This window comes from Tasmannia lanceolata, unplaced genomic scaffold (genome assembly GCF_043159265.1).
Source record: "Tasmannia lanceolata isolate RefF3 unplaced genomic scaffold, GAP_Taslan_0.1 ptg000008l, whole genome shotgun sequence".
NCBI lineage: Eukaryota > Viridiplantae > Streptophyta > Magnoliopsida > Canellales > Winteraceae > Tasmannia > Tasmannia lanceolata.
In genome coordinates, this window is record NW_027518685.1 from 27,263,522 (window position 1) to 27,333,991 (window position 70,470).

General features: G+C 38.8%; 2 protein-coding genes and 2 long non-coding RNA genes across 4 annotated transcripts in view; 3 read left to right on the forward strand and 1 right to left on the reverse strand.

The window, feature by feature from the left end:
* LOC143885021 (L-lactate dehydrogenase B-like) overlaps positions 1-1,789 on the forward strand; it is a 2,066-nt gene extending 277 nt beyond the window's left edge. Inside the window, exons 1-2 of the mRNA XM_077388967.1 lie at positions 1-384; positions 1,156-1,789. The exon at positions 1-384 is cut by the window's left edge and continues 277 nt beyond it. Coding sequence (XP_077245082.1) covers positions 1-384; positions 1,156-1,599 — 828 coding nt within the window. The 3' untranslated portion in view covers positions 1,600-1,789. The remainder of the gene's footprint in view (positions 385-1,155) is intronic.
* A 10,367-nt stretch (positions 1,790-12,156) lies between these two features.
* Positions 12,157-13,279, forward strand: LOC143883811 (uncharacterized). The gene is made up of 2 exons (XR_013252560.1): positions 12,157-12,234; positions 13,043-13,279. It is a non-coding gene; the product is annotated as an uncharacterized LOC143883811 (long non-coding RNA).
* A 15,280-nt stretch (positions 13,280-28,559) lies between these two features.
* LOC143883523 (uncharacterized) lies at positions 28,560-52,437 on the forward strand. The gene is made up of 4 exons (XR_013252416.1): positions 28,560-28,658; positions 31,024-31,115; positions 31,864-31,907; positions 52,032-52,437. It is a non-coding gene; the product is annotated as an uncharacterized LOC143883523 (long non-coding RNA).
* Positions 52,438-53,534: 1,097 nt separating this feature from the next.
* LOC143883521 (uncharacterized) lies at positions 53,535-54,532 on the reverse strand. The gene has a single exon (XM_077386863.1). It carries the CDS (start codon positions 54,504-54,506, stop codon positions 53,805-53,807), a length of 702 nt encoding a protein of 233 aa, XP_077242978.1. The 5' UTR covers positions 54,507-54,532; the 3' UTR covers positions 53,535-53,804.
* Between the last annotated feature and the right edge of the window lie 15,938 nt (positions 54,533-70,470).

The following is a 70,470-nucleotide window of genomic DNA, read 5'->3' on the forward strand; positions in this document are numbered from 1 at the left end:
CGTGGCGAGATGCTCGATCTCCAACACGCTGCCGCGTTTCTCCCTCGGACTCGGATCCTTGCTTCTGTGGACTACTCCATCACATCCGGATCCGACCTCTGTATTGTCACTGCTGGAGCGCGTCAGAACCCGGGCGAGTCAAGGCTGAGTCTACTCCAACGTAATATGACGCTTTTCAAACAAATAATCCCCCCACTCGCTAGCAACTCGCCCGATTCTATACTTTTGATTGTTTCTAACCCGGTTGATGTTTTGACTTATATTGCGTGGAAACTTTCTGGGTTTCCGTCTAATCGAGTTATTGGGTCCGGGACTAATCTTGACTCGTCTAGGTTTCGGTTCCTCATAGCGGATCATTTGGATGTCAACGCTCAGGATGTTCAGGTAATTTTTTTTTTTTTTAATTCATGTGTCTATTAATAATTAAATGATATTGGCACTACCTTGTTTTGATAAATGTACTAACTCAAGGAAGAAAGGGGGTGGCCCAAGGAAGAAAGGGGGTGAATATATCACTTTCCCCTAAAAAATGAATAAATGAAGGCGCAACGTATGTGTGCAAGGGGAAAGGACGGCAATTGAAAACACCGCTGTCTGATGGCAATCACATGCCATATTATTTACTAAAAATTGATATTGACACCCCCTCTTTATTTAAAAAGGAAAATGATATCAGAACAACCATGTTTTTCACGAACCAAGCTTGTCCTTTTTTCCTTTTTTTAAAATGTCTTGTGTCCTGTGAGTTGTGAGTTGTGAGTTGTGAGTTGTGAGAGCGTACTGGGAACTGTTTTGACCTTTGACAGCTCTGTAAATAATAAAAGACAAGATGAGTTAGTGCAAATATCAAAACATGGTTTTTCTTATATAATTTCCTTTAGAACTCTCACTATCTTTTATTGTTTCCGCAACAAGCTTTTTGGAGCCAAGATGAAAGAAGATTTAAATACGCATAAGAAGACGCCATACCCCCAAATTGCACTGATGAGAGATTCTCATACTCTTCATCATTTCATCTTCTCCCACTTAGAAAAAGGGTTGCTTTCCAGAATAGAAATTTCCACTTCTTCTTTTGCACTCTTATATTGTTTTACACACCCATGATTCACGTGAAAAAAAAAAAATCTTAAAGAAATGGAAAGCAATCTGTTTCAGGCATACATAGTTGGTGAACATGGAGACAGCTCGGTGGCATTGTGGTCGAGCATAAGTGTGGGGGGCGTGCCAGTGTTGAGCTTCCTCGAAAAGCAACAGATTACATACGAGAAGGAGACATTGGAGAGTATCCACAAGAGTGTCATTGGAGGCGCTTATGAAGTGATAAAACTGAAAGGCTACACTTCATGGGCGATCGGCTATTCTGTGGCGAGCCTGGCGAGGACACTGTTGAGGGACCAAAGGAGGATCCATCCAGTCTCTGTCTTGGCTAAGGGATTTTATGGGATTGAAAACCAAGAGGTGTTCTTGAGCTTGCCTACACAGCTCGGTAGAGGTGGGGTTTTGGGTGTGACCAATGTTCACTTGACTGATGAGGAGGCCCACCGTCTTAGGGAGTCTGCGAATACTATATTGGAGGTCCAAAACCAGCTAGGGATTTAAAATTGCTTGCCTAATATGCGCTGAAAACTGGTTTATTTTTGCACATTTACTTGTATCTTTTCTTTTTGGTGCTCTCCATGAAAAAGCTAAATGTAACGAAAAAATATACTAGTTTTTGTGTATGCAATGAATATGAGAAGGAGATGGGAAACAAGTGTCGAATGGATATTAGGGATGGTTTTATGTATGAGTTTTGGTGTATAGTTTTTGTTGGCAAAAATATGGTAATCTAGAACTGGGAAGACTCTGGAAAAACTCTGGCATCTGATCGAAATACCTAAAACTGATAATCTAGAATAGGGAAGACCCTGGAAAAACTCTTGAAATATTCTTGAGGACTTGATTTAAATACCAGAATATCTTAATCTAGAACATGAATTTTTTGGAATCTGATTTACACACAACAATATTGTAATCTAACTCAGAACAAAGGGTCTATCTTTTTTGAAATTTAAAGGATGATTTGCTGGGAAGAATCGGAACGTTTGATTTCTTTAACAGGAAAGGACATTCAATGATCTGGAATTAGTTTTTGAATTCTTTCTAAATTAGCTCTGTTTAAAATAACTTCTTTCACCTAAAGCCCTAAAGTGCCTACTTCAGAATTAGTTTTTGCTCTGACCCAGCTGAATGATACCTTACCTCTTTCCCCAAGACGGTTGCAACTTTTGGGCACAAGAACGACAATCGATTCGGCTAAAAAAAAGGGAAAAACTTGCAAAAGTGGTTGCCGGGTTTTTTTTGTTCCTGGGAGTTATGTGGGAGAAAAAAATACCCTGGGAGATAGGTGGGAAAAAAAAAGTCCTAGAAGTATCCTGGTAAAATAAAAATCCCATGTTTGGTTGACCGGATTATGGTGGGAAAAAAAAAACCTTTGTTTGGTTGCTTGAACTGCTGGGTAGAAAAAAATTCTTCTCAAGCTTATTTTTGGTTCCTGAGTTTATTTTTGTTCCTGGGTTATCTTGGGATGGGATGAAAAGGCAATCATTACAAAAGTGGGATTAAGAAATTCACCCCACAAGTAATCATTACAAGAGTGGGATTAAAATAAACCTAGTGCTAAAAGGCAACCAAACATGGGATGGGACCAAAATTTAACTTACTCTCCCACATAACTCCCAGGAACAAAAAAAACCCGGCAACCAAACAGATTGGAGTGAAAGGGAATGAACTGACTGAACGAACAGACAATGATACTTCTGACTTAGTTAATGTTTTTTTATTTGGCAGGTTTGGCCTTTCAAAAACATAATTTATTAATTGATGAACATTTGAACTTTTCCTTTAAAACAATGATACTTAATCTCTTTTATGATCGCTCATTGGATTGTTCAGTTTCAATGCCCCTAATTCCGAGAGCTCAAGTGAGCTTGCTTGACTTATTCAGATTCCTGGACTGGATTCTGGTCGTAGTCTTGTGTGAATCATCTCTTATCATGACCAAGTTGTCTTTTCAGGTTTTTAATTTGGCGGACCGTTGTACCTTAACTTTTGCCTTAATCACCCTTTCAGGTTTTCGACTCAGCAGTTAAATGATCCTAAATTTTAGCTAGACCACCCTTACGGGTTTCTAGCCTAACGAATCTTCGAACTCCATTTTTTTAGCTTCTTTTTTTATGCTAAGAACTAGGGTGTTCATTATTCGGTTTTAACCGAGTAACCGAACCGAATTGATTCGGTCGCTTCGGTTTTTTGCTAATTCGGTTCGGTTTCAATTTTTATTTTTGGTTAATTTGGTTATTTGGTTTCGGTTATCTTGGGAAAAAAAATTCGGTTAACCGAATAACCGAAATTAACCAAAAGTAAATATTATTTTTTTCAAAAAATGGTGTATGGGCACTCTGTAGGATGATCCAAACCGTCCATTTGATTGATCACAACTTTAATAGGTTGTGCCTAAAAAATCGTTTCGATAGATTGATCATAGTCCTCCGATCAAACCGTCCAAATAGATTTTTTTTATCTTTTTCTATCACTATTCGGTTATTCGGTTCGGTTTCGGTTCGGTTTTCATAAAATTCGGTTCGGTTTTGGTTTTCGAAATTTGATAAACGAAATTATTTCGGTGATCAGATTTCGGTTCGGTTATAACCGATTGAACACCCCTACTAAGAACCTGGGCTCTACTCACCAGAAGGACTTTAGAGGACGGGTAGGGTTTATTCGAAGAAAAAGTTTTAAGCTTGCCTACGTATTAACAAAGAATAGAGAAGATATTGAGTCCAAAGGTGTTTTCTCTTGTTTTGTTTTTGAGCTTATAAAATCCTAGAGTGTTCTAGGGTATTCCAAAGATCTCTGTTAGATGTCATCCATCATTTCAAGCCTACTTCCCTACTTTCTATTTTTAGAATTTCCTAACCTATTTTCCCTATTTTCTTACATTTTAGGGTGTTTTTCCATCTTTAGGGCGTTTTGGTTACAGTTTGGTTATTTACGTCGTACGTTTACACACACCATTTATTCAGTATAATTCTACGGGATTTGCTAGGCATCATCGCAGAAGGCATTTTGCAGAGTGTCTGTTGCATCAGAGAGCACCCACCTCAGATGAATAAATGAATAAGACAAAATCTGAGCCTATGTGGCTGCTCTTTGATGCAACGGACGAACCCTTATGCAATGGTCCCTAGAAAATCCCCATTTTAACCTTTTTGCTACCAAAGGAGCACTACAAGCAAAACAAACTGCCCTAACAGCAGAAATGGCGAACCCAAACGTTTCTATTTCCTTTCATAGAAAAGAGGTTGTTTCACCTCCATCGCGACTAAGGGGTGTTCATTAGTCGGTTATAACCGAATAACCGAACCAAATTAGTTTGGTTGGTTCCAATCGGTTTTTTCCTTTTCAGTTCAATTTCGGTTTTTTTTTTTTTTTTTTCTAGAAATTCGGTTATTCGGGTTCGGGTTCGCTTATCTCAAAATAAAAAATAAAAAATCGCTTAACCGAATAACTAAAATTATGGATAAAAACCATTATTTTTTCAAAAAAGTGCTATATGGGCACTCCATAGGATGATCAAAACCGTCCATTTGATTATGATATTCCAACTCAATGAGGTTCAACTCGACTCAACCCGTGTAACCCTTTTTTCCAACTCGAATCCGACCTGACACGAGTTCCAACCCAAGCTAACCCGAGTTTTTTAGCTTACTAAAACACTAAAAAAATGATAAAAAAATGTCAGTTTTCTCTCAGGTCGGGTTGCGGAAGTCCTCAACCTAAACCCAACATTTTTCGGGTTGAACCCGACCTGATCGGGTTGCACCCCTAATCGGTGGATGAATCTAGCAAGGAGATTTCCATCTGAAATGTAATAGGGAGTTTTTATATGGTGTAAGCACGTATAGTCTAGTATTCTTCAAAAAGTACAGTAGTCCATTTGATGGGCCAAACGTAAATAGGTTGGGTCCCAAAATTCATCTCAATAGGATGATCCCAACCCATGCGATCTATAGATGTTTCCATAATAAGCAGTTCCTCTATAGATAGGAGGGCTTGGGTCAACCTATGGAAATGATTTTCGGGGAACAACACATTTGCAGTACAGTGTGGTCCATAAAATGGATGGTTTGGATCATCAAATCCCGAAATTAGGAGTCATGTTCCGCCTTGTATAGGTTAAAGAGCAAGGATTTAAAACTTGCATTGATTGGATGAAGCTGACCATTGGTTGCAGGTAGTTAAAATATAGATCTTGAATAAAGAAAAGCTGTACAATCTTGGGCCATGTGGAAATGATCATGTCCATTGATCCAGCGGTCAAACATGTCTAGCCCAATTCTGTTGTCTATACCCCCAAAGACTATTGAAATCAGATGATTCTATCACCTTATACTCCCAAGCTTATTGAAGTGTTGGATTCTGTGGGTATGAACGTGAAGTATTTTCACGATGGTCCACCTAAGAATGATCGTCGAATTAATCCGGCTTGCATTTTTCTGTTAAATTTTTACTCACATACGTGCATGTGTGCAATCAAGAGGGTTGATTTTTTTGCAGATTTACCGAAATTTTAGGGCGTGTTGTATGGTAAAAGGATTATAGAGAGAGAGAGAGGTGAAAAGATCTTCTAAGATTTATCTATCTAAAGAGGAGTGTGATAACGGCTGATTTTTTTGCAAAATAATCTCCTTCCCATTCCATTAGTGAGGGGTGGACGGCAGGCATGCACTTACAAGTTGCAACCCAAAAACAATGGGGCCCACATTATACTATCTCTGGCTTATTGTTTTCCTAATTATTCTACTTACTAGTTACTACCGATTTAGAAGCATAGTAAAATTAGAATCCTTTTCAAATTACTTTTCTTGTATAAAAAAATATTGATCCCACATATGAAATTAGCCAGATGGGAGACGGTCCACGTCAGCATGAACAGTGAAACCCCCATCCTGCTATATTATAATAGATTGGTCTCCATAGATAGTCTCTGCCATAAAAAGAAATAGGATCCATATATAGAATGATCGCAACCCTTCCATTTTTGCCACCCATTTTGGGTGGCACGTTATAAACAAGTCCGCAAATTGAAGGGTTATGAGCATGATCCCACCAAATGGACACCACATCCATGGGATCAGTGCTTACGATGCAAATACCCAAAAAAATGTATTCATGATCAACAGGCTAGGATTATCTGATTTCCATCGCACCATCTTTAATGGAGTGGATTCTCGAGGCCACCCAAAAGATTCACATCAAATAACATGCCATTGGCATAAAGAAGAAATAGATTTGGTCCATATCTTTTCTCAATCAATATTTATCTTCTCAATAAGTGAACTTCTGAATTTGGGGGCAAAATCTTTGAATCCAGCCCAGAAAATCCTAATGTTAATTTCTAAATGTAGACGATTTCTTCCCTAGATAAGCCCACGTCCTCCTCCTCCTCCTCACATGCAGAAATAACTTTTATTCCATAGCAGAGAATATAACATACCATTGGCACAAAGAACAATTTGATTTGATCGTTATCTTTTCTTAATCAATATTAATTTATCTCCTCAATAAGTTAACTTCTAAATTTAGAGGCAAAATCTTTTAAAAATGCCCAAAAAAATCCCAATCAATGTATTTCTAAATGTAGACAATTTCTTCCCTATATAAGCCCATGTCCTCCTCCCCACATGATAGCAGAGAATATAATATGGAGAAGACTTCCCTTAAGCTGGCTTTCGTAGCCGCCCTCCTTGTTATGGCGTCTGGTTTGTTTTATCTTACTTTTTCATACTGCTTCATTTGCTTTAGATTAGTTCCAAGATTGTTTTATATTGAAGGGAACAACTTGTTAATGTCCCTCGATTTGATTGTTTGCAGGTTTGCCTTTCTCGACCTCAAGTGGAGAAGGATGCGACTTTTTTACACCGTGCCCCTCTTGTTCTGTTGGATGCCAAAGCAAGTGCCTTGAGAATGTTTGCATATGTGTGTGTCCCCCTTTGTCGACCGCAGTAGAGGAGTCACCGTGATGTGGATGCAAAAATTTCTGTGTTTCTGGTAATTGCATGTGTAGGTGTGATTGCTAAATAAAGACTCGTTTAGTTTATAAGAATAAATTACCTCTTTTAGTGACTGATCTCTCTCTCTCTCTCTCTCTCTCTAGGACACTCTGATGGACTTCCTTTTGCAAATTGTCTCTCTAGTGTAAAACAGAATCTAGGGGCTGTCCTAAGTAAAAAAAAAAATTAAAAGGCAAGTATATCACTACCCTTGTAGGGACCAAAATACCATGTTTGGGCGGTTCAATTTAACCTATAGCAGGACCCAGACTTTCCCTCTCGACATTTATAACTTATGCTGATTTCTATTTACTACCTTTTTGAGTGTATGCGATTTCCATTCTTTCAGGGTAAACAGATGACTGCACGGAAGCAGCTTATGAGTCAAGTTGGTTATATTTTGATTATTGAAACACACTAAAATTCTGCAAAGGGGGTAAACGATTGTTTTACCCCCTATTTACCCTCATTGGAACAGACCCTTAGGAAAATATCGTATTAAACATGTTTTTTTACCAATTGTCCAAATTTACCCCGTCTTTCCATATATTTAACCTTTTTTAAGACTGCTGATATAGGCACTATTATGTCTTGATAATTGAACTAACTCATCTTGTCTTTTATTAGTTAAACAGCTGTCAAAGGTTATTAAAATTCCGAAAATACTCAAAGAGCTGAGGCCTAACAAAGAGAAGCAATTATTAAAACAGGGTAGTGCGAATATCAGCAACCTTATGTGTTTTTTAAACAAATACGGTATTAAACTCCGATTTCCCTTCCTGTTTTTCCCCATTTCTAACTATTAACCTCACTGTGCTAGCTTTGGGCTGGCCCACAGTCACATGCAAGGGAAACAGCATGCACAATGGACAGCCGTCTGAATACGGGGGCCCACCACTTGATCAACTAAGGGGCCTGCTGGGTGGGGTCCACCCGATTTCCACCATATTAGGATGTACCGATTGCATCGTATGCATACACTATTTAGAGAAGTGATATTTACACCCCTTTTGATCACACTTCCCACCATGTATTCAGTATAATTATTACTATGGGATTTGCTATGGATCATCGCAGAAGGCATCTCCCTGAGTGTCCGTTGCATTAGAGAGCTGCCACCTGAGATGAATAAATGAGTAAGACAAAATCTGAGCCTATGTGGTTGGTTGCTCTCTCATGCAACGAATGCTCCGCAAAAGCCCTTCTGCAATGGTCCCTAGCAAATCCCCATTTTAACCTATTTGCTAGCAAATGAGCGCTACAAGAAAACACAAACGGCCCCAATTCAAGTCCCTAACAGCGGAAACGACGAACCCAATGTTTCTATTTCCTGTCATATAGAAGAGGCCTTTTCACCTCCATCGTACTTTAAAGTAATTCGTCTCCCAAATCATAGTCGCACGATTAAATCTACGGTACAGTTTTAATAAGGGTAAAACACAGTTAAGAAGATATCTGGTTACCCCTCTTCTCCTTACCTTCTTCTTCTTCATTATAGCCAAACCTTTTAGAAGATACCATTCACATGGGCCCTTTGATATTTCAAACTTAGATCTTTTCATGCCAGTCAATCGGCGTCAAAGCTTCCGCGTCACCACTTTCCAACACAATACTATGATAGGTTATTTGGATCATCAAGTAGTGGGCCCCGCTTATAGCTAGTGTTTCTACATTCTTAAGAGATTCATCTGCTTGAAATGAAAGCGATCCTTATGGGTACCAAACTTGCCGTTGGCAAAGGACATTGTCCCGGGCAGATGTGGACCGTGAATCATGTTTGGAGGGAAACCAATGCTGCTGCAGATTTCCTCTCTAAACCTGACTGCTGCTATGAAGGAGAAGACCTTCCATGTGATAGTTTACCTAGTCAATTGGTGGACATTATTATTGCTGATTCCAATGGGACCCAATATATTCGATTGTAGATCCGTTTATGGATCCCCAGTCATGCTTGGCTGTTGGTATTGTTTTTGGGAGATTGTTCCCTTTTTGTTGGCCTTCGAGCCCCCCTAGCTTTGTATGGTTCTATTTTCTTTTAATATATCTGGTTTGGGGTCCTGCCTAACCCCAGTTTACCCATAAAAATAAAAGACAAAAGTGAGTGTCGATATCAATTTCCCTACTTCATTAAAGAGAAAAAATGGTGTTGGTAAAAGAGGAATAGAAAGAGAGAGAGAAAAAATAGAGTAGAAGAGAGAGAGAGAAATGGAGAAAAAAAAAGAAAGAGGAAAAAAGAATGAGACAGAAAGAGAGAGGGTGGGAAGGAAGAAGACGAGAGAGAGAGAGAGAGAGAGAGAGAGAGAGAGAGAGAGATGAACAAAGGAAGAAAGGAACTTATGGGTTCTTGGATGGAAATCAAAGCTTTTTTGAACCTGTTACAAAGAGGTTAGTCCCTACACCGGCACCAATAAAAGCGATCTACATCATCTGAAACAATGAAATAGGGTAAGTGAACATTTCACATCTCATTCTTTCATATCATATGTATGGATTAGGAATATTTTTTAAATTCTTCCTTAAGTGCATATGATTTTAAAAAATTAAATTGAAAATCAAGATGATTACATGGTTTAAATTTATGAAGTAGAATTTGATACTAAATTGAGAACCAAAAACTTTGGATTTTAGGGTACTATTTTGTTGGCCCCAATTGGATGGATCGATAATGCCCTGTTGTGATCATAAGAACAAGGTAAGCGTGCTTGGGAAATACATGGCCAAAGGGCCCATGTAGAGCTCCACCATAAACAAATGTAACACCAAAACATAAAGAACTTTATATATCAAAAACACACTTACAAGAAATCTCTACACTTTTTCTCTTAAACCTTACCCCTTGAAACTTCTTTCTAAGCTTTCCCTTGAAGCTTTTTAAGCTTACAATTTTTACAGCAATGACTCCATACTTGAGTCAATAAATACTTAAAATAGCAAATACATTATATACTTAGCAGTAGTCCCCATGAGTCTTTTAGGTATCCTAAGTCTTTTAAGTATCCTAATCAACAACATAGGAAATCCACATTGACTCTTTGATATTCTAGCCTAGACAAGAAAACACAAAAGACACATACATTTTCCACACATAATAACTACCCAAGAAGACCACAAAGACTTTCCACAAAACCATGCATATTAATTTTGATTTACAATTTCCAACATATTTCACTTTGAAAATGAATAATTTTCGAGAATAATTACGTTCTGATTTTTTGAGGCATTATAGATTTTGAAGTTCTCTTTTCAATGGCTTTGGTTTTATAATTTTTGGATTTGTTATGAATAGATTATGATTATTTTGCTGCAAGGTGTCGGTTCTTTCCAAGTTTTGAAATGATATTTTTAGTCATGTTTTTCAGATGAATTGAGTTTTAAAAATTTTGTGTTATACTTAACTGGATTATTTGATAAAAAAAATTGGTTTTATGAGATTTGGAAATGAAATAAGTTTGTTAAAAATAGTACAAATCAGTGCCTGCAAATGGACCCATTAAACACCTTGTGCCTGTTATATGACGAAATGCATGCAGAGTAGGGCTCAGTCATTGAACCCACCATCTATCATTAGAACGAATGTATGAGGTAGTGCATCATATGGATGGCATAGACTGCATAGGACCCAGTCATTAGACCCACTAGTTATCATGAGTGATCATGCACGACATGCATGATTCACTATAAGAGGGGTGGCCATTGGTATCGACCTTGGGGCAGCAACTAAGAAATCAACTTTTTGATGGTGGTGGAACTATTGGATTGACAAATGCATCTCCATTGAGTATAATACTATCGGGGCGGTATGACTTTTATGGGTTATCAAAATAAAGATCTGTAAGACCACCGACCATAAATGGGTAGTAGGCAGTGGATGGCGTCCAGGCAAGGAAATTGGGTTAGGGCTGCAACTCGAGCCGGGTTTTACCCGACCCGCATCGACCCGGCCCGAAAATAACCTGGGTTGGGTTCAGGTTTCATGGGTTTCGGGTCGAGCCGGGTTTGAAGGTGCCCGACCCGACCCGACCCGACCAGAGTTACATAAGTTATAGTATGTACATTTTTTTTTATTGTTAGTTAAAAAATAAAAGTGAAAACCTACGCACCCACTGTTATTGTATGTGAGTGTAATTTCTGCTTCTATGAGTTGAGTTGATTCAAGTGTTTGATTCAGCATTGTTTGATTGTAACTACAACATTGTTTGATTACACAATTGTTTGATTCAAGTGTAATGTGAGTGTAATTTCTGCTTCTATGAGTTGAGTTGCCTTGCCAAACAAGAATTTTCCTTAAAAAATTGCGTCAACGTGAAAAAATCTGACCCGATCCGACCCGAGATTTATCATGGGTAAGGCCTGGGTTTGGGAATCGTGGGTTTTCCGAAAAAAAAACCCGACCCGACCCGACCCGAGATATTTCTCGGGTAGGGTTGGGTTCTCCAAAACCCGACCCGCCCGACCCGAGTTGCGGCCGTGGTTATCATGTACCTTGACTAAGTCCATCTAGCCTTCACACACAAAGTCCTGAATAGACCACCCATTGTGATAGGTCGTAGGTAGTTCGGCCAGTATACGAGCCATAAGATGATCCTATATACAGAATGATCGCAACCCTTCCATTTAAATTTGCCACCCATTTTTGGGTGGCACGTTATAAACAACTCCACAAATTGAAGGGTTATGACCATGGTCCCACCAAATGGACACCACATCCATGGGATCAGTGCTTACAATGCAAATTTACTTTTGGCTAAACCCTAAAAAATGTATTCATGATCAACGGGCTAGGATTATCTGATTTCCATCGCATCATCTTTAATGGAGTGGATTCTGGGGGCCACCCAAAAGATTCACATCAAATAACATGCCATTGGCATAAAGAAGAACTAGATTTGGTCGATATCTTTTCTCAATCAATATTTATCTTCTCAATAAGTGAACTTCTAAATTTGGGGGCAAAATCTTTTAAGCGAGCCCAGAAAATCCCAATGTTCATTTCTAAACGTGGACTATTTCTTCCCTATATAAGCCAACGTCCTCCTCTCCACATGCACAAATAACTTTTTATTTCATAGCAAAGGATATAATATGGAGAAGACGTCCCTTAAGTTGGCCTTCGTAGTCGCCCTCCTTGTTATGGCATCTGGTTTTTTTCTTCTCCCTTTTTCATATATTTCATTTGCTTTAGATTATTTCCACAATTTTCCAAAGGAGAGAGATTGATAAAAGAGTGAAATGAGGATTTTATCACAAGGGAAATGAAATTAACATTTCTTATAGGCAAATGATTTCAGCACGACTATGTTTTGATACATGCGCTCATGTATCTTGTCTTTTAGCATTTAATTGTCACGTGTGTGCTTTTTGGGAATCGTGAAAACCCTTTTATAGCTCTTTGAATTCTAAAAAATAGGAAACATGAGCGTCTTGTATCAAAACATGGTTGTGTTGAAATCATTTCCCTTTTTATATTACATGCTAAATTGAAAATGCTATTGCTCTTGTAAAGATGCCACAAATAGGGAAGAGATGTTTACGCCCCTTATTACCACCCCAGCTTCGGTGTAGGTGGCCTTCAAACCCACTGGATTCTTCTGACGTCAAGTACATTAGCCCCCCGTTAGTCATTGATACGTAGGGGCTGGGTGTCCCTAGTAACGGAAAGGGGCATAGATACTTCCCCACATATATTGTTGAGCACTGGTAGGAAAATGGGATTCCATTTTGGGTAAAAAAAGGGGTAGCAACCAGTGGAGCCATGTCCACTAAAAGACAAATGAAGGGAGCTCAAATCTCCATAAAAGCAATAAATACACATTAAAATTGGACAAATCAATGGTCATGTCAGTCCCCTTTTTATTTTCCAAACTGGATCCCGTTTCAAAGTGTTTTCCCATATTGTTTTATATTAAAGGGCACAACTTGTTAATGTCCCTCAATTTGAACGTGTGCAGGTTTGCCTTTCTCGAATGCACGTACAAAATGCGACATTCTTGGAGATTGCCCCCCTTGTTTTATAGGATGCGTAAGCAGGTGCCTTTCGAAAACTTGCATATGTGTGTGTCCTGACGAAGCTGGAGCAACAGCAGTTGAGGACTCACCGTGATATGGATGCAAAAATTTCTGTGTTCTTGGTAATTGCATGTGTAGGTGTGAAAGCTAAATAAAGACAAGTTTAGTTTAAGAATAAATTACCTCTCTCTCTCTCTCTCTCTCTCTCTCTCACACCGACCTAGGACACTCTGATGGACTTCCTCTAGCAAATTGTCCCCTAATTCAACTGTATGACTTGTGTGCCCGAGCCAAAGGGCTTGGCAGAGCTGAACACGTTTGGACCTTGGCTGGACATGGTCTCGCCTCCAAATGACATTACAAGTTTTTTTTTTTTAAATGGTAAATTATATATTGAAGGAAGAGAAACCGAGATGGTTCTCAATGACATGGTCTCGCCTCCAAATGACATTACAAGTTATGTTCATGGCATTAGTGGTGAAACTTGGATTGGGTCGGGCTGAGCTTTTGCTAAACAATAAATTGGGATCAACCCGAACCCGACCCGATTTTAAGTTGAAAACTGAACCCAAATTCCCAAAAATTGACCCGAGTTGCACCCCTACATGGCATAGGCAGTGTGCCTTGGATAGTTGGGCCGTGAGACTTGCGGACTTGTGCGTGGCAAGAAGATGCCTTGCCCATGGATATATGGACTTGAACATGTCCACCAGGCCTTCTGTTCCGATATCCATGATGCAGGCCTTAAAGTAGCACACGACAAGGGCAAGCTCACAGGTGGACTCAAACAATTTGGAAACTGTGAACAGATACCAAGCAAACAAGAGGTGTCAGGCATGTTGGACCTTTAGGGCATTGTAGTGGAGAAGGTTGGCCTTAGCAAACAAAGTATGTTAGGGCGCCACATGAGTTTGTCAGGTGGGAAAAGTTAAGGACCTAACAGGTAGAAGCGGATCATGACCTAGCTCAGAAAGTATGGTCTGAAAAGCTATTAAAAAAAGAGTCGACCTAGGGACATTTTGGCCAAGGGTACTAAAGAATCTTTGATTGCCATCCTTAGATCAGTTAATCTTCGATCAATTCATAGCCATAAACAAATGAGCTATACCAACCATCCCTAGATTTGTTTTATGGGGGAGTGCTAACTCAAGGAAAAGGAAGAGGGTCCTAAATCAAGGAAAGGAAGAGAATTCCTAAGATTAATAAAATAAGTAGAATGCAGGGAGGAGATAGGAATTAGAAAACCCAGGGGATCACCTACATTATACCTGGTTTCCAATGTTTGGTTATAAATTACGATTAACTGGGATTTTACAAAAATTAATTTCGTATCTGTTTATATGCTTTAAACAAATATATAGCATAGATGAGTTGTTTAATAGCCGTAGATAAATTCACATTGCTAAGACTTAATATTTGCTTAGACTCAAGAGAGAATGTACTTCACATACTTATAGTAACAATAGTCGATAATAACTACAACTCAAGGCCATCACAAGTTCACAACAAACTAATAGATCCAATAAGTGACCATATGAATGCAAAAGAGATGATAATGACTTGAAAACTTTATTAGTTTTGGTAAGTGACAAGTTTTCTTGATTAAAAAATGAAGCACGTACGTGTATATATGGGAGCTTCTTTAACTGTCATCCATAGGGGTGACACTATTATCCATCAGCTTTTGTGATTTTATGTGAAGGAATAAGGATAGCTGACTATATCCCTACACGGCTTCCTAACTCCCACCCCTAAGGAGCGAGATTTTTAGCCCTCACCCTTCATGAAGCATTTATCTCCCCTCATACACACAACACCCTCCAACCCCGGCTCCCGAGAGAGAGGCATAAGTAATAACATGAAAAATTTACAAAACCTTTTACACTTACAGTGTCTTTTCTAGTCAAAATATCAAACTTTATTCCCATCAAAATGCTTGAAGGCACTGCCCACTCCAAAAATGCATCACTGTCCATGCTGCAGTGTGGCTTTATTGGTCCACCCTGTAAAGTCCACAGGCAATTCTTTGGAACTTGGGTTGAGTTAAAAAAGAAGCAAAAAAAAAATGAATGCCAATGCATCAGTGAGGAAAAAGGAAAATAAATCGACAATTTTTTTTGAATAATAATGGTTCCAAACCACAATACAATGATTGGAAATCAACACCAAAAGAAACCAATTCCAAAAAAATAGACCAGCAAAAAATAAATGGACAACACAAGATAGACATGAAAACCCCAATCTAGGGAATAATGCATATTACATGTTGATTCATTTTCATCAGATAAAATGAGCAACATGTATAAAGGGTGATGGTTGGTTGCCATAGACTCACTAGCATAGAATGCAGAGATATGTTCATATCAATAGTGAAAACAAAAATTTCAGGCTATTTCAACAACTAAAGCACCCAAAACATAGTAAACCATTTAATATCCATGAGAAGTGCATTCCATTCTTACATCCAAGAAGCCTTGGGACACTTCTAAAGGGTTCATCTTTCTGCATAATCCTCTTGAATCCTTTCACAATTCATCACATCCCTTGGCTCCTACCTGGGCAGCAAATCGAGGTTGGCACATAGGAGAATTGAATACCTTGTAGAAGATCTTGATGGAGTACATTTTTCTCCACAATCGTTCGACTACACAATCTTATTTATCCATGACAACATACTGTATTTGGCAATAACTGAACAAGAATCTTGAAAATAGAAGGAATATTGACAAAAAATGCTTTCGAATGAAAAAAAACCCACGACATGTGAAATACTTCCAAGGATGAGAGGCACGCAGACAAACAAAAGATTCTCTTGTTTACGAAATAAGATGACACAAAAAACTTGCAACTGATGGTTTCACCAATTCAAAATTAAATGATAAACTTACAATTCAGAATCAAGTATAGTGTGGAATTTGAGAATGTAGTTGGCAACATTATTATTTCTAGTCTCATCCTTACAAGGAAAACCCTTCCTCGACCTGAGGTTTTAAATTCCGGTTTCAGTGTCGGTTTCGGTGCCCCAAACCAAAATATTTTAGTTTCAGTGGAAATTTCGGCTGAAATCTTGTAAAAATATGATAATAATTTCAGTTTTTTTAATTTTCCACCGAAATATCTAAAATTTTTGGTGGAAATTTCAGCGATTTCAGCTATGATTTATTGACACTTTGAATTTATTGCCGACACTTTGAATTTGAGAATTTCGGCAAAATTTGGGAATTTCGGCGAAATTTCACCAAAAACTCGTAAAAAAAGATTTCATGTAAATTTAGTTTTGTTTCGTCCGAAATTTAAAACCTTGCCTCAACTTCACCTTTCAATTATAAATTATTTGTCATCATCTTCTTTTAAACAATTGCCACCTGCCGTTCACACTACGAAAATACGGAAGCGGCAACAAAACTCCTATTTGTCAAATATAAATACAGACACAAACTTCATATTCATGAAAACTACAAAACCATGTAAATATCTCAGAAGCATTGCCTATTAGCCCCAGCATTCCACAATTGAATATTCCAAACCCAAGAATCAACACAAGAAAATTAAGATCTCATCTGAAAATACAAAATTTCAATGAAATTAGGGATACCCATGATATTCATATTTGGATTTCTCACATTCGGCAGGCCTTTTTGGGTTGAGATTCAAATTCATAAATTTCCAAATTAGCTGCAACAATGGAAAATTCCCGAAACGCCCTAACCGACCGTACACTGGCCACCAAACTGCAATTTGAATTTTGAAAAATTGCAAATTGTGATTTGTATTTGTGGCTACAAATATGGGGGTAAGAGTAAAAATCAGATTTCAAAATAGTTCAGAAGTTATTTTCAGTAAAAACCTCCGGATTTTTCCCATTTTCTATCTTCCGAGAAAATTCCTTCTGCAAACCCTAGTTTTTTTTTCCAACCAGAGAGAAAGTAGAGAAAATACTCGAGGAATTTACACTAGGCATCGGTATTCTGCCGAATTTCCGAGGACTCAGAGCGACACAACTTTTCAAGCACCTTTGTTCTGTCGGAGTTCGAAGAACTCGGAGCTACGCTACCCATCAAGCGCATCTATTCTACCAAATTTTGAAGAACTGGAAGCTACGTTACCCAACAAGCATCGTTGTTCTAACATAAATGCAATCAATATCAATTGAAATTTGATAGAGCATGTTACAACATAGATTTTAGAAATTAAACAACCATGAATTTCCAACATAATTTGTTTTTCAGGAAGACTATTCATTACATAAATAGGCAATAGACGAAACAGTGAACCCAAAGAATGAAAGTTATAGCATCATATGATATAAACTGTAAGCCCAATAAAAAGATGACATCTAACTAGCAGGCCATTTTGATGCAAGCCTTGTTGAAAGTCATTGCAGACTCGTGTCCACGTTGCCGGAGGGGCCGGGCCAGCACGGTGCGGTGTGGGCCCACATGGGCGAGTCCTATTCAAACTAGTATTCCTAATTGGTTATAGATAGAAAGGAATTGTATAATGGAAATAGAGTCATATTTAAATTAGTAGTTGTGGTCTCTGTTTGGAGTCCAATTAAAATAGGAGTCCGGTTGTCAGTTATGTTTTATTGATAGATTCAATAGGTTTTATGTCTACATAGGATTATGCTTTATTGTTTATAAATAGGGGTAAAGTGTCAAAACGTTGCTAGAGAAGAGAAAACGTCAACAATATAGTAGTGTTAACGGGCGAGTGAATTGTTAGGAGAAGTGTGTGACGTTAAAAGTGAAGTGGTGTACTGTTCTTTTACTTTTGAATACTATATTCAAGAAAAGAATAATCTCTCTCTCTCTCAATCTCCTTCGTCTTTAGTAGCTTGTGTTACTTGTGGGTATTGCTTCTTAATTTGATTTTGTGTGAACAAGGGTATCAAAGTTTTGTTAGTTTGATATCTTGATTTTCTACAAGTGGTATCAGAGCTACCGGTCTGGGATCGGTGGACGGACGTCAAAGTCATTCGTCAGGGACGGTGAACGGTCGTCAGATAAGCCACTAGTCTGGGACTAGTGAAAGAAAGCCAAAGGAAGAAGATCAAGCCTCGAGGGATGTGATCCGACACGTCTGCGGTCAGGGATCAGACGTAGAAGTTGTAGATCTGGGATCCAACTTTAAGTTTGTCACTCGTCAAAAGCTTTGATCAAAGAGATGGATTTCGAGAATTCCGTCAACGGAGTTGAGAAGTTGAATAATTCACATTATTCATATTGGAAATCTTGCATAGAGTCATATCTCCAAGGGCAAGATTTATGGGAAATAGTGAACGGTGCAAAAACCATTTTTCCCATTGGAGGTGCTGAAACATCAGACACTTTGAGAAAGTGGAAAATCAAAGTCGGTAAAGCTATGTTCGTGTTGAAGGCTACCATCCAGAGAGATTTTCTCGATTATATTCGAGATGCCAAGACTCCGAAGGAAACGTGGGGTGTCTTTGCCACTTTGTTTTCAAAGACAAACGACACTAGACTCCAGATGCTTGAGAACGAAATAGGCTCTGTATCTCAAAGGAATATGACGATTCCCGAGTATTTCATGAAAGTGAAGAAGATTGTCATGAAATATCGCAACTCGACGAAGAGTCCAGAATTTCGGAGACATGATGCAGATGATTATTATTTGGGGATTGAAACCTGAGTATTGTGGTTTTATCACTGTAATCCAAGGATGGCCAACTCAACCAACTCTAGTGGAATTGGAGAGTCTCTTGGCAAACCAAGAAAGTATACCCAAGCAGATGGTTGGATTTACGATAAAGGAGAACGAGGAGGTTCTCTTCGCTGGGCGAGGAAGAAAGTCCAAGAATTCCAAGAATCAGAAAAGTAAGCCAAAGGCCATATCAAATCAAAAGAAAGAAAGTTTTGATCAAGAGGGAGCTTCAAGCGGTCGTGGTTTTGAGAAACAGTATCGGAACAAGGGATAAAGATGGACGTGCTACAATTGTGGTAAACCGGGCTACTTTGCAAGAGATTGTAGATTTTCTTGATTATATTCGAGATGCCAAGACTCCGAAGGAAGCGTGGGGTGTCTTTGCCACTTTGTTTTCAAAGACAAACGACACTAGACTCCAGATGCTTGAGAACGAAATAGGCTCTGTATCTCAAAGGAATATGACGATTCCCGAGTATTTCATGAAAGTGAAGAAGATTGTCATGAAATATCGCAACTGGACGAAGAGTCCAGAATTTCGGAGACAGGATGCATGATTATTATTTGGGGATTGAAACCTGAGTATTGTGGTTTTATCACTGTAATCCAAGGATGGCCAACTCAACCAACTCTAGTGGAATTGGAGAGTCTCTTGGCAAACCAAGAAAGTCTACCCAAGCAGATGGTTGTATTTACGATAAAGGAGAACGAGGAGGTTCTCTTCGCTGGGCGAGGAAGAAAGTCTCAGAATTCCAAGAATCAGAAAAGTAAGCCGAAGGCCATATCAAATCAAAAGAAAGAAAGTTTTGATCAAGAGGGAGCTTCAAGCGGTCGTGGTTTTGAGAAACAGTATCGGAACAAGGGACAAAGATGGACGTGCTACAATTGTGGTAAACTGGGCTACTTTGCAAAAGATTGTCGTGTACCAAAGAAGAAGAATGAGGAAGGTAATTCTGCAATATCTGAAGACTTCCAAAAGGGTGATAAGTACGAGGAGTGGTGTTCTCTTCTCTCCATCGCAGAAGAGCAAACCGATGTATGTGAGGTTGCTCTTACGACTACAGAGGTTGTGGATGTCACTAACTTGGTGGACACGAGGAATTGTGACGTGAATGTCGTTCCGTTCGACGATGACTTTAGCGGAGGTGATGTCGAATCAACAGAACCTTAGGAGGAGGTGATGTTTGGAGATGAAAGCTCAGAAATTCCAAAGTTTGAAGCTGTGGCATATGTAGCAACTTCAATTGAGGAAGTCGGTATTTCCGAACCGACGTCTTTTGAAGAATCCCAAGGTGTTCCTGAATGGGAGGAAGCAATGGAAGATGAGATCCTAGCCTTGAAGAAGAATGAAACGTGTGATATGGTTCCACTACCTAGTGGAGTGTCACCTATTTTGTGTAAGTGGGTGTACAAGGTAAAGACCAGAGCAGATGGGTTGGTTGAAAGATTCAAGGCAAGACTTGTTGCTCAAGGAATTTCTTAGAAGTACGAGCTTGATTATGATGAGACGTTTAGTCCACTAGCCAAAATCACTACGGTATGTGTGTTCATTACCCTTGCTGCTTGTACAGGGTGGAAGTTATGGCAGATGGACGTGAAGAATGCATTCTTGCGTGGTGAATTAGATCGAGAAATTTCCATAGAGCAACCTCGGGGGTTCGAGAGTACTAAGAATCCACAATATGTGTGCAAGTTGGAGAAGATGTTAAATGGGTCGAATCAAGCTCCAAGAGCATGGTACGGTGAGATAGTGAAGTTTCATGATGCTTTTGAAGGGTTGAGCTACATGAAGTTTGTGAAGTTTTGTACTTTGCGTGACCGGTACAGAATCGGCGTTGAGGGGGAGTGTTGAGAGTCATCGCCGACTCGTGTCCACGTTGCCGGAGGGGCCGGGCAGGCGCAGTGTGGTGTGGGCCCACATGGGCGAGTCCTATTCAAACTAGTATTCCTAATTAGTTATAGATAGAAAGGAATTGTATAATGGAAATAGAGTCCTATTTAAATTAGTAGTTGTGGTCAACAAAATAGGCGTACGGTTGTCAGTTGGTTTTATTGATAGAGGGAAAGTGCCAAAACGTTGCTAGAGAAGAGAAAACGTCAACAATATAGTAGTGTTAACGTGCGAGTGAATTGTGAGGAGAAGTGTGTAAGGTTAAAAGTGAAGTGGTGTACTGTTCTTTTACTTTTGAATATTATATTCAGAAAAAGAATAATCTCTCTCTCTCCAACTCCTTTCTCTTTGGTGGCTTGTGTTACTTGTGGGTATTGCTTCTTAATTTGATTTTGTGTGAACAAGGGTATCAAAGTTTTGTTACTTTGATCTCTTGACTTTGTTACTTTGATCTCTTGATTTTCTACAAGCCTCTCCTAGGCTTCTAAGACTAAGGATCGGGAGGGTGACAGACATATACTTAAAGGCTCAACGAAAACAGATTTATGCAAGCTCGGCAAAATAAGCATATCTCCCTCGATATAGGTCGGAATGATAGGGAAAGCTCCTACTCTTCAAGGAAGGAGTAAAGTTCATCTAGGTTTCAATGATGAACTCTTCAAGGTTTATAGGAAATGCTCTAGGCAATTTTTCATTCAATAATCAGCTAAAACTTCATTACAGATGTTTGCTGGACTTTTATAAAGAAAATACAATAGAAAAAAAATGTTCAAGCTAGCCCATTAATAACTATTTTAAGGACTTACATACATCATTAATGGCTTAGGAACTCAAAACACATTAACTAGTCAAAGTCCTACAACATAGTCTACCAAAATGGTCATAACGTTTCAATCACTTGGCCAAATGAAGACCATAAATATCCCTTGGAAAGATAATTTAAAAATCTACAACTTCTTAGTTAACCATTTTCTCTGATTCGTCCATATAGAGGTCCAAAAAACGTGCTTCAAAACTTACTAGAATCATTACGACGGGAATTGCAATTGGATCAGGCCTGAATTGGCGTGTTCATGATCTTGGGCTGGAACTGGCCTTTACTCTTGGTGGATTCAAGTTGGGCTTGGGCCTAGTTTTGGGCTTGAATGCGGCTTGTTCTTCTCACTTGCTTAGGGTGGTTCATGTGGGCTTCGAATTTGTCAGTCACATAGGTGTGGGTTGCATCACATTTATGTAGGAAACACAAATTAATTAATAGTTTCGATTCAGTTTTAAGAGCATCGAAAAAGAAAAGATTAATCTATGTCAACAATTGTTTTTTAGCTACTGATTTAGATTTATGAGGGCAGTAAAGTAGTGGTGGCGGTGTCGTTCATGTTGTTTCGTTGAGGATTCTGAAGAAGGTGTTGAATGAAATCTCGGACTTCAGCCGTTAGAGGCTCATGCAAAATGGATGGCATTAGCTCGGGAGGCCCCCCCTTCAACAATCTACTCAATGGGTTCACCGATGGGCAAATCAATAATATACACCAAAAAATTGGCTATTTCATGTAGATTTCCACCCTATTGGATAATGTGTTCCTGGATCAACCGTAGTTGGTGGCGGATAACATTCACTCTCCGTAACACAAATCTTGAAATGCTGCGTTCCAATCGCAACGGTGACGTGCTTAAGCTGAAGATCGTGAATAGGTCTAAGCTGCCTGTCAATAGCAACCTTGCTGATAACTGCGTATACAGTTCTAAATCGTTGCATGTCTGCAGTGGAATGAAATCCTTGTATTCACAGGCTTGATCGGAGCAAATGACGTTCATAGCGGGATAGGCGCCGCAATTGTTCTGCACAGATGCATGTGTGATTTGAAACACGGTTGGCATTGCTAAAGAGAATACTACAAGAGAGAGAAAGTTCAAAAAAAATAAAATAAACAAAGACAGAAAGAAGGGAGGGAAATCATACCTATATGAACAGATCGATGTTCGAGCAGGCAGCGATGCTCTCAAAACCGAATTTTATTTCCCAAAATTTTGAAACTATAAGATATGTAAATCTCGAAAATATGAGATATAATATATAGATAAAAGTCCATTCTTCCATATAGAAACCCAAAAAAAAAAAAAAAAAAAAAAACAAATCAGGGATATTAGATGTTAGATCTTAAATTTTTCAGGAAAAAACCTAAAATTTTTTTAGATCTATGAAAACCTAGAACTTGGTATAAATTGATGAATCTAATCTAGTTGCAGCACCTTGATTGTGAATCTTAGTGTAATTCGGTATGATTTATTTGTGATTGTTTCTGATATAAGCTCTATGCGATCAATCTAAATTTTTATAAAATTCTAAAAATCTTTGAACAAAGTATGTTGATAAGGTAAGATTCACAATCAAGGATGTTAGATGTTAGATCTTAAATTTTCCAGGAAAAAAACTAATTTTTTTTTGGAGATCTCTGAAAACCTAAAACTCCTGAAATCTTAGACCTGAAAAATAAAAAATACCTAAAGCTTTTTCTAGAGCTTACTCGCTATCCTGAAAACTTGCATGCAAGAGTTTGATGAAGTCTATGAGAATGACGAGTTCCAGATCTGGGCAAAGACCCATTTCTTTCTTGTATCTAGGGTTTTAGGGTTCTAAATATGGGACTGAAGAAGAAGGCTATTCATTCAAACGGGTGCGAATAATCCTGTGGTGCGAATTTTGTAAAAGTCATAACATGAGCTGGAACATCTGTTTGTAATTAATCCAAAATAAACTTTTTTTAATTCGATTTTGCATTAGGAGTAGGCTAATAAGATTAGCTCCAGGTACAGCAGGTGTCGACCAACGAGCAAACAATATTTTAAAATGGCACTTTAATTATCTAATTAAGAATGGCATAATGAAGCCTGAACATGAAAACATGGAAGCTTCTGATGTTTATGTTGGGAGGGTGGCTAGCTTAACTCCTAGCCTTATGTTAGTACACCAATTTTGCTTGACTTATTTTGGTAGGGTGCATTTTCATCAATACTGTATAGCTTAATTTCTCCACAAGATTTTATTTGGTAGGGTCCATTTTCTAGCGTCCATTGGGGGCGTACGGTCCATGATACTCCTAAAGGCCATGTTTAGGGTTTCGTTTAGCGTTCCACTAAGAGAAGCTTAATCATTAATCTTTTTTAGAGATTAACCATACAAATAGAATGTCCATGTGAGTTGCCTCATAGTGTTCTACTAAATGATCTACACATTGTAGATCATAAGGTTGTCTAATAATGGTCCACCATATCAATGGCTCCAATTGCACGCACATCCTCAATAATTAGGATTAACAACAGTAATTGGACGGTAAACAGCGTTATTGTAGCACATAATATATGTTGTACCAAACCATATAATTGAAATTAAAATAAAAGGATAGACAATAGTCACAATATTGATAAAAGGTTGATATACTTTACCTTAATTTTTTGGTTTTCTCCAATATCCCAAGCTTCTGGCCACTAAAACAATGAGCCAAATCATTTTTGCTATGTTCCTGAAAAATAATAATGATAATCTCCATCGTCAATGCACACAAATTAAAGTTGGTAGAAAGTTAAATACGTTAACATGATTACATAATAACAATAAGATTGATTCTGCCAAATAGTGAAATATGATAGAGGGTGTGGATTGTAAACATCAAAATTAGGCTTGCTTCCATGTTTAGTGACGCCTAAATTTATAATTATAATACCAACTCCTATATAATATAAATGATATATTCACCCCCTCATTTATTAGGACTGTCCCCTTCAAGTTGTTTTATAAAAACAAAATAGTCGAGTTAAACACTCGAAGAGGAGGGAACCTTTGTTTATAAAAAGTGGGGAAAATTTGCAATCACCCATTTACTTGAATGATATTATTTCACTTTAATCTATACAATATTAAAGTGCATATCATCGAGTTTAATCTGAAAGAGATATTGTGATAATATTTAGGATTCAAGTTTAAGAATTTTGGGGAACAAAAAGAGAGTTGAAAGAACATAAAAGGCTTAAAAGGTACGTAAATGAGCTTCAAAATGAGAAATCAACCTAATTCCTTCAGTACAGCTTTCTTTTTCACAACCCTTTAACCTCCTCTGTTATGACTTGTATTTATAAAAAAAGAAGAAGGATGAAATGGGGGTTAGTGTTTCTCTGATATTCTTCACATTATTCTTGCTTCATTTTGTTATCATTTTCTTTTCATGATATTGCAACAATGCTTTCCTACCATGGTCTTGTTTACAGCTACTTACTCATGCTTGATGCATTTCACATCAACCATTTCTACCATATTCCTTCTATTAAAACTTGATGAGGAAATATTTAAGTGCTAGATTCAGTATTTTTATCTAAATGGAAAATATTTTAGAGATTATGGATTTACAGCTAAGTGGAAAATATTTTACAGACTAAGGATTTATAGCTAAAAAAATTATTTTCCTCATGAGATCGCTTTCATTTTAATGATTTACATGTGGGCCACAGATAGGGCAATCCAATGATGCTGTCCATTCAATCAAAGAGGGCTTTCATAATAGAAATTTGGGGGTTCGACTATATGGAATTTAATAATTGGACCCACCAAAATGATGTCGGAACACAATCAGAACCATTCACCCAATTGGCCAAACATGGATCTGCCATGGATTGGTTTGGAATTAGGGGCCACCGAGGTGAATTGGGCCTCGTTGGATCTTCTTGTTTCGAGATCGACTGAGGTGATGGACTGAAAAATAAGGCCAGGCCTCGTTTCGATTGTAGGAATGTTCAGGAAAAGTTATGAAAAGAAAAACTTTTTAAAAATCTCTTGCTTTTCCACTATGTGATTGCACATGAAAAAAACAGTAACTTGAGCCACCACAATTTTAGTTTTATCGAGAGACCCTTCAATTTATAATGATATCCCTATAAATAAGTCATAACCATATCATTTCTCTAGAAATTGTGAAAACCAAAAAAAAAAAAAAATTCCTTTTTAAAATAATGTCCGCAAGAAATATTTCTCCGCCAGTTCAAACAGTGCCTAAGGGTAGACCGGTTGCCAAATCGAATTTTGAACGTACAGTATGTTCATCCTTTTCAGTTCTTTGTTTAGTCTTTCTTTTCTAGGATATCTTCAGTGCCTCAAGATGCTCTGTTTATATGGGGTTTAATTATTTAAATCTTGTGGGGAAAGAAAACTTCTTAAAATTTAAGACTCAAGGTTTCCGGGTTTGAATTCGATTGGAGGTTAAGATCAATGGTCTATATCGATTTTGGCCAGAAGTTATATTTATTTTACTGAGAACAAGGTTCTAGAATGATGGTCATGATCGATTTTTGCCAAAAGTTTTATTTATTGTACTGAGATCAACGTATGATTAAAAATGAGGTTTTAGAATAATAAACTTCAATCGATTTGCTAGCGTCCATCGCAAAAGGCATTTCGCGGATGGTTTGTTGCATGTGATAGCAGCCACCTCATGAAAGAAGACAAAAATCTCTTGAAAAGTGAGCCCATATGGCTGCTCTCACATGCAATAGGCCATCCGCGAAATGCCTTTTGTGATGGACGCTAGCAAATCCCAAACTTCAATATTAGAGGATGCTTATATTGTTCCCACACTCGGAGGTTTCTTAAGGAGGAGCAGTTAAATTAGGAAGATTGATTAGAGCACCGTTGGGTTGATCAATCAGGGGCTATAGTTGATTGGTTGGTTAAGACATCAATTGGCCAGATGTGTCCTATCTTTCATTTTTCATAGGATTTTTTGGGTTTTTGTTTATTTAGGTTCCTATAAGGTATAGTGACTTTGGAAAGTGGTCGAGGTTCGCAGGCTCTATTACCTTTTCTTTGTTTTCAAGGAAGAGTTTGACGGCTTTTCCAGACAAGACTTCTTCTATGATGTAAGGTCCCGACATGTTAGGTCGGAATTTGCCCCTAGGGTCAAAGGTTGGAGCTCGACATTCTCTCAGTACCAAATCCCCTTTGGAGATGTCTCTGACTTGGACTTTCTTATTGAAAGCCCTCTCAACTCGACGTTGGTATGCTTGTATCTTGAATTCATTTGACACTAACTAAAGCTTCGTCAAATCTCTTACGCTACTATTTAGGGGCTTGTTTAAGCTCATATAAAGACTTAATTAATTTACAAATTTTACATTCTTGACCCGACATAACAAAACCTTCAGGTTGTTCCATATACACTTCATCATCAAGTTCATCATTCAAGAATATTGTTTTAACATCCATTTGATGAAAGTTAAACTTGTATATAGATGCAAGAGCAATTAGGACTCTAATAGTGGAAATCCAAGCAACTGAGGCATAGGTGTCAAAGTAGTCTATTCCGGCTTTTTGTGTAAAGCCTTTGGCAACCAACCTAGCCTTAAACTTTTCTATACTTCCATCAACCTTCATCATCTTCTTAAAGATCTACTTACAACCTATAACTTTGGATCCAGGTGGTAAATCAACTAGTTTCTAAGTTTTATTACCCATGATTGAATCTATTTCATCATTTATAGCCTCTTTTCAAAAGGCTACATCTTGTGATTTAATGGCTTCCTCATGGGTTTTAGGATCTGCCTCTATGTCAAGGTTTACGCATTTTAATCAAAGATTACTTCCATTGATCCTTCTACTAAGTAAACCACTTGGAGTGCCGATTTATCGTGAAAACAAATTACGGGCGGCCCTTATTATTTTTTTCCTTCATCTCTCTCTCTTAGTCACCCGCTTCTCTTCCTTCTTTAACCATGGACCCTAGCTAGGTCCGCCACTGCAGCTCACATTCACATCAACTTCTCACGTTTGCATTCACCTCTTTTGAGAATTTTAATTCTATAAAAATGTAAGTAGGGTTACTCATAGTTAGCAAAAACGACATTTTTTTCCTTCAAAAAATACCGTTTAAACCTCTTTTTAATGGTTTGACGTTTAAGACTTTTTTTTTTACTACATTTTTTTGAACCAAAGCTGTATTAAACTCGAATTTTTGCCATCCCATTTTATTGTTGTATCACATTTTGCTAACTATGGGAGTCCTAGGAAGGACACCCCAATGGACATTCCGATTTGAAAAATGGATCGTGACCTAGGCGTAAAGTAGGATCCTTAGAACACTCCAAATTAAATTTGAATGGATCCTCACTCCCGACTCCTGAGTAAGACAAAGGTAGATCGGATCCCAAGTGGATCCGTTGACCATGGTTTTAAATTTCGACCGAAATCCGAGGGATTTCGGATTTCGGTGGAGACCGACACCGAAACCACCCAAAACCGAAATGGTCATATATTTCGGCCAAAATTTTGGTTTTTCCAAAATTTGACCCAAAAAATTTGTTTTTTTATAATTAATTTAGTATTTCACCGAAATTTCGGTAATTTCGGCCAAAATTTAATATTGAATAAAATATTAATTTCAATTTTTGTACCAGATTTTGACCGAAATTTCGAAATTTCAAGGTCCAAAACCGGAATTTTAAACCTTGCCGTTGACAAATGACAACCCAACCAGTGAAGTGTCTTAGTGTGTAATTAAGTTTGTTAGGGAGGGAGCTGGAGGATAATTTAGAGAGCTTGGAGGGGGCGGATAGACAAAGAAACATAATCAGCAATAAGTACTAAGTAGTGTACACACTAACCCCATCACAGTCTCCTTTCTCGGGCCATCTATTCACGGAAATCAAGGCGTCTTGTTTTTATGCAACTGATACTGCCACAACCATGATTTTATAATTACACTAAGTCATCTTGTCGTTTATGACTTAATCAGCTGCCAAAGTGTATTACAAAAGGAAAAGAAACGGTAAGTTGGTGCAATTATCAAAACATTGTAGTGCCAATATCAATTACCTTTTCCTCTATTTTTTAAGTTTAATCTGGACTCTTTTTTTTTTTTAACCTGGACTCTTCTCATATCAGAGGGAAAAAAACGGGGTTATCAATTTCCATGGAATTTTAGTAAAAAAACAATTCTCTTTTGCATTTCATGGAAACTCAGGTGAGGAAATAGCCAGGCTTTAATTCAATATATTTTCTGTTTTTTTTTTGTTGCTTTGTACTGGTTTGATTTTAGCAATGGATTTTTCTTGTTTTTATCCTTTTTTTTTCTTTATTTTATTTTTATTTTTTGGTACTAAAAAGTATTGGAGATTTGGGATTCTTTGCAACTTAGGGTTTTATATGAACTGGGCTGTCTTTATTTTTATTTTATTGGTTGTAATTTTGGAGATAGGGATTCCTTATAAATTAGGGTTTTGTATGAACTGGGTTGTTTTTATTTTTGTCTAATTTGTTGTAATTTTGGAGATTGGGAATTCCTTGCAAATTAGGGTTTTGTACGAACTGGGTTATCTTAAAAAAAAAAAAGAAATTTATTGGTTGTAATTTATTGCATTAGGGGACCAGATTTAATGAGCTTGGATTGGGATCTGTGTTGGGAATTTGGGTAATTTTGTTGTTTTGTTGATTAACTGCTCTTGGATTAGGTCCCCCACTTATCCTGGAGGAGATTTAGGGCACTTCTAGGGTTTCAAAAGTTGTGTTCTGATGTGGGTTTTCATGGGTTGAATTGAAGAAAAGGAAAAATTGCAAATAGGGGACACCAAAATAGGTGGATTGCCAACTGGGGACACTTTTGAAAAAATGTTAGAGAGGGATGAAATGGGTGGGGTTATCAAACTCTCAAAAGTGGGTTATCAACCCTCTTTAACAAATTTTCAAAAGTGTGTCCCCCGTTGGCAAATCTCATATTTTGATGTCCCCCATTGCCAATTTTTCCTTGAAGAAATGATGGGGATTTAAGGCTTTGCTAGGGTTTCAAAAGTTGTGTTCTGAGGTGGGTTTTGATGGGTTGAATTGAACGAATGATAGGGATTTGCGGCAAGAGGAGGGGAATGATCTGTTTTTTTTATTCCAGAGAGGACATATCGTCCGTATCTGATTCGGGTTCGATGCTGTGGAGAGTACTGAATCCAATTGTAGGTTTTTAGATTGGGTTTCGGGTAATTTTCGGTCTGATGTTTGGATTGGAGGTCTAGACAGCGTTCAGGAACGTCGTGATAAGTATATGAAATGGGTGGGTTTAGGTTTAGATAGGAGTGAGCAGAGAGACTGTCGATTTGTCTAGAGAAATTAGACCTGAGATTGATAGAATTACACAAGATATTGGGACCTTTTTGAGAAACTCCGAATTTGAAGATGGGTTCTCATCGAGTTGGTCCAATGAAGCCCATGATTTGTCCGAGGTTGGGTTTTCAGAGGAGGGTTTTGGATGCAGAATTAAGAATTTGGATGATGAAACAGAGTTCATTGTTGATGAATTGGCGCAGGATGGTACATTGAGCAGAATTCGTGAAGTGGGCTCGGATAGAATGTATACCGTTGACGAGTTTCAGATGGCTCTTGGCTTGTCACCTTTTGTTCAGCAATTTATGTGGAGGGAAGTTGCATTGCAAGCAATTTGAATGGGATGGTTAAGAGAAGGAAAATGGCGTGGTTGAGGAGATTTAGAGGTGCGGCTTGTGTTGTTGATAGGCAAAGGGAAGAAGGTAAATTGACATCCGATGATTTGGATACATGTTCAAGGGTTAGGGGTCACCGAGTCAGGGTTCGCCCCTATAGGAAGCGGTCGAAGGAATTCTCTGCCATTTATATGGGACGAGATCCAAGCCCACATTGGTTCTATCTTGACCATGAAGTTTAGTCTCGACGGGCAGTACTTGGCTAGTGCTGGGGAAGATGGTGCTGTGCGTGTGTGGCAGATGGTGGAGTGTGCGAAAACAGATGAATGTGGTGTACCTGATGTTGATCCTTCTTGTGTACATGGTTTTAAATTTCGGTTTTGGCTAAAATTTCGGACTTATTTGAAACAGAAATTTCAGTTGAAATCCCGAAATTTGGTACATACGCTCGAAACAACGTTTTTTGGGTTGAAATCTCGACCGAAATTGGTCGAAATTTCGGTGATTTCGATCGAAACTTTGTAAAAGAATAAAATATTAATATTTTTTAACAAATTTCGTTGAAATTAACGAAATTTCGCTGAAATTAACGAAATTTCGACCGAAATTTCCCAAAATTTGTAAATTTCGGCTATTTCGTTTCGGTCGAAATTTAAAACCATGCTTGTGTATACTTCACAGTGAATCGTTCTTCTGAATTGGCTCCCCTTTTTACTGACAAAGAGAAAATGAGTAATTCATGAGCATGAGAAAAGTGTGAACGCTCGAATTTTGGATACCCAAAATACCCCCAATGCAAAATTTGTCCACCCTCTTAAAAAAGGGTGTTCCGGTCTTTAGAAAACTATAAATATACTCTTTAGGATTCTGCAGAACATAATTCAACCCTAATCTCTTCTGCAGCATAAAAGAGAGAGAAAACCCAATTGAAGGAAAAGAAGATCAAGACCAAGAAATCAGGGAAGCAATCGTAGAGCCTTCGACTGCGAATCCGGGTAAGAATTTTAAGTATTCTTCGTTTGATACGAACTAAAAATAAGATTGATAGATTTTGATAAAGTTTAAATCAGTTAGAATTTGGTGTATGATTGATCTCAGGGATGAATTCATGGATCCCTAAGAAAACTTTGATTTTTAGAACTATAATTAGGGTTTAGATCGATGCATAAAAAGATTTGATAATTTTTTGGTAATTAGATCTTAGGATTTTCGAGCGTGAAATTGGATTAGATGGATTTCTCTCGTCGATACGAGTCCAACGAATCCAACCACGCACGATTTGGATGCCAAACGAATGAGTTATGGCTATTTTAGTGTAAAAAATAGTGAAAATCGCGTTTCGGGGAAAACTGGGCCGCGCAGGGGTTGACGACCGGCCCTCTCTCGGGTCTGATCTCAGTCGGACGAACTGAGAAGTTCTCGGATGTCCGGCGCGACAGTTTTTCCCCCGGCGGCTTAAACTTCGGAAATTTATAACTTCTTCGTTTCTCGTCCGTTTTCAAAGTTCTTGTACTTACGGACATGCCGGAAACGTGTTCTTTCTGTTAAAATAGTTTCAAGAAGTTTTGAAAACTTTATAACAATGATAATTCCAAAATACTAAAAAGAATCATATGACAGTTTACCGATTCTTTTCCGATCGAGCACCAAAGGATGTCCTGTGTCAGTGGAATGATATGCATGATTTATAGAACTGATATTAATAATATAACTTGTGGGTAATATTGATAATATTGATTGTAGATGACCAAGGTGTACTGTGAAAAGGATTTCGAACTTCAATCGAGGTGAGTAATAAGGGACTATACTGATGGGTTATCCCAAACTCTTTTTGACAATATTCTTATTGTTCACATGCTTTACTGTTTGAAAACCAATTCAGATCATTGATTATTGCACCCTATTGAATATTGAAAACCATGATACCTTATAGATTGAGACCGTACACCCATTATGAACATTTTTGAACCACATGCTATTGAATACCTGATCATTCTAAATATCGAATCAATTTTTCTTGAGATGCTATTTTATTTCTAGACCCTTAGCCAATGGGGGAATGCATAATACCTTTGGCACTTGGATATCACTGGCCAGTGTAATTACTGTCATATAGTAGACATATATTGAATCAATAAACATAGCACTATCGATGTCTTAAGAAACTCTGACCTATCGAATTTGACACCCATATCGAATATTGAAAATGAATGATTCCTTATTTCTGAAATTGATGCCCATTGAACTATCAATTATTGTTATCATTGAATGCCTTATCGTATTTTGATTGCTTTTGTTTTTGATGCTATATCTGTTAGTGTAGTTTCTTATTACATCACATAAGCGTGTTTTGCTCAGCCTTATTTAACAAATTTCAGATCTTGAGGCGTGATTCTAGCTTGAGACTCGTTTATCTGAAGATTTCATTATTTGCTTTAGACTCATTTATTTTATTTTCTTTTGCATTGGGATGAGAGAAATTGAATATGGATTGTAATGGATTTATTTACTTTGAGGTTGAATGGATATTTGGATTTAGTTTGTTGAGCATGGTTTTTTTTATTGCTAGCCTTGCATGCTTGTGAAGGCAACTTTACAGGTATGTGGCGATGTCGCACCCCTAAGCCGTGTGATTGTAAATTAATATGTTAGGGGCGTGACAAAAAGCATGCGTCATTTTTCCCTCAATGGTCTTTCGGATATCGGAAAAGCCCTTGCAAGAGTTTCATGGGCACAGTGGCGATGTGTTGGAACTATCATAGAGATATGGCCGAGCGAAAGGGTTGGCATCACTCTCTCCTTGGGGTTGGCATGGCCAAGCGAAAGGATCGACATCCGACTCCGATCCATTACTTTCCCCCGACTCAACGGGAGGTCCTTGTAGAGCTAACCGTTCGGTAAGGGTTTAGACTTGACGCCTCAATTCTTCAATCTTGATATCATGGAGATCCCTCTCTCGTTTGGGGGCCTCTCTTTCATTCGGACCTATGCGACATCTATTGGCCATTGGAAAATTCGAACTAGCAAAAATTTCTCGTTGGTAAGCACTAACGTTAGATCACCTCACGATCATCGTCACAAGGTTACACCTAGATGCTCTGATACCACTTTGATACCGTTCGGATCGACGAAACGCAATCCTTTGAGTTGTGGCAGGAAATAAGAAGTAAAATTCTTGCAAAATACTTAGAAAAGCTTTTCTTCTTCAACTAAAACTTCCATTACAGATGTTGCTGGACTTAATAGATAAATACAAGAAAAATGGCATTTAAGCTAGCCCACTAACTAGTTTAGGGACTTACAAGCTCATAAATAACTTAGGAACTCACAAACACATTAACTAGCCACTAACTAGTTTAAAGACTTACAAGCTCATAAATAACTTAAGAACTCACAAACACATTAATTAGCCTAGGAACTTACTGACACAGTCTACCAAAACAGTCATATCTCACTAACCAGTTGGCCAAATTAAGTGTGTAAATACTCATTGGAAACAGATTTCAAAGGGATACAACTTCCCAGATAACCATTTTTCCAAATTCGTCATCTAATAGTCCAAATACGGGCTTGAAAACCGGGCAACAACATGGTAGCAAGAATGCAACTGCGTTAGGCATTCCATAGGTAAAGGTGACACCGGGGCCTGGTCTTTTCACCGGCGTTGCTGAAGGCCGGTAATACCATTTTCTTATAGTGTTATAGGTTTTAGTAAAGAGTCCTACTTGGTTAGATTAGAAAGCCCTGTTTAGTTTAACTAGGAAACCCTCTTTAGTTTGATTTCCTTCTAGTTTAGGGTTTTTATTTTAGATTGAGAGAAAAATACACCTCCCCTTGGATGAATTTCATTTGGAGGTGCTTGGGGTATCTCAAATATTATGTACTGGGTTCACATAATATTTTTCTTTTCTATCATTTTGACCCTGGTCTGGCCAAAGCATGTATAAAAAATCCCAGAGACCATGTCTCCTTTGATCAACCCCTGATCAAGCTGTTATGTCATCTGATCCCAATGGGACGATGCCCAGTCCAACACTCCCAGTCAAGTCCATGTATACACTGCAGTTTCAAAATCTTTAGAAAGCAGGCAGTCTGCTTAGTAGAACTCTGATAACAAGGAACCCAAGTTCTGGTAAATCCAAAAGCCCTACACAGGCCATTTGGATACGTGGATTTTAGAATATAATCTTAGATTTCCTCAAAATTGATGCAGCCCTGATTCATGTGAGAGACAAGCTAGACCATCCAATGGCTTTAAGAAGATCATCTCTCATTCGAGCACAATATAAGGCCCAAGCCCAACTTGAATCCACAAAGCATAAAGGCCAGCTCCAGCCTAAGATCATGGGCACGCCAATTCAGGCCTGACCCAGTTGCATTTTCGTCATAATGAACCTGGTCAATTTTGATGCACGTTTTTGGACCTCTAGATGGACGAATCAGAGAAAATGCTTAACTAAGAAGTTGTAGGTCTTTGAATTATCTTTACAACGGATATTCATGGTCTTAATTTGGCTCAGTGGTTGAAGAGTTATGGCTATTTTGGTAGAATGTGTTTGCTAGCTTTAACTAGTTAATGTGTTTAGAGTTCCTAAATTATTAATGATGTGTGTGAGTCCCTAAACTAGTTAGTGGACTAGTTTGAACGAATTTTCTCATGTATTTCTCTATTTAAAGAGTATCAAACATATGTAATGGAGTTAGTTGAATATTTGAATGAAAATTTGCTTAGTGCATTTTTCCTTGAACCTTGAAGAGTTCTTCCTTGAAACCTAGAAGAGTTTCACTCATTCCTTGAGGAGTAGGAGCTTTCCCCTATTGTTTGCATCCTTGAAGAGTTGCAACCATCAATCTAGAAGAATTGATGTTACCTATCTTCCTTGGCAACCTAGAAGAGTAGCCATTGAAGTTATCTTTCCCTATTTTTCCCACACTCTATTTCCAGAAACCTGTCCATTCACTTTCATCCACTTCCATCACCATTTCGAGCTATTTCCAGTGTTTTTCTGAGCAAACTTTTGTCAGCAAAGTTGTAGATCTTTGAGTCCTTGGCTTTTGAATCAAGTCATTCCGACCTATATCGAGGGAGATACGCTCATTTTACCAAGCTTGCGCAAATCTGTTTTCTTGAATCCGAATTTTTGAGCAATTGAGTGTTTGTTTGTCACTCTCCCGATCCTTAGTCCAAGAAGTCTAGGAGAGGCTTGCATCAAAAATCCTTGATGGGAGACGAGAGATGAAGGAGATCGTCCGTCGTTTTTTATTTCTCGCCCTTAACTCCATCGAGCAAGAGAGTAGAAGATCTCACCTTATATGTTTTAGAAATCTCAAGAGATTTCTAAAACCCGGATTTCTTACTTAAAATTCAAGATTCTAAAGAGAAGCCAAAAGAGTGCGAGGACTGTCATGGCTTTCAAACTAAAACCTGGATTCTAAAATCCAAGTACCCAAACAAAGCAAAGAAATGTTTCATGGACAACAAGAACGTCCGGCTACCTTTGATAAAAATATAATCAGAAGCTCCCAAAAAGACCCTTAAGGGATGTCTTATGAACCTACTCAATAAGAAGATAAACAGATAGTTCACATGTTTCTTTGGGGGAATGAACCTACTCAATAATGAGAGCTAAAAAAAAAGAAAACAAACCTCACTTATCTGCCACCATTCAGAATTCAATCTGCATAGTTTCTGAAAAAAACACTGAAACGCCAACTTGGAGGAAAGAAAAGATAAAGCTCGGCTGTAAATTCGATAAATGTCTCAAAACCATGCACTTTTACTCTCTCAAAGCATCAGAGATAAAAGACAATATAAAAGACAATATGAGAGAGAGAGAGAGAGAGAGAGAGAGATGTTTGGATGTATTGAAATTTTTTATTGCATAATTTTTTTTCCATAGAATATAAAATTTTCAAGTGTTTGGTAAACTCATTTCCCAGGAAAAATTTCTGCCACAATAAAAATTTTACATATTTTGAATGAAATTGCAAACCTACTAGACACTGGATAATTTCCATGGAAAATTTTCCACATTTTTGTTTTCCCTAGATATAAACAAAAGAAATTATGAGAGAGAGAGAGAGAGAGAGAGAGAGAGAGAGAGGCCATGGATGTCAGTGAGTGCTGAAATCAAGAGAACTCACGGATTGATCCACGACCTGTCACATGACCTTGTTAGTGCTCTCCTTTGATTTCCACACCCTACATGCAACACTCCAAACACAGTAATCTATTTTCTCCAATCACATTCCCCCAATACAAAGCCCTAAAACCCATATTTTCCCGCCATCGAAACTATGAAATTTAGCAAAAGATAACCCCACTTTTCTTTGAACACTGAACCTAGAAACAAAAGGTCACGGGCAATTCCTAAGTTCTACCTATAAAATCCTCAAACCCGAACTCAATCAAAAAACCCACAAACACAAGACCATTTCTCTGAAGTTATAAACTGCTCTTTATCATGGGTCCAAGACTCACTGCCTTTTCTCTCATTCTCATGATTTTCGCATCAATGGCGTTGCCTCCATTACATGCATGTGGTTACTGCTCTCAACCACCTTCCAGCCCAAACCGTCGACCGAGCCCAAGCCCACCAACGGCCCACCACCCTCCCTACGTAAAAAGACCTCCAAAACAATCTTCACCTTCCACAAATCCGCCTATTATTGTCCCTCCAATCATCATTTCTCCGCCCGTGATCAATCCTCCGGTCACAAACCCGCCTCCCACCTATCAATATCCCCCTTACATGCCTCCTTCAGGCGGTTTACCACCTCCTTCAGGTGGTTTTCCGGGTACTAACCCTCCTCCTTCATCTTCCTTAAGATGCCCGATCGACACGCTGAAATTAGGGTTATGTGTGGATGTGCTAGGAGGATTGGTGCACATTGGGTTAGGGGACCCAGTTGTTAATACTTGTTGCCCGGTGCTTGAAGGATTGCTAGAGCTTGAAGCAGCTGTTTGTCTTTGTACTTCTATAAAACTCAAGCTTCTCAATCTAGACATCTACATTCCACTTGCCCTCCAAGTCCTGATCACTTGTGGGAAGACCCCTCCACCTGGTTACACTTGCTCTATTTGATGTGAACGTTGGTTGAGCTTTCTTATCTTATGGTTTGGTCCGTTGGTGTTTCCTGTATTAGGGTTTAGTCAGTGTTTCTTGTGTTAGGATTTTGTTGTTTTTGTTCTTGTATTAGGGTTGGTTCTTCTTTTGCTTTTTAGAAGTTGGTTTATTGAGTTTGACAGCAAGTGGTGTGTCATTTTTTTTTAAAGTCGAGTATGATGGAGAAGGAAGATTTTCATATTATATTGTAAGGAAGGTGATTTATGTAGTCATGACTCATGAGCTCCATCTAATTTCTATGAGATCATTTGGTTAAGCTCCTATGGATGGATTCATCATTTTCTTCATCTGATTCGGTGATCTAACCATGGAAGCACTCAGGTCTCCATCTCCCAGATCAATAACTTGTATATGATTTGGGTTGATTGGTAGAATACTTAGATACTAATGGCTGTACCTGATTGTCATAACTTACTTCCCTCGAGAGCGAGTATAGGATGTTGGAGAATACGTCAAAAAAATTAATAGACGTTTCCGTCAATATTTTTATCACAAATCTCACTATAATAAATAAAAATAATAAAGATATAACTAAAAAAATTAGAAATGTCTTGTATATGGATCCAGATTCGCCAGAAATGGCGCTCTGCCTAAAGACAATATGCCTCCTTCTGCATTTGGTTATCAGCTTTTATCTCCCAAGATACAACGATCTTTCAGGGTAGTTTCTGTGTGCAGAGAAACACTCCCCACGAACTTGTAGCCACCTGTATCTCTAAAAAGAAGAAAAAAAATGTAAAATTCCGAGAATAAAATTACAGAAGTTAGTATTTTCTAGAGAAGAAACTATATTGTTCTTTTTATAGGGAAAAGATAGGTAGAAAGGGGGGAAGAAGAAAACATTAGTGTGTTACCTTCTTGTAGTAAGAGATAAGAGAGTTAAAAGATAAGGTGTGTGATGTTGGAAATGTCTCCCAGCTCTGTCAATTCTCTCTCTAACGTCTCCGATATTCCCTAAAAAATCTCCCACTTGTAACTTTCTATAAAAATAGTAGAAAACAGAAAATGTAATAAAAACTACTTAAATTTTAAGCTAAACACAACATAAGGCTAGGGGTAATATAACTTTGATGCACAATTTTATTAAAAAGGAAGAGTAACACTAGGGAAACCGGTTTTAAGACCGGCCAGGAAATCAAGCAAATCAGTTTTGCCATAGCATCAACAACAACCTCCCTGAATTTAAGTTAAACCGAAAATTTGTCAAAAAGTAGGTTTTTTTAGGACACTTGGCAAATGTTGATTGTCGAGTGCCGAGCTCGGTTTTACCCTCGTTACAATATCGTTTTACAAAAAAAAAAAAATCATAAACACCCTTAAACATTCTAAAGGAAGCAGAAGACAAAAGGCTTGGAGAATCATTGCATACAAGAGTTCCTTAAAGTATTTTTAAAAAAAACATGGTAAGCCCATCCCATCAATAACGTAAGGCGCAAAATGGTGGGCTACACACTATGCATGGGTTTGGGTGGCGATGGCGTGTCCACCACATAGAAACATGAGGTGTAAATGTTGGGCCCCACGCTATCAAAACAAAACATGAGGTATAATAAAGAAAAGTTTTCCAATATTTTTTTCTTGAAAAGAAAATGAATGACAATGGAAAAAACATGGTTAGTATATATTTTAGATTTGATGTATACTAAATACCATATGTAGTTTATAGGTATTTACTATATATTATTTTTAATATTTAATATACATGATAATCTCTTAATTAGAACATTAAGGGTGAGTCCCTTACTAAATAATCCAAGAGCAACAAATTCAATTAGATGTACTATTTCTTTTGGGTATAGGGGTAAATAGAGGGCAAAACATTGATTTAACCCCTACGAAAAAGTGGTGGTCGATTTAGTGGCTGTAAGTCGCCTGCGACTTACCCCTTAGGAAATGATAATTAAGTAGCTCCCTCACTCATTATTTACCCTAAAGTGGAGCAAGTCTCTTACCCCCTTTTGAGATAGTAATTATGATGCAGCCTCGATCCATGTGAGAGACAAGCTAGACCATCCAACGGCTTTAAGAAGATCATCCCTCATTCGAGCACAACATAAGGCCCAATCCCAACTTGAATCCACAAAGCATAAAGGCCAGCTCCAGCCCAAGATCATGGGCACACAAATTCAGGCCTGACCCAGTTGCATTTTCGTCGTAATGAACCTGGTCAATTTTGATGCACGTTTTTGGACCTTTAGATGGACGAATCAGAGAAAATGCTTAACTAAGAAGTTGTAGGTCTTTGAATTATCTTTCCAACGGATATTCATGGTCTTAATTTGACCCAGTGGTTGAAGAGTTATGGCTATTTTGGGAGACTGTGTTTGCTAGCTTTGACTAGTTAATGTGTTTAGAGTTCCTAAGCTATTAATGATGTATGTGAGTCCCTAAACTAGTTAGTGAACTAGTTTGAACGAATTTTCTCATGTATTTTTCTATTTAAAGATTATCAAACATATGTAATGGAGTTTTTAGTGAATATTAAATGAAAATTTGCTTATTGCATTTTGCCTTGAACCTTGAAGAGTTTATTCTTAAAACCTAGAAGAGTTTCACTCCTTCCTTGAAGAGTAGGAGGTTTCCTCTATTGTTTGCATCATTGAAGAGTTGCAAACCATCACTCTTGAAGAATTGATGTTATCCACCTTTCTTGGCAACCTAGAAGAGTAGCCATTGAAGTTGTTACCTTTACCTAGATTTTAGTCTTTGCTGGACCACCCACTTCCATCTTGTTTTCGAGTGCCTTACAATATTTTTCTAAGAAACTTTCTTCATCAAAGTTCTAAATCATTGAGTCCTTGAAATTTTGGTTTTGGAATCAGGTCATTCCGACCTATATTGGAGGAGATACACCCATTTTACCGAACTCGCATGAATCTGTTTTCTTGTATCCAAGTCATTGTGCAATTGAATGTCTTTCTTTATCACTCTCCCGATCCTTAGTCCAAGAAGCCTAGGAGAGGCTTGCATCTTTTGGTATCAGAGCTTTGGAGGAGAGGACAATGCCTTCAAGACAAGCCCGACGTCGAGGTGGTAGAACAATTCCCTTGGATGAAGTACACACACTTGCTGAAAACTTGCAGCAACGTATATATGCAACAACAAATCAATGATTTAACTCGAGAAGTTGAACGTCTTCGTGCTGAAGCAAACAATCCTCCACCTCATTCCAGATCCGAAAAAACCAATGGTGATTCTTCTTCTTCAGAAAGTGTTCAATCTTTGCAACAAAGAAGACGCCCTCAACCCCACACCGAAGGTGTTCGAGAACCGGATTGGGAAAAAGGAAGTCAAGAAAGACATTCCAGAATTTCTAGGAACTGATTCCCCTGATGAAATCATTGATTGGTTAACACTTGTGAATGAAGTTTTTGAGCATAGAAATGTCTCGGAAGAGCGTCGTGTTGGCATAATTGCCATGCGATTCCGTGTTGGCAAACAATCTTTTGTTTTTGTATCTTTTATGGGTGCCATACTTTGCCACTTCGTTTGCTGAGCATACAAAACATGTGCCACCAGCACAGCTCAATGATGTCTCACGCACACCACTAAGAAAGCGATGCATCCTCTTTAGAAAGAATCATCCCCACACAGTTTCAGCTCTTTTTCGGCTGACTAATGGACTTTCAAAGTGTTAGATTCAAAGACATCTGCGACTTAGCACACCAAGCTGCAACCACTTGGATAACATTCAAGCTCTTTCCACTTTACCACAACTGAAAGTGTTTCTCGTTCTTTTGTGCATAGCACCATGCACTAGAGATGCACTAACCATAGCCACAAACATTGCAACTTGGTGCAACTATGCCAGCACAGACACCAACTATATCATAGCTCATTGACAATCTCTTGCATTCACAACCTGCTCTGATCTGTCACTTGATACCACCTGATACCAACTCTCAAAGCACACTCTGAATTTATAGCTTGGACATTTTGCTCTGAAAAAGACATTAATTGATGATGTCCTCAAGCCATTGATTCTTTGCTTGTCTCTATCTTCAAGAGAGAGAGAGAGAGAGAGAGAGAGAGAGAGAGAGAGAGAGAACACATTCAACGAGTCCACTAAAGTGTGCACATTCAACGTGTCCACTAAAGTGTGCATGATGCTTCGATCATGTTGCAAACTATAGTGATCAAGTACATTGATCTAGTGGGTCATCTTTAGGGGTTGCCAATTGTGCATGTGTCACATATGAAGGGTAGTTAAATTCACGTCATATACTTGATCTTCACTTAAACAGGTTGTGGCAGAGATATCTCCACAAAAAGATATCCTAGCACTCTAATATATTTGGCAACGAATTAATTCTTTAGAAAAGTTATACATTTACGATCTACAACTTTCCCCTAGTGGAACATGTTGGCGTTTTAATTGGTGTGGCCTATATTGGGACCCACATATAGAGAAAAATGCATAGAGCTCTTCTATAAGGCCTATCCATGAGTCTTTTATTCACAAAGGGGGTCTAAAAGATAAATCCAGGTGTTTTTAATTTAAAGAAAACTCAAGTGTTTGAGTTGTGGTGGAGATCAAAAATCATTTTTCCCATACTCTATAAATATGGGGTAACCTTGATAGGACATCTCATAGTTTATAGCTCTAGTTTCCATCTAAAGAGGGTCCCTTGCATTCCATCAATTGAACCCTATTGTCTTCTTCAAATTAGAAGAACATTGCTTCCTTGTTACTGGCGCATCAGAGTTCATGGTGGCATCTGACGCCAGAGCTATCTCAGATGGATCCTCAATCCGAGCCCACTAGGCTCACCAAGCCTAGGCCTCAAGCTTAAAGGTCCAAAAACAATTGCAGTTCATGATTTTGGGGCATCTTTTGGGTGAAAACTGATTTTACTCACAGCTTTAAATATTGCAAGCCATACATGGTTAGAAAGATCTATGAGTCTACTTTCCAACGCAATAAACGGTTTGCAAACCAGAGTTCTGTGGAGAGAGTTATGGCTATTTTTCTGAGAAGGGTTGAAGCTGCCTGCAACATACGAATTTCAACAGTTTTGGGTTTCTTTTTGCCTGTTGTCCAGCCCATTATTCCAAACGTTTTTGGATATGATTTAAGTTATTTTTTATGTTATATTTATGCTTTATTAAGTCCCAAAGACCCCCATTAAGTTTAGTAAGATAGCCTTAAGTATTAGTCAAAGTAACTTTAGTTTTCCTCTCCCTTCTTTCTTGGAACTTGTGTTGTCAAGCTAGGAAATGTTATTCAAGCCTTTGGAAATGAGAGGGTTGTTCCATGCCTACTTAATTGTTTATTTGGGCTGTAGAGAATAGAATTTTGCAGAGAATTTGAATCAAGTTTAGCCTTTGGCTTTTGAAGGAGGAGTTATTCTTGTCTATTTTGCTCTTATTCCTCGGGTGGATTCCTTTGGGCGGCGAGATGTTTCATCTCAGTTTTTCACTTGTGTTTCCTCCTCTCTTCTCCATTTGTTTGGTGTCAATTTGGTATCAGAGCTTTGGTTTTCATGGCTGGTCATCGTCGTCGCGCACCAAGCGTCGAAGAAGCCTCTATTCGTGATCGAGCCCTGCATGACATTGAGATGGATGATTTGAGGAGACAAGTGCAACAACTCCAATAGCATTTAGAACGCTACGAACATCTGGAACATGATGATTCACGTCATGATTCAGAGAAAGCTACAATTGACAAAGAGGAGATTAACCCCTTTCATCACCCCTGTCATCAAGCGTCAAGTGGAGAGGCTTCTCCACAATTTCAAGGTAGAAGGAACCATGATTACCAACGAGATTATGATGTTAAAGTTAATATTCCAGATTTTGAATGAAAAATGCATCTGGATGAATTCATAGATTGGCTTAACACGGTTGAAATGATCTTTGATTAAAAGGATGTTCCAGACCATCGCAAAACCATCGCAAGGTGAAGCTTGTTGCTATAAAGTTATAGAAACATGCTTCTATTTGGTGGGAGCATGTCAAGAAACAACACGCTCGTGAGGGAAAGAGGCGAATTGAAACATGGGAAAAGATGGAGGACAAATTAAGGAAGAAATTTTTGCTGGAGAACTACCGTCAAGATGCTTTCTTTAAATTTCATGATTTCAAACAAAAGGAGATGTCTGTAGAAGAATATACACTCGAATTTGATCATTTTATGTTGTGTTGTGATGTTTCCGAGCTGGAAGAAGAAAGAATAGCTCAGTATCTTGGTGGGCTTCGTAAAAAATTTTACAATGTCGTCCAATTTCAGCCATATTGGACTTATAATGATGTATTCAAACTAGCAATCACGGTGGAGAGACAACTTAAGGAATTACGTGGAAATAGCTCTCGTTCTTGGAACAAAGAAGGCTTTGCAAATCAGGGAAGTGTCTCTTCTTCCAAGGCTCCACCAGCCAACAAGGCACCTAATCCTAAACCATTTTCTAAGCAAGATGTAGCAGCTGATTCTAGCCGTCTAAACACTTTTAATCCGTCTTCCCGCCGATGTTTTAAGTGCCAAGGATTAGGTCACATCGCCTCCGATTGTCCCAACCGCAAAATTGTCTCTCTTGTGGAAGAAGAAATAGAAGAGGAGTCGGAACAAGAATCAATTCAATTCAATGAAGAGTTGGAAGGAGAAGAAATCACTTATGGAGATCAAGGAGAGATCCTAGTAATTCGCCGAATTCTAAATGCAATCCATGTAGAAGAAGACAATTGACTTCGGAATAATATCTTTCATAACCCATGGATGCTTGTCACTTGCTTCTTGGACGTCCATGGCAATTTGATAGGAGGGTTATTCATGATGGGTTTAAAAACACATATTCTTTTGAGAAAGATGGGGTAAAAGTCATATTAGGTCTTTCCAAATTAGAGAGTACTCCTAAACCTGTCAAATGAGAGGGAAGCACTTTACTCTCTAAATCTGAATTTGACAAAGCCTTGGAGGGAGCTAATGAGGTTTATGCCCTTGTGATGATTGAGGAAATTAAGAAACAAAGGAGGTCCCTTTCGTAATACAGCCCCTTCTTAAAGAATTTCTTGACGTTATACCGGAAGAGATCCCCCCGATCTTCCACCAATGAGAGACATACAACATTGTATTGATCTCATTCCCAGTGTCACTCTTCCTAACAAGGCAGCGTATAGAATGAATCCAAAAGGTCATGAATAGTTGCAAAGGCAAGTTGAAGAGCTTATGGCTAAGGGATTGGTAAGGGAAAGTATGAGTCATTGTACCGTTCCTGCCCTTCTCGTGCCAAAGAAGGATGGTTCTTGGCGTATGTGCGTTGATAGTAGAGTGTTGAATAAGATAACAATCAAATATCATTTTCCTATCCCACGCTTGATGATCTTCTCGACCAACTATATGGAGCCTCTATTTTCTCCAAGCTTGACCTTCGAAGTGGGTACCATCAAATTCGAATGAGACCCGGAGATGAATGGAAAACCGCGTTCAAAACAAGAGATGGCCTCTATGAATGGATGGTTATGCATTTTGGGCTTTCTAATGCTCCTAGCACTTTTATGCGTCTTATGAATCATATCATTAAAACTTATATTGGAAAGTTTGTTGTTGTTTATTTTGATGACATTTTAGTGTACATCAAAAGTGAAGAGAAACACCTTGAGCATCTTCAAGAAGTTTTCAAGACGCTAAGGGAGCAAAAGCTATTTGCCAACTTGAAAAAGTGTCATTTCTTCACAACTAGCCTCATCTTTTTGGGCTTTGTTGTTTCTAGTGAAGCTATGGAGATGGATCTGGGTAAGGTTGAAGCCATCATCAGATGGCCTACTCCAAAATCACTTCATGATATTCGGAGTTTTCATGGTCTTGCCTCCTTTTATTGCCATTTCATCAAAGGATTTAGCACCATCATTGCTCCCATCATCGAATGCTTGAAAGGGGGTACATTCAAGTGGTCAGAAGAAGCACAAAAGAGCTTTGAACTCATTAAGAAAAGAATGACCGAGGCTCCTATCCTTACACTTCCAGATTTCAACGAGGCATTTGAGGTTGATTGTGATGCTTCAAACGTGGGTATCGGTGCGGTACTTAGCCAAGAAGGTAAACCTATTACATACTTCAGTGAGAAATTGAACGATAGCCGGAAAAAGTACTCTACTTATGATAAGGAATTCTATGCTATCGTTAGAGCCTTGGAACATTGGAGTCACTACCTCGTTTCCAAAGAATTTATCCTCTTTTCGGATCATGAGGCGTTGAAATATATAAATAGCCAGCACAAGCTCAACAATAGGCATGCTAAATGGGTTGAAGTTCTACAAGCCTACGCCCTTCATATCAAGCACAAGTCCGGCAAACAAAATCAAGTAGCGGATGCTTTAAGCCGGAGACATTCCTTGCTTTCCACTATGCAAGTGAAAGTCATAGGTTTTGAAGTTCTAAAAGAGCTCTACATGGATGATCCATTCTTTGGCAACATTTGGAAGGAATGTTTGAAGGGTCCATTTCATCACTTTCTTTTGCAAGATGGCTATATATTCAGTGACGACAGATTATGTATTCCTCAAGGCTCTTTAAGAGAAGCTATTACCAAAGAAGCACATGGAGGTGGACTTGGTGGACACTTTGGTAGAGACAAGACCCTTGCTCTTGTTCAAGAAAGTTTTTATTGGCCTCATATGGTTCGTGATGTTGCAAAGCATGTGGAGCATTGTAGAACTTGTCATATTGCTAAAAGTCATTGCCAAAATACCGGTTTATACACTCCATTACCCGTCCCTACTGCACCATGGGAAGATGTGAGCCTAGACTTTGTGGTGGGTTTACCACGAACTCAAAGAAACAAAGATTCCATCACAGTGGTTGTTGATCGGTTCTCCAAGATGGCGCATTTTGTACAATGTAGCACTAGTATCGATGCAACTCATGTAGTTGATCTTTATTTTCAGGAAATTGTTAGGCTCCATGTTGTTCCAAAGACAATGACATCTGAACGTGACTCAAAGTTTATGAGCCATTTCTGGCTCACCCTTTGGGGAAAGCTTAGAACTACTCTTCAATTTAGCTCTTCTCATCCCCACAAACGGATGGACAAATAGAAGCAGTCAATCGAAGTCTTGGAAATCTTTTGAGGAGTTTAGTGGGTAGCAACCTTCGCCAATGGGATCTTACACTGGCTCAAGCTGAATTTGCTTTCTAGCCAAACCACCGGAACTAGTCCTTTTGAAATAGTATTTGGACATAATCCCATTAGTCCATTGGACTTATCCCCACTTCCTGCCACTAAACATTTCAGTAGAGATGCAGAGGATCACGCCAAATACATCAAGAGGTTGCATGAGCAAGTTCGGGATCACATCATCAAGCAAAATGAGAAGTACCGAAGAAATTCTAACAAGCACATTAAGCCGGCAGCATTCAAAGAAGGAAACTTGGTATGGATTCACCTTCTAAAGGAGCGGTTTCCACCTGGACGTCATGGTAAACTTAAGCCCCAAACAGATGGTCCTTTCAAAGTACTTCAACGGGTATCAGTGAAAATACATACAAGATTGAGCTACCTGGAGAATATGGTGTTTCAACCACTTTTAATGTAGCAGATCTTTCTCCCTACCATGATGAAGAAAATGAGTATACCTCGAGGACGAGTTTGTTCGCAGCGGAAGCGTTTGATGCTGGAGCTATCTCAAATGGATCCTCAATCCGAGCCCACTAGGCCCACAAGCCTAGGCCCCAAGCTTAAAGGTCCAAAAACAATTGCAGTTCATGATTTTGGGGCATCTTTTGGGTCAAAACCGATTTTACTCACAGCTTTAAATATTGTAAGTCATACATGGTTGAAAAGATCTATGAGTCTACTTTCCAACATAACAAATGGTTTGCGAATCGGAGTTCTGTGGAGGGAGTTATGACTATTTTTCTAAGAATGGTTGAAGTTGCTTGCGACATACGAATTTCAGCAGTTTTGGGTTTCTTTTTGCATGTTATCTAGCCCGTTATTCCAAACGTTTTTTGGATATGATTTAAGTTATTTTTTATGTTATATTTATGCTTTATTAAGTCCCAAAGACCCCAATTAAGTTTAGTAAAATAGCCTTAAGCATTAGTCAAAGTAACTTCAGTTTTCCTCTCCCTTCTTTCTTGGAACTTGTGTTGTCAAGCTAGGAAATGTTGTTCAAGCCTTTGAAAATACACCTATGGTTGGAGGGTTGTTCCATGCCTACTTAATTGTTTATTTGGGCTATAGAGAATAGAATTTTGCAGAGATTTTGAATCAAGTTTAGCCTTTGGCTTTTGAAGAAGAAGTTCTTCTCGTCTATTTTGCTCTTATCCCTTGCTTGGATTCCTTTGGGTGGCGAGCTGTTTCATCTCAGTTTTTTACTTGTGTTTCCTCCTCTTTTCTCCATTTATTTGGTGTCATCATCAATTGTTGTTAGTGGCGCATCAGAGTTCGCGGTGTCATCACCTGTTCGACGGAATTCGTGATCATAAGTTCTAATCGCCATGGCCGGAGGTAAGTTCCGCATTAAATTACATAGTAATTTTCAGTTAATAGAACACTGAAAATCAAATACCTGCCTCCGTTAGTTTACCCTACGTATTGGAACACTGGAAATTAACTCTATGATAAACCAATACAAAGTAAGTAGATTCCTCCGAAATACTTATCCTGAAATGAGTTACCCCCTCATATTTACCCTCACCAAGGGATACTCAAGTGTTTAACACTCTTTTTTCTTTTCTAATTTAAGGACTCTCCTCTCACCGGTCACTGATTGCTTTGCCAACTTGCCAGTACCGATGGCCTTGTGGCCTTGTCCATTGTGACAAACGTCCTATACAACTGGCTATCTATATAAAGAAAGTTCCATTTGTGTATATATGGAATCAATGCTGCAAACATTCATATGTCTAACTCTGCCCAATATTTATAGAATTTTAAAGGACTTCTTCTATTAAAATACAAACTCTAAAAGAAATTCATCACATTGTATTTTTGCCCACTCATATTTTTCGCACCCATATACAAGAAAATACCCATTTTGATACTTTTCTTCTGTCTCTTTATTTTTGGGCTTTTTTTTTTCCATTGCCTCGTGTAAGTAACAAGGGGTGGAATGCATTGATAAGAAATTTGCAGAATCTGAATATGGAAAAAGATACAATATGTTAATATCCGTTGATGATTAATTAAAATAACATCTGACGGACAAGATCGATCCTCGACTGGAGCATAGGTTGTAATAATTTGTGAGATGGTGAGAGTACGTCACATGGCATGAACACCCCTCCATTATTATCTTAGGTGCCATTCCTATCAATTCTCCAATGTACTTCTCACCAGAGTTTGAAGATTAATAAAGGTTTTATTGAGCTTGCACTGTGTAACTCGTAGAATCTCCACAAAATCAGGAATTATGTGCTACCGACTCATCGAGACTCTACTAGATCAAAGACTCTCTCTCCATAGCTAAGATGCTTGCACATTTAGGGGCTCCAATAATCAATGCCCCAAAAGTGTACAATCTCTTAAAATCTCTTATTAGTTAAATTTAAGTAAAAATACAGTTACACCCCCTCAACTTTCTGACATTTTTTCTAACCCTAAGTTTTAAAAGTCACCAACTACACCCCCTAAGGTTTTAGTTTGTATAAAGTAAACCCCATCTTTTGAAACTCTATCAATGCTAAGGTTTTAGTTTGTATAAAGTAAAAGAGAAGGTATTCTGGCTCCAGCTTGGGTAATCCGGGGCCCTCAGATATAGGAGGTGTTCTTAGAGATGAGAAAAGTTCCACAAAGTGGGCCTTCTCTGGGCTGATAGGAACATGTAGACTCTAATAAAGCAGAAGTGAGGATTATCCTCCAGGAAAGAGAAATGGATAACCTTATAGGGGAAGGTGACTCTCTTGGAGATTTTCCGAGTTCTTTGATGAGATTTTGGATCGGGTCGAGGGTCATTCGATTCGCTACCATCACGACAGGAGGTCAGCTAATTATGAGGTGGATCGCCTAGCATGCACGGGAGTGACTAGAGCAGAGTTAGAATTCTTTGATTACCTTCCACCTTAAGAACTCTATGTTTGTTACTCTGTTTCGTTGTTTCTGTACTCATTAGGCCCATGATTGCCTCGGGCATGAGCTCTTTTTCTCTTTAATCAAATCTCACCATTTCAAAAAATAATAATAATACTAATTTTGGGCTATTATCAAAATATTGCAGTGCCAATATCAGTAGCCTATTTTCTCCTTTTGAGAAAAGAGTTCCTACTCCCTAGTGTAGATAACTTATCTACTCCCTAGGCTTACGATACAGTGGGGGGCACATTGTTTGGGTGATCCAAAACATTCATTTTATGAGCCCTCACATAGATAAGGTGTGCCCAAAAAATCAGCTCCATAGGATCACCTTAACCCTTCGAACTGTGGAGGCAAAAAATGGACAGATTGGTGAAGGTTTATATCCGTCCATTTTTCCCTCCACAAATCGAAGGGTTGGGATAATCATATGAAGCTGATTCTTTGGGCACACCCTATCTATGTTAGGGCCCATCGAATGAATGGTTTGCATCACCCAGACAATGTGACACCTACTTTATTTTAAGCCTAGGGAGTAGATAAGTTATCTACTCAAGGGAGCAGGTAGGGCTGCAACTCGAGCCGGGTTTTACCCGACCCGCATCGACCCGACCCGAAAATAGCCTGGGTTGGGTTTAGGTTTCATGGGTTTCGGGTTGAGCATTCAAAAGCCCGCTTGAATCTCGGGTCGAGCCGGGTTTGTAGGGGCCTGACCCGACCCGAGTTACATAAGTTATAGTATGTACATTTTTTTCTATTGTTAGTTAAAAGTTAAAAGTTAAAACCCACGCACCCACTGTTACTGTATGTGAGTGTAATTTCTGCTTCTATGAGTTGAGTTGATTCAAGTGTTTGATTCAGCATTGTTTGATTGTAATTACAACATTGTTTGATTACAGAACTGTTTGATTCAAGTGTGATGTGAGTGTAATTACATCATTGTTCGATTCAAGTGTAATGTGAGTGTAATTTCTGCTTCTATGAGTTGAGTTGCCTTGCCAAACAAGAATTTGTTAGTGATTTTGAATTTTCAAAATCATGTATTAGTGTTTTGGAAAATATTTTATAAAAAGCGTTTGGGAAAAATAAAATGTTTTCTTGGAAAGATTTGCTTTTGCAAAAGGATGTAGAAGTGTAGTTGAAATGATAGTCCCGTACCGGATGAGAGAAAAGAAAGAGAAGGGCTTATAAAGCACTACACTTTTCTATTACTAGTTTGATTGCACATTGGGTTGAACCCATGGTTGGACCCGCGGGACGGTGCAACGCACCGTTGGCACACGCGCACGCGCGCGCGGCGTGGGCAATGGGCAATGGGCTATAGGGCGCATAGTGGCGCTTTATTGGCACTTTTTTAGGCACACGTACGCAACGTCGCGAGGAGCCTTTAATATTTTCAGATTTGATCTGCACCGTTGGATCAAGATGAAGGTGGACCGGTTGGATGGGTGGGTCAAATGGGTTGTAGGCCCATCAAGCCGACCGGTTGGGTTGGGCTTCGGTTCGGGCCTAATGGTTGGCCCAACGAGCCCATAACTCCAACGGTCAAAGGGTGTGATCAAATGGGTTGTGTCCCTTCCCCTAACGGTCAAGTGCCAAGGGGGTGCGATCCACACCATAGATGGTTGATCTAACGATGACTAGGTTGGAGAGAGGTTTTACTCAAACCAACAGTCACATCTAGGATCGATCAGGACCGTTCAATATCAATTGGTGCGATCTAACGGTCAGATTTCAAACATTCTGGAAAGGTGCCCTGTAGAGGTGTTTTTCACACTGAAAAGACACCAGGTGGTCTACAAAATGTGCATAATTCGGTCATTTCATATAGAAAAAACGAATTGGAAATTCTGACAGACTTTACACTCTCTTCTACACTCCTACAAAATCCCCAAGTATTTCTACATACTGTTTTTCTTTTGTTTACTGTTCTAGATACTGTTTTTCTGCAGAAACATTATCTAGAAATTTCTCTAAGGCTTGAAATTTAGGAAGGACATTTCGGGTTTGATTCCGCTAGTGCTACGCGTCATCAAACATTAGTAGGGCTTCCCTACTAGGCTTCATTGTATCTTGGAGGCAATTCGCGGATCCCCTTTGCACACTACTAGTGGGGGCGAATCTTGTCTTAAGGAAAGTGATATCACGCCTTGAAGCAACAAGTTTCTATTTTCTATCAACAACAGTACCCTCAATTTTTTCAACAGAATTTTCCTTAAAAATTGCTTCAACGTGAAAAAACCCGACCCGACCCGAACCGACCCGAGATTTATCATGGGTAGGGCCGGGTTTGGGAATCGTGGGTTTTCCGAAAAAAAACCCGACCCGACCCGAGATATTTCTCGGGTAGGGTTGGGTTCTCCAAAACCTGACCCGCCCGACCCGAGTTGCAGCCCTAGGAGCAGGAACTCTTTTCTCTCTCATAAACTTTCATGTCATCATGATATGTATAAATATCTCTTTCAATCAAGAGTATGTTTTGGAATCTCTCTCTCATAAACTTTCATGTCATCATGATATGTATGAATATCTCTTTCAATCAAGAGTATATTTTGGAATCTCTCTCTCGTAAACTTTCATGCCATCATGATATGTATGAATCTCCGCAAGAATGATATAAATTTCGGCAAGAAAACTGTTCTAAGATCAATCAAGCTTCTCATTTATTGTAAAGTGATAATGATGACTTTTCGTTCTATTTTCCATTTTCAACTTGTCACGGACTCAACAACCATTTAAGCATGTCGTCATTCATTTCTCTGTACATCTTAATCAGGAATGTTATGACCAGACGAGTCTGACCATTGTGCATTGTTAACAAAGTGGTGAGCTGTCCTTTTGAATTGCCAAGATTCAAATTCCTCTCCTTTACATTTTTTTTGTCAGAGCCGTCTCACTATATCTACCCGCTATGTCTGTTACCTGAGGTGCGTACCCCTCTCCACTCCCTAGTATCATATCATGTGTATTTCTAAAGGGAAATGTTATCAGCACAACCCTATTTTAATATTTGCACAAACCCACCGGGCGGTGTATTTATATCAACCGTACACAATATATTTGATAGGAGGTGTATTTATAGTAATACCATACAATAGATTTTATATGAAGTGCGCATGTGAAATCATATAAATACCGCCCCACTATTAATACACTCCCCAGTTTCTGTGGTATTTATAAATGGGCGGTGTATTTATACCATGCAAGAGATTTGTATGATGTGTGGGCGTGAAGTCCAAATATTTCAGAAGGTACAGTAGGGCCTACTTCTTAGGATGATCCAAAGCATTCATTTGACGGGGGTCACAAAGCAAAATAATTCTTGCCCTTAGGTTATGGATCCAAGGATCCAATAGACATGGTTCAAATGCAGCTATTGTGCCAAAATCCTATCCATTAACGTTCAGATACTTTGGATGTATGGGTCTATTAACACCTCTAGAAAATACAAACAAAAGGGAGTGAAAATGTGGTCATTTTAAGTAGGGCTGCAACTCGGGTCGGGTTTTGAAGAACCCAAGCCTCCCCGAGAAACATCTCGGGTCGGGTCGGGTTTTTTTCCGGAAAACCCACGATTCCCAAACCCGGCCCTACCCATGATAAATCTCGGGTTGGGTTGGGTTTTTTTACTTTGACGGAATTTTTTAAGGAAAACTCTTGTTTGGCAAGGCAACTCAACTCATAGAAGTAAAAAAACTCGAGCATGGTAAACTCTTTAGTGCATTAACTAATAACTAGTCCAAAGAGAATAAATTGATGCATTACCAAATGAAAATGAAACAATAAACTATTTAGTGCAATAACTATTTAGTTGAAACTTGAAACCCTAAAGCTAAAGGGGGAAACGAACAGAAGATGGAAAGAGTCCATGTGAATGCGTGCATGCGTGAGTTTTACTTTTAAGTTTTCACTTTTAAAGTAACAAAGTTTTAGAAAAAAAATACATAGTATAACTTAAGTAACTCGGGTCGGGCCCCTTCAAACCCGGCTCAACCTGAGATTCATGCAGGCTTTTGGATCGTAGACCCAGCTCAACCCGAAACCCGAGAAACATGAACCCAACCCAAGCTATTTTCGGGTCGGGTCGATGCGGGTCGGGTAAAACCCGACCCAGGTTACAGCCCTAATTTTAAGAAAAAATCCCTGGTAAGGGACTAGAAATATCATTTTCTTGTACACATCGTTTTATATCATTACAAATGCATATTCACTTATACTAATTACCTTGAAATAAAGCTTCCTTAGAAAATGCCAGAGTTCCCAAACACGGATCCAACCATTAAAAAAATACAACACAACATTGTAGTCTTTATTGAACGTCACGAACATAAGCAAGTTTACACATATATAATACCAACAATACATATGAAACTGAAACTATAGTTCATCGTAGCTTTAAACTATCTCAACGAACAAGAGGCCTCCACAACTTCATACTAGAAATGGGTGTAGGAGCTATTATAGTCTTACTCACGAGCATCAAACAACACACAAATATATAACAATAGAAGGGGGAAAAAAAGAAAAAGCTAAGGAGTGAGGGGAGTTTCTAGGAGCATTGAAAGCCAGTTGGGGTGGTTCTCCCACATGAATTCAGTATCAAACTGAGGGAGAGAGGGATGTTGAGATTTATGCCCAAGATGTTGGCTCGGATGGCCGTACAGAGGCAGACCGCGGCGTCGAGATTGGAAAGACCTTGAATCAGAGAACAGCAAGGGAGAGTTGGTGGGGAACCCACAATCACACTTACCAAGCCAAGCAAATTGGCACATACCCCTAGCGTGAGGGCATTCCTAGGGCACCTACGACGGGAAGCCGGGGTAGGATTAGGATTAGGATTAGGATTAGGATTAGGATTAGGATTAGGGTTAGGGTTAGGATTAGGATTAGGGTTTGGATTAGGATTAGGATTAGGGTTTGGATTAGGGTTAGGGTTAGGGTTAGGGTTAGGGTTAGGATTAGGATTAGGATTAGGGTTTGGATTAGGGTTAGGGTTAGGATTAGGATTAGGATTAGGGTTTGGATTAGGGTTAGGATTAGGATTAGGGTTTGGATTAGGGTTAGGATTAGGATTAGGGTTTGGATTAGGGTTAGGGTTAGGATTAGGATTAGGGTTAGGCCTTGGTCTTGGTCTTGGGTTACAACCACAACTGTTACAAAGGCAACTGCTATAATTGGCAGTGACTAGGGAAAAGAAGAGAAGGTTGAGGGAGAGAAAAGAAGCAAAGGATGAAGTGGTCTTTGAAGCCATCTCAAAACACTTGGTTTAGTAGGTCTTGGGGTGGAGGGATTGGCTATGGATGGTGGTATTTATAGAGTATGGAGAAGGGAGTTTGTTCTGTAAAGAAAAGGACAAATAGAAAGAAAGAACGGACAAATAGCACCCATGTGACTAAGCTGGCAAGGAATTTAGCTGGCAAAGGGTCTTATTCCTAATGATTTGCGTAGTGGAAATTTGGTAAATCGCCATTGCCAGCATTTGGACACACTACATTTATATTCACTATCGTGAGCATGGTATTCAAGTTATAGTATACTTATTCTACTTAGTAGTGTTGTGTGTCTGGTGATTAGAACATTATGACCTGGTGGTCATGGGTTCGAGTCACAGAAACAGCCTCTTTGCAAAGCAGAGGTAAGGCTGCATACATCTAGCCCTCCCCAGCTCCCGCAATGCACTAGGCCGCCCTTTTTTAGTTTTGTCTATCTGGTGGTTACAAGATAAATTGTATGGTGCTTGAAGTCATAATTACAAAGTTCATATCCAAGAAAAATTGGGTGAGGCAAATGTTCAAAAAGTACACCTGTTTTTTATTTATTTATTTGTTTATGAGAAAAGCGTTCCTGTGCTGTGAAAGGCCAATAAACCTTCTGTTATTTCAGGTTGGGTTAAGGTTGATGCCTTGTGCAACCGTACCTAACAAGAACATGGGGATAACTGTATTACTGTCTTGTCCGTAGATAAAAAAAAGGTGGCCTAGTGCACGAGGCTCCTGCCATTGCGGGGTCTGAGGAGGGCTAGATATACACAGCCGTACTCCTGCTTTTGCAGAGAGGCTGTTTCCGTGACTCGAACCCTTGACCACCAGGTCACAATGGAGCAACCTTACGTATATATGATAGTAAACAGCAGAACCAACTTGATCAAAGACTACCCCTTTGTATTGATTGTGTAGTGAAGGATCAGAAAATGGTTGTTTTATCATTATTCAGCAGTAGTGTTCCCGGCCCGATTCAAATCGGATTAGTTGGGTTGGAGTTACAAGTAAGTGATTTAGAAGCGGGTTGGGTAAGGCCTTAGGGTTGACCCTTCACAAGTTGGGGCTTGGGTTAGTTCGGGTTAGAGTTGATGTTTTGCTACCGCTTGTTTGGTCTTGGACTGGTGGGAAGATTGTACTCATCATTTTTGAAAAAGAAAGCACAATGATTAACCAATGGGCATACTCAAGAGGTGTGCATATGTCAAACATAAGAATGTGACCTGAAAAAAACTAAATAATTAGGAAAAGAAGGGAGTTCACAGGGATATCCTAGTCTCGATGAAAATACCTTTTTTTAATGGAAAACCCCGGGATCGATACATAAATCAAAACCTACAAAGAATGTTTCTCGAGTCAGGTCAGGTTTTTCACATGCACTCATTTTACCTTAACAACACTTTGCATGAATCATGTGTCATTAAGCGATAGTGCGACAGAATATTCAACTAACGGTTTTGGGTTTGGAAATGCTCCTCCTGTGAAGAGATCTTTGATGCAACCAATAATTTTCATTTTGGAGATTAGAAATAAGTGTGAGCGTAAAATATTGGAGCAACAAAAATCATAGTCTGTTCTTTCAGTAGCACACCCCAAGTCCCTAACTCGCTTTCTTCAGTTTCTTCACTTCTTGATAAGAGAGTCGCGTATTTCAGACTTACGAAAGAAAACTGTATTGCCAGTTTGCTACACTCACTATTTATGTTTGTGCCGCTTATCTCTTTTGTTCAGGCATTTTCCTTTTTCCCCTCTCTCTATTAGTGGTTTATAGATCTTACAACCAAAATGTTGCACAGTGGAAGGAAAGACCAAACCATTAACCAAGCGGGTGGAAATATCATTCTTGCATATCGATTGGCCTTTGGCAAAATCAGGGGCCTTGCGGGATTCATAGTATGTTAGGCAATCTTTGCCTACTTTCTCCTTTTTAATACAGTTCTATATCTTTCACGCAAAGAGGGTCTATTGGTGTCTAGCGAAAGTCTGATGTATATAACTGTTTCAGTCCGTATCTCTTCTTTTTTTTCAAACAAATGGGCACTAATGGTTTCTTGTTTAATTCACTAATTTCAACCGTGTGGAGCCACAGCTGATTCTAAAATCTAAACCTAGAAGGATAGGCCTAGATTTTATAGTAATTTCTTTGCAACTAATCAGCAACAAATCCCTAATCTTTGCTATGTAATGAGAATTGTGCAACAATCATGAAGATAAATTTGACTAAATAGACGTCGGTGTTATCTATGAATCATTGAAAAAAGAAAAAAGTCATGGTTTCTGTTAGTCTTGTGACCAGATTTTTTAGGGGATGTCACGAAGAAATTCGTCCACTAGTAGGCTACGAAAATGCCAGACTGGATGTACGGATTAGCACTTTCGTAGGTTGAGTTCTATTGATTGACCTGACATGTAAAAACCATTAATTTTTGCGGAGGTTGGCATCTATTTGCACTGATTTTACAAGTATGTTAGAGTAGTGCAGCATTAGAATGCAGTCGGGTATGTAGAATTTTAACATTTTTTTTTGTTGACATAGGGTATCCCCACCCCAATTTTTAGGGCGGGACTATTCCCTACGGATGCGCGCAATCACCCGTAAACCACGCGCATCGGGTAAGCCAGAGGGGATTCGAACTCTCGTCACTGGGAGCATACTCATGACTTTAAGCCAAAGAGCCACACCCGTACGGGTTAGGATCTTTTAACATCTGGTTGCATCGAGTTCGCAAGCTTGTTGAGCTGTGCAGCATTGTAATGCAATCCATACGTAGATAATGCCAAAGATTTTAAGACAGACAAGATTATGCGAGTGGAGGTAAGAATAGAACCTTTTGCTTTCACAACAGTTTTGACAGGTCACTAAAACTCAGACCCGTGCCCACAAATATGCGGGTGGGTCAGGTCTAACTGCGGGCACGGGTCGCATTTGCCAGGTCTAATCAAAATACGTACTTTGAGTAAATTTTGAGGCCCAACTTATGCATTGGTTTGTGGAAGATGCTGGGCATCACCCTATAAAAACACGAGGTGTAAAATAGTGGGCCACAACATGTTATGCAAGTGGTGTAAAATAGTGGGGCCCACCCCATCAAAACATAATGTAAAATGGCGGGCCCACCCAATGCATGGGTTTGTGGAGATTGTGATGGTGTGGCAAGGGTGCCATAATTAAAATTTATGGTGTAAAATGGTTGGGCCCACCCTTATTCTGGTATCACATAAATAGGTTGTTCCCCAAAAATCATTTCCATAGGATGATATCAACCATCCGATCTATAGAGGAACTGCATTATGGACATATCTATAGATCAGAGTGCTAGGATTATCCTTTGGAAATGATTTTTGGGGAACAACCTATTTACGTTGTGTTCCATCTTATGGACGGTTTGATCATTCTATGATGAATCATACAATACTTTTTTGAAAAATAAGGGACTCTAATGGGTTACACCGTATAAAAACTCTTCATGCTATAGGATTTAGAATTAACGGTGCGTAAAGTAACATCAGCAGGTGAAACTCAACAATTGGAGGGTTGGCCTATGGTCTGGATTTTGGATCCCAAATTCGAAGGCCCCACATCAACGTCTGTACCTACGATGTAGTTTCTCCACACAAAAAAGAAAAAGAAAAAAGAAGTTGTGCCAACATCAAAATAAGGCTGTTCAAATATCATGCATCTGTAATTGAAAGAACCGGTAGCTCGATTGGTTCTTATTGGAAGAACTTCCAAACCCTCCCTCTCCATTTCACATGATTTCACTGCATTCTCTATTTTCTGTTTATTAGTAAAATTCATTCTCTGTATACTTCAGCATCTGCATTCAAACAAATATGAGAGAGAGAGAGAGAGAGAGACGGGTTTCATAATGTTAATCTCTCGACCCTCTTTTCTAATTCAGATGTTAGAGAAAATCGCGCGAAGGGAATCTTGGGAAGGGAATAGACAAATTCCATTAAGAAATTGGCAATGAAAGTTAAATGTTAAAAAATGGAAAATGAAATACATCGACCAATCCATAGCCTTCTTTAGTATGTGATTGAGAAAAAAGGAATGAGCGAAGGAGATTACCTTTGTGTAGAGCGAGGGCTTTTCAGAACCCACTGTGAGTCCAAAAACTGATTATTGGACTCAAATTTAAGTGTACTTTTAAATCCAGTAATCAGTTTTGGGCTTACAATCCGTGCTCAAAAACCAAAACAGGGCCTAAGCCCAAAAAATAATATAATCAACATGGTATCCAGAATATCTTGGTTTATAATAACAGTTTAGGTGTTTTGAACTGTCTTCAACCCAAAAATATTTGAAAATGCGATGTTCCATGTGTTTACGATTAGGAGTACAATTTGGGTCGATTTTTGGGAATTTTGATTGACCTTTTACGATAAAATCGGGTCAGGGTTCGGGTTGATTCCAAATTTCCAATTCATTTTTTAGCAAAAGTTAACCTGACCCGACCCATTTTGAGTACGCCCTAAGCTATCCACCAAAGCAAATAAAAAACAAGACTTCTAGAGAGTAAAAATGTCAGGACGAGAGTTTAGCTACAAGCAGAAAGAGATAAAGAGTGGCACAATTATCCCATCTCAAAGATTAACGTATTAAAATTGAGATGAACATATATAAATAGATGGATAATAATTTCCCTCCTTTTTTACACCACTAGTAAGAAGTTTTCTTGAAGTTGGGTAAGAGTAAACTAAGCACAAGTGCTAATAAAAGAAAAAAAATCGAGGCAATCTTTGCGCACATGTCATCCCATTCTTATCCATCCTCTTTAAGTCACCTTAACGAGGAACCCAAACAAGATGCCAAGGATACCTGTCACTCCCCGAACCCAGAATTCGAGGTAAGGCGCACGTGACAGCCGCTGCACGCCCATAGGGTCGCCCCCACAAGCATGCAAGGCTTTACAATCAACTATTCTCAACATTCAAAGCAACTAATAAATGCGGAAATTTTAGTCTCAATTAAAGCTCAAATGAAATACATATATATGTCCATAAGTCTAAATCCAAACAATTCTTATTAGACGACAACCACCTTAATAAAGTAACAAAAGTCTCTAACTCAAATAATGAAAGAAAGCAAGAAATTTCGTGAGCTTCAATCCAAGTGCCTTATCTCAGCAAGTCTACTGTCGCTCCTCTATATCTGAAATTTATTAAACCACATAATGAGCTAACAGCCCAGCCGGTTGTCCAAATCCAAGCCAGCTAATAGGAAAACGAAAACAATGCTGGTGCGGAAAAGAATTAACATGCCATAAAACTTAGCCAATGCAGAAATTGATAAGAATCAAGAAAATCATTTCTACATAAGCTATATAAGAAAAATACATGTTTTTACAAAAACGGTTCCAACCACTCGGTTATGCAGTTTTCCACTTTGAAATCAATGACAAAGAATATATATTTTCAACCACTTGGTTGTGCAGTTTTCCATTTAGAAATCAAATACTTAACAGTCTTCTCTGTGGCCAATTTCCAACCTTATTGGCAAGTAGCGTAACCCAAGGCGAACACTCGTTCGCAGGACTCACAGGTCCTAAAGCGCGCAATGTAATATTATCAATAGCCAGAGGACTCCCTACTGGCCGCCCGAGATCAACCTTACAGGCAGATAAAATTTGATCGGTCTACGTGATCACGTCCAGTGTACTCACCCACTGGCAGGTTGGACACTTGATCCCCACCAGAGATCAACCTTACTGGCGGAATCCATTCCATACCAAGACTGTATACAAATATAGAGAGAAGCAATTTAATGTTTGCAATACCGTGCCATAAATTTGTAGACGTTTCAAACCATTGGGGGCTCCCCCGTTCCAAACCATTGAAACCATATCATATATAAAATGCTTTTCAATAGTGTTTCATGAACTTAAGTTTCCAAAAATCATGTTAGTCACAAAGCCCTTTTTTTTTGTATAGATAAGGAAGCATGTTAAGACTAAAGCATTTCATGGATAATGACAATTCAATCATTTGGAATGACATGTTAAAAGAAAACAGTGAGAAACCTTTTCAAAACAAGTTCCATGTAATGAACTGTAATAAAAGCTTGTAACAAATCTGAGTATATGAAATATACATAAGACACTGACATAGGGTAGGATCACCTACCTTAAGCGCAATCTCCAAGAATTACTTTGCAAGGTCAAGATTGATGCAGGTGTAACCACTAGCTCAGTTAATACCCAAGTCTAGGGAAGGATCAACTTCTTTAAGGAATTCCGTTGAACACCCTCTGCAGCATCAAATTCCAATAAGGATTTTATTCTAGAAGATATCAACTTGTAAAAATCATTTAGGCCTCGGATATAGTTCAAATATGATCACCGAAACCACTAAGCTCCATAGTTTATGATAAAAGCCAAGGTCAGACTAAGGAATTCAACTTCCTGGACATTTTAGTACCCATAGCTCAATTGGAGACATCATAACCAATGTTGGTTCTATTATTAGAGAATAGTCATAAGGCATAGCATGATGATCTGAACCGTCCAATTCATGCCTAGGGTAGCCAAATGCCTTATGGAGTTAAATTAATTCACTTTTGGTTCCATTTATGAAAACTTAATGATCAGCTATAGTGGAAATTGAAAGGGCTTTTACAATCAATTTGTACTGTCCAAAGAAGACATTTAAATTAAAATGCCGCCTTTAAACAATGGCTAGGGATTTGTTAATTTTTAAGACAAATTACATTTTTTGAAGCTAAGTCTCAAGATTAACAAAAAGATCCCCCCTAAAGCATAGAGAGATGAGAAAGAGGTTGGTGGATAAATGAAACCTAGAGTTATCAGACTGTTGGGGTGGAAGGTTACTTACCTCTCGCTGCAAAGACCAAGCAATAGTAGGCTTTTTCCCAGTTGAGAAGGAACGGCGACAACCAATTGTGGTCGTGTCAAAGGCGACTACAAGTATGAGATGGAGGCTCCAGAGACAACAAGCTTCCTCTTGCACTTTCCACCAAAGACGACACAAAACTTCCAAGGTATTTCAAAACCCCAAGAAAGGAGGCTAAACAATGCAAATGAATGGCGGACGGGGCTGAAACAACTAGCAATAGGGGCTGCTTGTATTGAATTAGAATCCATTGGCATTGATTTTAGGGGATGTTGTAGATGAGGGCACAAATACAAAGTGGTTGCTGTCATTCAAGGAAGAGGGGAAAAATGATGCCTTGAAAGAGAACTAATCTAGTCTCTAATATTATCTTCAATTGAGAGAAAAGACCAACAATGGTCTCTTGTCCAAAGTCAATCCTCTTCATACATGCTAGGTGACTCATTTTTCCATAAGGCTTGATTTGTAAGAAAGGCAACTGCCTTGATCGACCATGCAACAATTAAATTTGATTTGGCAAAATTTCCTTCCTTGCATATGACAAAAATGTAAGCAATTTAATTGGGTTAGGTAACTTGCCTTCCTTGCCCATGGCCAACCCAACACACCAATCCAAATTGCCTTGCTTGCCCACCATGCTATATTTAGTTAAGAAATTAATTGGCTATTCTTATGGCAACAAATCACGGCCATCCAAAATTCAAAGAAGGCACTAACGGATTTGGTCATCTCTCCTACTTTCCCTTTATAAACAAGATTGATATTGGAAATATCATTCTGTACACTTTCCTTTAAGAACTTCTATTTAGGATCCTACAGTACCTTACTAGTCCAATAATCATCATGGCCTTTAAAAATTAAAACACTTCTAATTCAATTTCTAGTCACCGAAATTGAAATCCCTAATGAGCACACAAAAATCTTGTCCTTACTTTATTTATGGCATTTGCTTAAAAGCATAGCTACTTTTAATAAAACATCAAATACCTGATTTTGATAATGACACCCTACTAAAAAAAAACTACCACTTTTAAAATTACCCTATTCTAGAGGCATGAGTTTTGGTAGGGACACTCATTTCCAAGCAAATATTCCTAATTTCGATTTTAGTAACGACACTCATTCTAAGGAAATTAATCATAAGTCCATTTCATAATAACACCCATTACAAGTAGTTAAAATATGTTCAAGCATGGGGGCTGGGTGTTACAATACCAATCGCCACCACAAACACAAATGAGAAGCTGCTCGCACTGCTTTTGCTGATTTCTTTTCTTAGCAGCTCCTGCTCCACCAGAAGATGATACATTTAGAGAAGATAAGAAAAAAAATCGCATGTCAATTTCAAAAAGGGAAAAATACAGATCCACCCCCCAACTTTCTGACATTTTCAACGATAATCCTGACTTTTCAAAGTCATCAACGACACCTCTTGACTTTTCACCCTGTAGTTCAAAATTCATCAAAGACACCCCCTGACAATTTCTTCGTTCCCGTCCACCCCGTAACGTAACAAGCATTATTGAAAACTAAGAGGGTGTCGTTGATGACTTCGAAAAGTCAGGGTTATTGTTGAAAATGTCAAAAAGTTGAGGGGGTGTATCTGTATTTTTCCCTTTCCAAAAATAACTTGCAAAAAAAAAAACATAATATACATAAGACAGCATTCATCAGATAATGTATGGAAATCCTTCATTTAATAATGAAGCTAATGGCTGTGTGACAGTATTTTCTATGTGGAAATCATCCTCTCAATGTAGCTTTTCAAGATTCTTTCCCTGTTGTCAGCTCTGCAACCTGCACCTATGACCACCGTCTTAAAGGTTTGAACTTTGAACAGAACATAGTCCATGACAGTTTTGAACTCAAAGGTCTCTGAGTTTTGTGATATCATTTCCATTTCAAAGTGATTCTCCAAGGAATTATTTAGCAACCAATATCCAAGAAAGTATTTGAACACATATTTACTTGGTTTAATATAGTCAGTGATCCGACTTACGAAAGCAAGATATAGAGGTTAAAGCAAGCTTTTGAGGGGGTGCATGAAAGTATTACAACATCAAATCAATGTATTACAATCTACATGGTAATTTTCTTGTAGCATGACACATTATTAAACATCAAAAAATAAAGTAAAAATTCGTAAGGCCATAGAGTGCGCCATGTTTAAAATATCGACAGAGAAAAAGCAATCTCTTAACTTGAAGCCCAACAGGGACATCCTTTACAAAGCTGTCAAGCCTTCTGAAAACACATGATCTTGCTTAAAACCCAAATGAAGAACAGAAACAAAAGAAAAGAAAATAAATGTGGCTTTGATTGAGAAAATTGACAAACAAAACTCAGTTCACACCCACTATGCTAAACAAAACTCAGATGCTCTACCATCATACAATCACAAGTTTGGGTGAAGTCTCCACAGGAGTCTACCATAGCAAAAAGCCACATCGAGTGGAGACCACCTAAACTGATTATCATATACTCCACCCTTAGGCTGCACTGCAGGTAAAACCTCCACCTACATAACCCATCAGCTCACGCATGCACCAAAGGCAGGATGGATTCATGAAAATCCTTTGAATTGTTACAATAACCCAAGAAAACTGATTTCGGTGAAGGATTCATGTACAATAAAGTACAGCAAAGGATTTAACATGCAAAATATTTGCAACATTGCACCATAAACCTGGATTGGGCTATTAATTAAAAATTGTAAAATCCCTAGATATGAGATAAGGTGTGGACATGCACATGGCAACCTCTATTTTAGCATTATATATGCGTCTATGTGTGTGTGTGAGGAAACATATTGCAGATAATTTTCATATATGAAGTACAATGTTGGTTATCCTACACGCTATATTGTTTTACATGACATAACACAAGAAGCGACTAAATCATCTCGTGGGGGTTTGAAAAACCATACCACGAATTAGAGAAAAACTCCGATGAGACATGTGATGGTCCTTCAACTCCGTGAAAGAGCCAAGGCTCTCTTCGCAAAGGATATTTCAAAAAATTTCTTTATTCAAAGATATCTCTTTTCTTCCTCATATCATTACATTATATAGATGGCTAAAACCTAAAACTAGAAGCCCTAAATGCCATCTAACATAAACAATTAATCTCAATCTTCCATCTCAAGCAGCACAAATTAAAGTTAGAAACATGACAGAAATAACCCTAAAATACAAATCCCATGATAGATAAAGTGGCCGGCGTTCGGTGCAACGTCTTCATCCCGTCGTGCATGTCTCGAGCAGCAACACAAGATGGAGATCACACGCAACAACTAAATCATCTCGTAGGGGCTTGAAAACCAATACCACAGTTTTAGAGCAAAACTCCAATAAGACATGTGAAGGTCCTTCAACTACATGAAACCCTAAATGCTAACTTACCTAAACAATTAATCTCAATCTTTCATCTAAAGCAACACAAATAAAAGTTAGAAACATTACTAAAATAACCCTAAAATACAAATCCCACAATAGATATGCAGCATGTCCGTAAATCGTCCTTAACTTCATCAAATCATGTCCAAATCATGTGGTCTTAGGCTTGTTAGATAGGTAATCAAAAAAATCTTTCTATGTATACCAAAATCAAGCCAAATGAACAAGATTTGATGCCGAAAAAATGCTACAAATAAGATGACGAAAATAAAAGTTGAAAGACTTGTTCCACACCACACGTTCTATATCACCAACCATTGTCATACTCCCACTTCTCCGGAAAGCTTTCATGACCTACCTACAATAAAGTGAATCATTGTAACCAGGATAATTTGGTGAACAAAAATCTTCTCCAATGACCTGGTCCAGCTGCCATAGTTTGTGGGATGATCGCAGATATTCGCCACATGGCTTTTTTGTCCTACTAGATTTATATTTATATTTATCCAATTGTATAAATGCAATACAGAAATGAGATGGCATGTTTCAGTTTATGGTGCCATGGTTCAGGGACTGAAGTCAACATGAATGGCCAAACATGAATTAGGATTATGATTGTGGCCAAAATGATTACACATATTATGGTGAAATATAATTATCAAAAAAGTGATTCCACATATTATGAGGATTACAATTAGGATCTTATAGGGGCCGTTTGGTTTGCAGATTGCAGAGTCGGGATAGCAGAGAGTCCCAGATCCTACTTTATCGGATGTTTGGTTGCACATTGAAAATCAGAAAGGGGATCCAGTCACACTTAACCAATAATCCATGAGATTTTTTCCATGGATTATTGGTTTATCAAGTTGTGTGTGTGTTGGGGGGGGGGGGGGGTGGGCGGGGTGGGGGGTGAGAGGGGGGGGGAGGAAGAGAATTAAGAGGGCATGAGTGACATGAGAGTGAGAAGTCGCTGAAAAATAATACCCACTCAATTCTCCCCTTCCAACTCTCCCCACCCCTCTCTCAACACTTGGTAAGTTAATATTCCAGGGAAAAAATTTTCATGGTTGCCAAACATGGCCTTAGCTGTACAAACATTACCGACAAAAAGTACTGAAATCATGTAGGGATTATAACCCTGAGCACAAAATGTAAGCATGAGGTCATTAAAAATATAAAAAAATGTAAGCATTAGGAAAATAAGGTCCCAGAAGAAAGATCCAATTGTGCGGTGGGGAATGAGGATGATTTCCTGCATGTCGCTGGCAAAACAGTGCCACAAGGTAGAATATGGAAGTAACAATTGCTCGGGTTCTAGCACTAATACAATAGAATTATAAATTGAACACAGGTAAAATGACTTGAGAGCACAGGAACATTTAAACTATACCAACTCTTGGTGAAGCTTCTGATTTTGTTGAATGGCAGAGGTTTTCTCCTCAGTCAATTTGGAAATAATAGCCCATGCCTGAAGAAAAAAATATTATTAGCAATTTGATATCCACAACAATAATATATAAATGATCAGAAACTTTGCATGAAAGGTGGGGGCTTTAATTAAGACAATGTAGAAGATGTCTGGTGGGATGTTTATACAAAGTTCTAGCCAAAGTTTTAGCGGATCGTCTGAAGGTGGTTCTTCCCGCTATTATTTCGGACTGTCAAAGTGCTTTTGTTGCGAAGAGGCAGATTTTAGATTGTTCCTTAATTGCCAATGAGGCTACAGACTCTTATCGTAGGCTTGGATTCGGTGGAATATTGTGTAAGCTGGATATGGAGAAAGTCTATGATAGGGATTGGGATTGTCTAGATTTCTTGCTCAGAAGAATGGGGTTTGGTAATAGATGGCGAAGATGGATTAGGGCTTGTGTCTCCTCGGCTTGGTTGTCCATTCTGATTAACGGGTCCCCAAAGGGATTCTTTAAGTCTTCTCGTGGCCCTAGGCAGGGGGATCCTTTATCCCCTTTTTTGTTTGTCATTCTGGCCGAGACTCTTAGCAGGCTTCTGGAGAAAGGGAGGGGGATGGGGATGTTCAAGGGGTTTAGTATTGGATGTGAGAAGGTCAAGGTCTCACACCTCCAACTTACAGATGATACCCTCATTTTCTGCGAACCAGAGAGAAATCAAGTGCTGAATCTTAAAGCGTCTCTGAGGTACTATGAACTCATTACTGGTCAGAGGTCAAATTTCCGCAAGTCTAGACTATTCGCGCTAAATTTCCCGGTGGATAAGGCAATGGATTTGGCTAAAATTTTGGGGTGTCAACTCGATCACTTGCCTTCTTCTTATTTGGGTCTTTCTCTAGGGGTAGGAAGACCTTGTAAATCCCTATGGGATCCTATTGTTGAAAGAATTGATAGAAGGTTGGAGACGTGGAAAAGAAATCTGGTTTCTAGAGGAGGAAGGCTTGTGTTGGTTAAGGCGGTGTTGCCCAATATCCCAATATATTTACTGTCGTTGTTTAAATGTCCTATTAGTGTTGCTTTGAGAATTGAACAAATCCAACGTAGATTTTTATGGGGAGGTAGTGATGAGAAGAAAGGAACTCCCCTAGTGAGTTGGAAGAATGTTAGTCTTTCTATGAAGAATAGTGGTTTGGGTATTAGGGGAGTTAGGGAATTCAATCATGCATTGCTGGGTAAGTGGCTATGGAGGTTTGGAGAAGAACATTCTCATTTGTTGGTGAGGGTTATTGGTAGTAAATATGGTTGTTTACCTGGGATGTGGAGATCAAATGACCTCTTTAAGAAAAAAGGTGTGACTCTGTGGAGGGACATCTTGAAAATGTCTTATGCATTCAATTTGAACATTAGGTTTAGGGTCCACGTGGGAGATAAGATTAAATTTTGGAGTGATGTGTGGTGTGCGAAGGAGCCTCTTATGGATATTTGTTCCCAATGAGGAGGCTTTTGTTTGTGAGTGTTTTCAATGTAGTAGGGAAGGTCTAGTGTGGAACCCAGCTTTCAGGAGGAATTTCTTTGATTGGGAGTTAGAGTCGGCATCTCGTTTTCAAAAGCTTATTGAGAAGTGTTATATCAAGAGGAGTGGTGTGGATAAAAGAATATGGATCGCAGATTCTTCTGGTATCTTTTCTGTCAAATCTTTCTATATTAGTCTTGTGCCTTGCATTGTATCCCCAGATTATGCTAAGGTCTAGAAATTTCACTGTCCGCCTCAAGTTTATATCTTTGGATGGGCGATATGTCGTGATCAGATTCAAACGATTAACTTTCTAAGAAAACGTGGTATGATGCTTATTGACCATTGCCCTCTATGTCTTGAGAATGGAGAATATGTGGATCATTTATTCATGCACTGCTCATTCGCACGCCAAATTTGGAGTCTTCTATTCTTGAGGTTTGGTATCTCTTGGGTTCTTCCATTATCTATTCCGGACTTGCTACTCCAATGGAGTTTTATGCCTTGGCGAAGGAATGGAAAAATCTTGTGGAATATTTGTTTGCTTGCTACATGGTGGGTTATTTGGAAAGAGAGGAATTCCAGAATTTTTAAGGGGATTGCTAAATCTCCGCATTGGCTTTATATGAGAGTTATTGCCCTAGCTATATCTTGGGCGAGATGTCATCCATCGTTCCACTTTGTATCAGCATTTGCCTTATGGGAGGGTTGGAGGGAAGTTTGCTTTAGTAGTGAGAGGAGGAATCAAATTGTGCAGAGGTGGGGAGCATCCTCCCCCTGGTATGGTTAAATTGAACTTTGATGGGGCTTGTTTTTGGTAATCCCGGCCCGGCCGGGGTTGGCGGCTTATGTTGAGTGGGCTTACTCTGGGCCTCTTGGGTCATGTGATGCTTCGGAGGCTGAAGTTAGGGCTGTTTTTTATGGTATTAAAGGATTAAATGGTGAGATGTTGGATAAAACTATTGTGGAGGGTGATTCTTTAAATGTAATTCGGTGGCTCATGGGTGGGGTGTCTCCTCTTTGGAGATTTTCCTCTATATTTGACGAAATTGATGATCTTATCTCGCTTTCGTCTATTGTTTTTAAGCATGTGCGGAGATTGGCCAATGGGGAGGCGGATTCGTTGGCTAGGCGCGGGGTTAGGTGTTCAGTTCTTGAATGGTTTGATTATCTTCCGCCGTGAGTTGTAATTTTCTTTTCCTTTTCTTTTATGCTCCTTGTTTCCTTGGGTGTGGTCCATCTCGGGCCCCCTGTTTCTCTCTCTTTTATATAATATATTTGCCATTTCGAAAAAAAAAAAAAAGATGTCATAATTGTGGTTTTGAATGAGACAATCTTTTCGTTTTTATATGGATTTTAATCCTTCACACTTAGTTGGGGTGGGTACATTTCCCTTCGGAAAAATATCAAAATAGGCAATTTTTTATTTATTTGAAATTATAGGGATAAAAAAAGGGCAAATTATAGAGATAAAAAATGCATAGTGGCATTGCTCCAGATTCCATTTCATATCAGAATTTTTCAAAAATTCCATCCAAAGCATAATGGAAATGACAACTAAGGCCCCTTGAGCTTTTGAAGAAACCATTTGACATGATGTTGATAAGGATGGAAAACCAAGCATATGATACGCATGCCTTGATACATAGCCTCCACTTCATTACAAAGCCCAATTTCCCTAACAATTTTTAAAAAAAATCTCATTAAAGTCCTCTCCGTAAGTCTTCCGTAAGTTTTTTCCATGTCAATCTTGCACAGGATTCCCTCCATCTAATCCTTATAGTGTGGGAGTCGATGCGCTCATGAGCAATAATGAGCTCATCTAAATTTTGGGGCAACGCCAAACCAAAGCCCCTTGAGATCATGAGATAATAGGATCCAAGGCTCCCTTCAATCTTGTGGCAAACAACTTAGAAAGAATGGTGTGCATGCTACCAACTAGGCTAATCAGTTTGTAATCTTTTAGTTCCTCTGGACCTTCCTTTTTGGAGATTGGAGTGGTGAAATTATCATCAATATACTTTCTTTAGTATGTCATGAGAACCGTAGGAAAGAGGCTGGCGGCAGCATAGGAACTAGGAAGGAAAGAGATTGACGGGAATGGTAGGAAGCAAAGAGATCGGCAAGAAGGTTGGGCAGTGTTGGCAAGTGATTGATGAGAAAGAAGTACAGCGTGGTTAGAGATAAGATTGGAATTGTGGGTAGTGAGACTTCAGGAATTTTAGTTATCATTGATTCTGCAAGAAGTGCAGACCAAATTTGAAAAGAGAAGGGTCACCTCTCAACACTGTAAGAAACCGTTCCAACCGTCCGCCCTCCCGAGGCCGGGCATTGAAGTTTATGTAGGTACATTTATTTTGTTAGGCAAAAATTTTGTTGCCGCTTCTTCCTGAGAAGAAGGGGTTGTTAGTCCCTACTTCCAATGAGTGGGGAACAAGCTGCCATAGGCAGTTAAGGTTGTTGGAATTGGTTCATGGTCAGATGGTCACCAACCATTCAAAGGCTAAAAGGCATCTAGAGTACAGTCCTACTAAGAATGGGATGGTAGTGCCTCTCGATGGTTAATCGGACAATGGCAACAAGTAGTGATAGAGGATTCGGCATCACGTGCCTGTCTGACTGTTTCTAAAGAAACTCCTAACTGGAAGGGGTAAAGATGGGAAATTTAGAGATGCTTTCGTTTTTTTAATGGCGGAGGCTTTCTTGCTATCAATTAGAAAAAGTGTGGCCTTATGTGATGCAGGAACGGCATATGATCGATATTGATGATGATGATGATCCGATCAAAAAT

Coding starts and splice junctions, on each gene's coding strand:
- LOC143883521 (XM_077386863.1), bottom strand. CDS start 54,506: ATGGCTTCAAAGACCACTTCATCCTTTGCTTCTTTTCTCTCCCTCAAC.